The sequence below is a fragment of the Ostrea edulis genome, chromosome 6 (assembly GCF_947568905.1).
Source record: "Ostrea edulis chromosome 6, xbOstEdul1.1, whole genome shotgun sequence".
In the NCBI taxonomy this organism is placed as follows: domain Eukaryota; kingdom Metazoa; phylum Mollusca; class Bivalvia; order Ostreida; family Ostreidae; genus Ostrea; species Ostrea edulis.
The window spans coordinates 17725944-17798032 of record NC_079169.1 but is presented as its reverse complement, the minus strand read 5'-3'; the positions used below and the strand labels follow the sequence as shown (position 1 = coordinate 17798032).

The following is a 72089-nucleotide window of genomic DNA, read 5'->3' as shown; positions in this document are numbered from 1 at the left end:
ACCACCGCTGCGGTGGTCCAGAGGTAAAGTGTTCGCTCTGTATGCGGGCGGTCGGGGTTCGAATCCCGGCCGCGACAGACCTAGTTCGTTAAACAGGTAGTGACAGTTCCATCACCAAACTCTCGGCATCAGGTGTGAATGTCACAGGTCCTCGGAGATGGCCTTTAAAACGGATGTCCCGTGTCACAGTAGGTGTGGCACGCCAAAGAACCTTCACTGCTCAATGGCCGTAAGCGCCGAGCATAGGCCTAAATTTGAAGCCCTTCACCGGTCTTGGTGACGTCTCCATATGAATTAAAATTATTGAGAAGAACGTTAAACAAGATACAATCAATAGCATTTAAGGCTATGTTATTCAAATATTTGACAAATGAACACTTTATACCCAGTTTAGCTCCCACCCATCTTCCCAAGGCAAGGGTTTCTGATCCGCTCAGCTCCGGTCCCTGGATCATTAAATGCTCTACATGACTATGCATTTTTTTCTCTTACAGATGTGATGTTATAGAGAAGAACATTTTTGGTAGAAAATATGAAAACAGTTGTAATGGTAGTTTTCGGTATAAAGTGTTCAATTGTTATTACGCAACTAACTTACTGTTGTGTTCCAGTTAAATAGTGTATGAAATATCTTTAGAATACAACTGCAATGAAACAAATCAATAGTTTGATACATATATGTAAGTCACTTATAATAGAAGGAACAAACAAACTGGACAAAAAAGAAAATTACACATAACCACATACACTAACAAATGCCACATGTCAAAACACACCAATAATGCAGAATTATGAAACGCTTTACATCCATTTCATTACCTTACCAGAAATCATTTAAATACACACATAAACATGCATCTGTATGACTTGTACTACAGAATCCAGTGCATAATTATCTCTAAATAGCAATCAAACCATGAAAGTGGAATTATTTTTTGTAATCAATAATGGAAGTTATTTTCAATTCAAAATCAGGTTGGAGAGAATCTGAATCCAAATAAGTCCGATAAATACATGTATAACTGAAAACAAAATTTAGGAAGTTATTTAGAAAAGATGTTCATCATACATGTGCAATATTACTTTGAAACTGAATACTACGTCATCAGCAAGAGTGGAGATAGCTCATTTTAAACATGAAAGTTAGTGCAAGAGGATATACTAATTCAAATATGATGATGAATTAGACTAACATATAAGCATGGATTTACATTTAGCAATTGTAGTGATTGTTATACGTAAATCTACCCCCCCCCCCCCCCCCCCCCCCCCCAAGAAAAAGAAGAGTTTGTACACAGGTACATTAAACGCTGTACTCATCAACTTGTGTGTATTATACACTTCTTGTGTAAAAGCTCATATTCATATTGCAAAGGAGACTCATCCGTTTGTCTGAATGAGACTTAATACACATTGCTATTGTTTTAATTTTATAAAACAGTTCTTTATATGAAAATGCTAATAACCTTAGCAAAAAACTATAAGATTCGAAGCGTGTGTAGGAGTTCTAATATGAAATTAAAAAAACGTAACAGCAGTGACTCGCAATAAACATGCAAAATTTACAACATGTAAATGTAGCTAAATGAGAATCCCAAACTAGGCACTGAAAAGTTACAAAAGTAATTTTCAAACGGTAATGTTCAAACCGCTGTTAGAAATAATGAGGCATCTCACCAAAAACTAAATGCATCTTTTTTATATGAAAAGATCGTTCAGCGAAAACAAAATGTGGGGACAGGGAACAACAGTACATCCATGCCCCTGCCCCTTCTTCATCATTTGTACGTTCGGAAATACATGTAGCATATGCATGTCATTGTCAATTGTTTGTTTGAAGTACAAAGAAATTGAAAACACGATTACTTTTCGTTGTATGTAGCATGCTGTGGACCGCAAACTATTTCACATTCATGCTTGACACAATGGCAATGTTTATCGAACACTTGTTCTAAACATATGTATTTCAGTATACAGCCCTCGTAAAATTCCATGCGGTGTTTTGAATACTTGAAACCGGGGTATTGTCTTCCATAATATAATATAATGTTGTACCCTTTTTCTTTTCCTTGCCCCAAGACTATTATTTTTAGTCTCATTTTTGAAACTAAATTCACGAAATCAAATTTGATTGTGTTGACGATGATTCTGAAGAATATCTTGGTCGTTTAGAAATAATAAAGTAAGCTTAAGTTACACCGTTGCATCCTCTAAATTTCTGCATGACCGACTTGCATATATGATCGGGGAAGGTGTACGCAGTTACGCAATATCATCCTTCTGAGACACCGATCTCTGTCCTTCGCTGTCAAAGCATAATCGTGCACAAATTCTTTCTCGTTCACAATGGACGCGGATCAGTTAATTTTTTTACGGTGTTGCACCCATTTTTGCTGCGTCGAACAAACATTTTACTGAGTCGGAACAGCAGCCAAAACACACGTGGAAAACCCTCCTGATTCGTATGTGGCTTCTAATTAGGTCTTTCCATCTTTCTGTGGAAAGACCTATTGATATTCTTCTGTTTATTAGGTCTTTCCATCTTTCTGTGGAAAGACCTATTGATATTCTTCTGTTTATTATTATTATTATTATTATTATTATTATTTTTCCTCCCCGTGATTTTGAGTTTCAAGATTTATCGAAAAGATTTATAGTCCATAAGAATGTACTCCTTAAAAGATTTTGGCAGTTCACCCTGCGTATATGAACTTTGACCCCTCAAGGAGTTATTGCCCCTTTTGCAATAAAAGCTTGTTATCGCTACTCCGACGAAACCGTACACCGTTAAGATACCAAACCTTCACCAATGTCTTCGACTAGTCAAGGAGACTCTTCAATCTATTCATTGCGAAATGATTCGTCAACCCCTTTTATGAGTTATTGCCCCTGAAAGTTTTTGATTTTTACAAATAATTGAAAAAATTTAAAACCATTTATCCTAGAGACATGGGACTAACTGCATTAGAATCTTCATCCTTTGACCTTTTGATTTATATCAAGGTCAAAGGTCAAGGTCATTCAAAATATGAGAAATTTAGCTCTTTTTATATCTCTTTTGTCTTTCAACATATACTACATATCATTCCATCTTTAGTATGTCCTTTTAAATCCATTTTAAAGATTTAATTCCTGTACCTTAAGACTGACCCTTTTAAAAGTTATTGCCCCTTAGAGTATTAACCTTGTTATCGCTACTCCTCCGAAACCGTACACCGTAAAGATACCAAACCTTCACCAATGTCTTCGACTAGTCAAGGAGACTCTTCAATCTATTCATTGCAAAAAGATTCTTCGACCCCTTTTATGAGTTATTGCCCCTGAAAGTTTTTCATTTTTACAAATAATTGAAAAAAATTAAAATCATTTATCCTAGAGACATGGGACCAACTGCATTAGAATCTTCATCCTTTGACCTTTTAATTTATGTCAAGGTCAAAGGTCAAGGTCATTCAAAATATGAGAAATTTAGCTCTTTTTATATCTCTTTTGTCTTTCAACATATACTACATATCATGGCATCTTTAGTATGTCGTTTTAAATCAATTATAAAGATTTAATTCCTGTACCCAAAGATTGACCCCTTTAAAAGTTATTGCCCTTTACAGTATTAACCTTGTTATCGCTACTCCTCTGAAACCATAGACCGTAGAGACACCAAACCTTCACCAATGTCTTCAACTATTCAAGGAGACTCTTCAATCTATTCATTGCGATAATATTCTTAGACCCCTTTTATGAGTTATTGCCCCTGAAAGTTTTTCATTTTTAGAAATAATTAAAAAAAATTAAAACCATTTATCCTAGAGACATGGGACCAACTGCATTAGAATCTTCATCCTTTGACCTTTTAATTTATGTCAAGGTCAAAGGTCAAGGTCATTCAAACTATGAGAAAGTTAGCTCTTTTTAGATCTCTTTTGTCTTTCAACATATACTACATATCATTGCATCTTTAGTATGTCCTTTTAAATCTATTTTAAAGATTTAATTCCTGTACCCTAAGATTGACCCCTTTAAAAGTTATTGCCCTTTACAGTATTAACCTTGTTATCGCTACTCCTCTGAAACCATAGACCGTAGAGACACCAAACCTTCACCAATGTCTTCAACTATTCAAGGAGACTCTTCAATCTAGTCATTGCAAAAAGATTCTTCGACCCCTTTTATGAGTTATTGCCCCTGAAAGGTTTTCATTTTTAGAAAGAATTGAAAAAAATTAAAACCATTTATCCTAGAGACATGGGAGCAACTGCATTAGAATTTTCATCCTTTGACCTTTTAGTTTATGTCAAGGTCAAGGTCATTCAAAATATGAGAAAGTTAGCTCTTTTTAGATCTCTTTTGTCTTTCAACATATACTACATATCATTGCATCTTTAGTATATCCTTTTAAATCTATTTTAAAGACTTAATTCCTGTACCCTAAGATTGACCCCTTTAAAAGTTATTGCCCTTTACAGTATTAACCTTGTTATCGCTACTCCTCTGAAACGATAGACCGTAGAGACACCAAACCTTCACCAATGTCTTCAACTATTCAAGGAGACTCTTCAATCTATCATTGCGAAAATATTCTTTTACCCCTTTTATGAGTTATTGCCCCTGAAAGGTTTTGATTTTTACAAATAATTAAAAAAAATTAAAATCATTTATCCTAGAGACATGGGACCAACTGCATTATAATCTCCATTCTTTGACCTTTTAATTTATGTCAAGGTCAAAGGTCAAGGTCATTCAAAATATGAGAAATTTAGCTCTTTGTAGATCTCTTTTGTCTTTCAACATATACTACATATAATTGAATCTTTAGTATGTCCTTTTAAATCCATTTTAAAGATTTGATACCTGTACCCTAAGACTGACCCCTTTAAAAGTTATTGCCCCTTACATTATTAACCTTGTTATCGCTACCCCTTTGAAATCATAGACGATAGAGACACCAAACCTTCACCAATGTCTTCGGTTTCTCAAAGCACAACTTCAACATATTCAGTGTGAAAGGATCCGCTGACCCCTTATATGAGTTATTGCCCTTTTATGTGTTTGTGCTAATCGTTAACTTTTAAACGGATAATCATAGAAACATGAGACCAACTGCAATGTGATCATTGACCTTTGGCCCTGAATATTAGGTAAAGGTCAAAGGTCAAAGTTACTTCAAATATTGAGAATTTAGCTCTTTTTATATCTCTTTTGTCTTTCAACATACATCATTTTTCATTGCATCATTAGTATGTTCTTTTAAAACCAATTAAAACATCTTTCTTGGCCCTTAAGCCGGGCTCCTTTAAAAATTATTACCCATCTTACAAATAAAGCTTGTTATCACTAGTCCTTCGAAACCGTTAACCCTGGAGATACCAAACCTTAATCATTAAATATTTTGTACTGATTTAGTAGACTCTTCAATCTATTCAGTGCGAAAAGATTCACCAACCCCTTTCAATAGTTATGGCCCCTGAAAGTTTTCCAAGTTTACATTGACTTGAATGTTTTTTGGCCTCATTTGACCTACTGAAGAATGGATCAAGATTGAAGGTCAAGAAACATATCCAGAAAAGGTGGAAAGACCTCTAATTGTTCGCGAACAATTAGGATTACTAGTTATTAGGTCTTTCCACCTTTCTGTGGAAAGACCTATTGATATTCTTCTGTTTATTATTATTATTATTATTATTATTATTATTTTTCCTCCCCGTGATTTTGAGTTTCAAGATTTATCGAAAAGATTTATAGTCCATAAGAATGTACTCCTTAAAAGATTTTGGCAGTTCACCCTGCGTATATGAACTTTGACCCCTCAAGGAGTTATTGCCCCTTTTGCAATAAAAGCTTGTTATCGCTACTCCTCCGAAACCGTACACCGTAAAGATACCAAACCTTCACCAATGTCTTCGACTAGTCAAGGAGACTCTTCAATCTATTCATTGCGAAATGATTCGTCAACCCCTTTTATGAGTTATTGCCCCTGAAAGTTTTTAATTTTTACAAATAATTGAAAAAAATTAAAACCATTTATCCTAGAGACATGGGACCAACTGCATTAGAATCTTCATCCTTTGACCTTTTAATTTATGTCAAGGTCAAAGGTCAAGGTCATTCAAAATATGAGAAATTTAGCTCTTTTTATATCTCTTTTGTCTTTCAACATATACTACATATCATTGCATCTTTAGTATGTGCTTTCAAATCTATTTTAAAGATTTAATTCCTGTATCTTAAGATTGACCCCTTTAAAAGTTATTGCCCCTTAGAGTATTAACCTTGTTATCGCTACTCCTCCGAAACCGTACACCGTATAGACACCAAACCTTCACCAATGTCTTCAACTAGTCAAGGAGACTCTTCAATCTATCATTGCGAAAAGATTCTTCGACCCCTTTTATGAGTTATTGCCCCTGAAAGTTTTTGATTTTTACAAATAATTGAAAAAAATTAAAACCATTTATCCTAGAGACATGGGACCAACTGCATTAGAATCTCCATTCTTTGACCTTTTAATTTATGTCAAGGTCAAAGGTCAAGGTCATTCAAAATATGAGAAATTTAGCTCCTTTTAGATCTCTTTTGTCTTTCAACATATACTACATATAATTGAATCTTTAGTATGTCCTTTTAAATCTATTTTAAAGATTTAATTCCTGTACCTTAAGACTGACCCCTTTAAAAGTTATTGCCCCTTAGAGTATTAACCTTGTTATCGCTACTCCTCCGAAACCGTACACCGTAAAGATACCAAACCTTCACCAATGTCTTCGACTAGTCAAGGAGACTCTTCAATCTATTCATTGCAAAAAGATTCTTCGACCCCTTTTATGAGTTATTGCCCCTGAAAGCTTTTGATTTTTACAAATAATTAAAAAAAATTAAAACCATTTATCCTAGAGACATGGGACCAACTGCATTAGAATCTCCATTCTTTGACCTTTTAATTTATGTCAAGGTCAAAGGTCAAGGTCATTCAAAATATGAGAAATTTAGCTCTTTTTAGATCGCTTTTGTCTTTCAACATATACTACATATAATTGAATCTTTAGTATGTCCTTTTAAATCCATTTTAAAGATTTGATACCTGTACCTTAAGACTGACCCCTTTAAAAGTTATTGCCCCTTACATTATTAACCTTGTTATCGCTACCCCTTTGAAACCATAGACCATAGAGACACCAAACCTTCACTAATGTTTTCAACTACTCAAGGAGACTCTTCAATCTAGTCATTGCGAAAATATTCTTCGACTCCTTTTATGAGTTATTGCCCCTGAAAGTTTTTCATTTTTACAAATAATTAAAAAAAATTAAAACCATTTATCCTAGAGACATGGGACCAACTGCATTAGAATCTTCATCCTTTGGCCTTTTAATTTATGTCAAGGTCAAAGCTCAAGGTCATTCAAAATATGAGAAATTTAGCTCTTTTTATATCTCTTTTGTCTTTCAACATATACTACATATCATTGCATCTTTAGTATGTCGTTTTAAATCTATTTTAAAGATTTAATTCCTGTACCCTAAGATTGACCCCTTTAAAAGTTATTGCCCTTTACAGTATTAACCTTGTTATCGCTACTCCTCTGAAACCATAGACCGTAGAGACACCAAACCTTCACCAATGTCTTCAACTATTCAAGGAGACTCTTCAATCTAGTCATTGCGAAATGATTCTTCAACCCCTTTTATGAGTTATTGCCCCTGAAAGTTTTTACTTTTTACAAATAATTGAAAAAAATTAAAACCATTTATCCTAGAAACATGGGACCAACTGCATTAGAATCTTCATCCTTTGACCTTTTAATTTATGTCAAGGTCAAAGGTCAAGGTCATTCAAAATATGAGAAATTTAGCTCTTTTTAGATCTCTTTTGTCTTTCAACATATACTACATATAATTGAATCTTTAGTATGTCCTTTTAAATCCATTTTAAAGATTTGATACCTGTACCCTAAGACTGACCCCTTTAAAAGTTATTGCCCCTTACATTATTAACCTTGTTATCGCTACCCCTTTGAAACCATAGACCATAGAGACACCAAACCTTCACCAATGTCTTCGGTTTCTCAAAGCACAACTTCAACATATTCAGTGTGAAAGGATCCGCTGACCCCTTATATGAGTTATTGCCCTTTTATGTGTTTGTGCCAATCGTTAACTTTTAAACGGATAATCATAGAAACATGGGACCAACTGCAATGTGATCATTGACCTTTGACCCTGAATATTAGGTAAAGGTCAAAGGTCAAAGGTACTTCAAATATTGAGAATTTAGCTCTTTTTATATCTCTTTTGTCTTTCAACATACATCATTTTTCATTGCATCATTAGTATGTTCTTTTAAAACCAATTAAAACATCTTTCTTGGCCCTTAAGCCGGGCTCCTTTAAAAATTATTGCCCATCTTACAAATAAAGCTTGTTATCACTAGTCCTTCGAAACTGTTAACCCTGGAGATTCCAAACCTTAATCATTAATGTTTTGTACTGATTTAGTAGACTATTCAATCTATTCAGTGCGAAAAGATTCACCAACCCCTTTAAATAGTTATGACCCCTGAAAGTTTTCCAAGTTTACATTGACTTGAAAGTTTTTTGGCCTCATTTGACCTACTGAAGAATGGATGAAGATTGAAGGTCAAGAAACAAATCCAGAAAAGGTGGAAAGACCTCTAATTGTTCTCGAACAATTAGGATTACTAGTTATTAGGTCTTTCCACCTTTCTGTGGAAAGACCTATTGATATTCTTCTGTTTATTATTATTATTATTATTATTATTTTTCCTCCCCGTGATTTTGAGTTTCAAGATTTATCGAAAAGATTTATAGTCCATAAGAATGTACTCCTTAAAAGATTTTGGCAGTTCACCCTGGGTATATGAACTTTGACCCCTCAAGGAGTTATTGCCCCTTTTCCAATAAAAGCTTGTTATCGCTACTCCTCCGAAACCGTACACCGTAAAGATACCAAACCTTCACCAATGTCTTCGACTAGTCAAGGAGACTCTCCAATCTATTCATTGCAAAAAGATTCTTCGACCCCTTTTATGAGTTATTGCCCCTGAAAGTTTTTAATTTTTACAAATAATTGAAAAAATTTAAAACCATTTATCCTAGAGACATGGGAGCAACTGCATTAGAATCTTCATCCTTTGACCTTTTGATTTATATCAAGGTCAAAGGTCAAGGTCATTCAAAATATGAGAAATTTAGCTCTTTTTATATCTCTTTTGTCTTTCAACATATACTACATATCATTGCATCTTTAGTATGTCCTTTTAAATCTATTTTAAAGATTTAATTCCTGTACCCTAAGATTGACCCCTTTAAAAGTTATTGCCCTTTACAGTATTAATCTTGTTATCGCTACTCCTCTGAAACGATAGACCGTAGAGACACCAAACCTTCACCAATGTCTTCAACTATTCAAGGAGACTCTTCAATCTATTCATTGCGATAATATTCTTCGACCCCTTTAGGAGTTATTGCCCCTGAAAGTTTTTCATTTTTACAAATAATTGAAAAAAATTAAAACCATTTATCCTAGAGACATGGGACCAACTGCATTAGAATCTTCATCCTTTGACCTTTTAATTTATGTCAAGGTCAAAGGTCAAGGTCATTCAAAATATGAGAAATTTAGCTCTTTTTATTTCTCTTTTGTCTTTCAACATATACTACATATCATTGCATCTTTAGTATGTCGTTTTAAATCTATTTTAAAGATTTAATTCCTGTACCCTAAGATTGACTCCTTTAAAAGTTATTGCCCTTTACAGTATTAACCTTGTTATCGCTACTCCTCTGAAACCATAGACCGTAGAGACACCAAACCTTCACCAATGTCTTCAACTATTCAAGGAGACTCTTCAATCTATTCATTGCGAAAAGATTCTTCGACCCCTTTTATGAGTTATTGCCCCTGAAAGTTTTTGATTTTTACAAATAATTGAAAAAAATTAAAACCATTTATCCTAGAGACATGGGACCAACTGCATTAGAATCTTCATCCTTTGACCTCTTAATTTATGTCAAGGTCAAAGGTCAAGGTCATTCAAAATATGAGAAATTTAGCTCTTTTTATATCTCTTTTGTCTTTCAACATATACTACATATCATTGCATCTTTCGTATGTCCTTTTAAATCTATTTTAAAGATTTAATTCCTGTACCCTAAGATTGACCCCTTTAAAAGTTATTGCCCTTTACAGTATTAACCTTGTTATCGCTACTCCTCTGAAACCATAGACCGTAGAGACACCAAACCTTCACCAATGTCTTCAACTATTCAAGGAGACTCTTCAATCTAGTCATTGCGAAAAGATTCTTCGACCCCTTTTATGAGTTATTGCCCCTGAAAGTTTTTCATTTTTACAAATAATTAAAAAAAATTAAAACCATTTATCCTAGAGACATGGGACCAACTGCATTAGAATCTCCATTCTTTGACCTTTTAATTTATGTCAAGGTCAAAGGTCAAGGTCATTCAAAATATGAGAAATTTAGCTCTTTTTAGATCTATTTTGTCTTTCAACATATACTACATATAATTGAATCTTTAGTATGTCCTTTTAAATCCATTTTAAAGATTTGATACCTGTACCCTAAGACTGACCCCTTTAAAAGTTATTGCCCCTTACATTATTAACCTTGTTATCGCTACCCCTTTGAAACCATAGACCATAGAGACACCAAACCTTCACCAATGTATTCAGTTTCTCAAAGCACAACTTCAACATATTCAGTGTGAAATGATCCGCTGACCCCTTATATGAGTTATTGCCCTTTTATGTGTTTGTGCCAATCGTTAACTTTTAAACGGATAATCATAGAAACATGGGACCAACTGCAATGTGATCATTGACCTTTGACCCTGAATATTAGGTAAAGGTCAAAGGTCAAAGTTACTTCAAATATTGAGAATTTAGCTCTTTTTATATCTCTTTTGTCTTTCAACATACATCATTTTTCATTGCATCATTAGTATGTTCTTTTAAAACCAATTAAAACATCTTTCTTGGCCCTTAAGCCGGGCTCCTTTAAAAATTATTGCCCATCTTACAAATAAAGCTTGTTATCACTAGTCCTTCGAAACCGTTAACCCTGGAGATACCAAACCTTAATCATTAATGTTTTGTAATGATTTAGTAGACTCTTCAATTTATTCAGTGCGAAAAGATTCACCAACCCCTTTAAATAGTTATGGCCCCTGAAAGTTTTCCAAGTTTACATTGACTTGAAAGTTTTTTGGCCTCATTTGACCTACTGAAGAATGGATCAAGATTGAAGGTCAAGAAACAAATCCAGAAAAGGTGGAAAGACCTCTAATTGTTCACGAACAATTAGGATTACTAGTTATAGATTGCACCATGCAAATTGATTTTCCTGGCCTCTAAGCGCCATGCGAAGGTAACAATGCAAAGGCACCCTAGCTAAAACGGTTTCATATACATAATTTTAAATTCCGAAGTAAATTCCTTATTAAGAAATGCTGTATTTGAAAACAATGTATTGTACGATAATAACAAAAGCAGCGGATCAGTAACATTCATTGGATATACAATGCCCTATACATGATAAAAATATTGTTTCAATTGTTGCTAATAAGTTGTATGAAAGATTTAAATATCAGTGGTGTAATACACTCTCAGACAATGCAGACAAACAATTTGGTAAATTACGAACCTATGCACTATTCAAAACAAGATTCTGTAGAGAAAAATATTTTTCAATAATTCGTAATCCTCATGTTTTGAAATGTTTCACAAATTTCAGAATCAATTCTCACTCTTTGGCTATTGAAACTGGACGTTATACACAAACACATGTAAATGAGAGAATATGTACTGTCTGCAAGTCTGACTGTGTAGAAGATGAATTCCATTTTGTATTTGACTGTATAGCATACCAACACTTAAGAAAACCATTCATAGAGTCCATGAACATTTTGTGCAAGAATTTTATAAACCTGTGTAATAGACAAAAATTTATCTGGCTTATGAGCAACGAATGTGACAGTATTATTGAAAAATTTGCCAATTACATATATAGCTGTTCATTACTAAGAAAAGTTGATTTATCATGAACTTGTAAATTTTATTTTTCATCTATCTTTTGGATAATAACTCTTTTATGATTTATGTATATGAACTTTGTATTCTTTGTATGCCCTCTGGGCCCAAAATTGGAAATAAATTACTTACTTATTTACTTATACATATTCTTATTCAATTTTAGATTTTGAATCACTTTAATTATTACAGACGCTGATTCAAATGGGAATTTTAACTGAAGAATGACCTGCATCTGTGTCTCACTTTCCCCAAGAATGAGGACAAAAATATCACCCTTTTTATACATATTTTATTCACTGTTCAACGAACTGTATTTCCGGGGGGGGGGGGGGGGGGATGCAACTGCAGATATGAATGTTATCCCCGTGCTAGATCGGTTGCAAAATTACGACTACTTTAAACAAGACTTGACTACAGCGATGCATAAATTCGCCAATCGGAACTCCTCGAATGTCTCGCGCACTCGACATAGATCTCGGATGTAATACGATGGCATCCATGAGCGAATTTGATGCATTGCTGTGACGTCACAATTGACAATGCATCAAATTCGCTCATGGATGCCATCGTATTACATCCGAGATCTATGTCGAGTGCGCGAGACATTCGAGGAGTTCCGATTGATAAATTCGCCTATAGGTGGCGATAAACCGGAAACATGATGACGAAAGCAAAATCCAACTGGCGGCAATAAGCGCTTAAGTTACGCTTAGCGCTTAAAAAGGACTTCCAGTGATTTATTTCATAATGTTTTATGTGGCCGAGTGGTTAGAGCATTGCGCTCAAAATCACACGGCCTCTCACCTCTGTCGGCGCGGGTTCCAATCCCGCTCGCGCCGGTAAGTCAGAAAGTTTCCCAATTTACTTTCGGAAGGTCAGTGGTCTCTTCCCAGGTACATTGTATCTGGGTTCTCTCTTCCCAGAAACTGGGCGCCACCATATAACTGAAAAATTGTTGAGTGTGGCAGAAAACATCCAAACAAACAAACAAACACAATGTTTTGTGTGGTTTGATCAAATCACAGCGAAACGTGGACTCTAGAGTATCTTATTTACAAACGAAATACCTTTTTTATCATTCCGGGATAAATCAAATTTCCCATAAAGTACCGGAGAGCTTGTATCACTTTCGATGGTGAAACATACTTCATAACAGGTGTTTTAATTTACGAGCCATTTTGAAAATACAAATTTAGTGTAATGAGCTACCCTAAAATTGTAAAATAGATTTACTATATGTACCTTTGCCACGAACCTGAGTGGAAGGCTCAAGTGAGCTTTTCAGATCAAAATTTGTCCGTTGTCAGTCGTCGGTGTCGTCGTTGTAAACTTTTCACATTTTCGACTTCTTCTCAAGAACCGCTGGTCCAATTTCAACCAAACTTGCCACAAAGCATCCTTGGGTGAGGGGCTTTCAAGTTTGTTCAAATGAGGTGCCATGTCCGTTTCAAAGGGGAGATAATCATAAAAATGCAAAAATAGGATGGGTCATATAAAAATCTTCTCAAGAACCACTGGGCCAGAAAAGCTGAAATATACATGAAAGCTTCCTGATATAATGCAGTTTCAAGTTTGTTCAAATCATGGCCCCCGGGGGTTGGATGGGGCCACAATAGGGGATCAATGTTTTACATACTAATATATAGGATAAATCTTTAAAAATCTTTTTCTCAAGAACCACTGAGCCAGAAAAGCTAATATTTACATGAAAGCTTCCTGACATAATGCAGATTCAAGTTTGCTCAAATCAGTATATTCCTTATAGAGAAGTTGTGAGGCGTAGACTACATCCTGAATGTAGGCTATGCCTGTCCCCTTTTCTAAAAAGAATATTATTTATAATAGTGTAGCGTTCTTGTTTTGAATTGATGATGCCTTAAAAATAATTCCAAATTTTGCTATCTTTTGCATATATTATATAATCATAATTGAAACACGTGTTTTTGCATTTTCACATTTTCTCGTAAGTGAACGTATTCACTCAAAAAGGTCTCCCAGTTTATTAAATGCATTATTCACGTACAAGTGTGTACCTGAGTATGAAACGAAGCGAATTAATTAATGATATATTCGTAAATAATAATAATATCAAACAATTTTGCAAAGAAAGCATGCCATTCTTCTGTTCCGCTTTCCTCGTCGCTATCAGACACGCGCGACGTCCTCGAAATACACGACCCAGTCACGAACGCCCAGCACGGGTTTCTGTTAGTGCCTTCCGTATGCTAAATCACAACTACATGTAGCAGTGACTAGAACACACCAACCTACAACTCGCAAGTAATGGTTATCTTCTAGCATCCGAGTAATATTCACATTATCAAATAGATGGGCGGTCCTTCTGTCACGAGTGAGAGAAGGACCGCCCATCTCTTTGATAATGTGAATTTTACGAGGATGCTAGAAGATAACCGACTTGTCACATACTTCAAAAGCTTCTCATTTTACATTTATTGAACCATACATTCAATACAATGGTAGATTGCCATATACCATCGTCGGACGATGCATGGGATATTGTGTATATAAAATTTAATACGCTTTACCCGTAAAACAGCAAAACTAACTTAACGAAAATTGATTATCCCTGTCAGTATCAATCACATATTGGTGGCTTCATAAATGATTTTTCAGGAATTTAATTATGTACATGTATTTGTACAAATGTTTTAAGAAAACATGTATACCACAAATATTAAAGTAGGAAAAGGGTTAAAGACTTGCATTAGCAAACTCTTTATAAAATGAGAGAGAGACAAAAACGGTCACAGGTATGTGTATACACAATCTAATTAAAATTAGATGTTAGATCCGCTCACATACTCGCTGCACTAAGTGTAGCGAGTATGTGAGCGGATCTAACATCAAATTTTAATTAGATTGGTGTATACATGTACATGTATTTTTTTTACATAACACTTCTCGTCTGTTTCAACGCCCCAGACATAGATCGGCGCACGCTTTACCCGTGAAACAGCAAAAGTAACTTCACGAAAACTGAATTATCCCTGTCTTGTTTCTATTGTGTAAATCTGATGTTAGTACCGTCCATGCGATATCAAGGGGGGGGGGGGGGGGGGGGGGGGGGGGGGGGGGGAAAGCTCGTTTTATCACATATGCGGTAACAAAACCCTATTGATGATAACCAGACACAATACCTGAACAACAAAATAAAATCACTGTAAATATGTGACAAAACACGAGATCACCTTAACTAGTATGCACTTACGTACTATTACAGTAGTGATGATGACCTTGAGTTAAATGCACACGTGATGAATAATAAGGTAGTATTAATCAGGCACGCATCCTCCAGTGTGTTGGGGGAGGGAGGGGGTGGAAGAAGAGTTGATGGAAGTTGACAGTTTTAAGTCTTGACAAGAAAAAGACCGCCCACTGTGTTTAACCCGATCTTAAAAATCCACGGGGGGGGGGGGGGGGGGGAGGGGGGGTTGTTCGGTTGGAGTCTATACCTATAAGTGCCTTTAAAACATTGTTGTGACGTCAGTTCTTTGTCATGACAGTACTTTATTTTTCATACTGTACTGAACATAGTCCAGTATTATTAAGAGCAGGCCAATATTATGAGAAATACTGGACTGACAGTAAAAACCAGGAACAAAGACCACTCTTCGTTGTGCGAGAAAACATATTTATTATTCATCAAATACAATATTCAAGGCGTGAAATATTCCAGTAAATTATACGAAATGAGTGTTTCATGTATAATCCGATTTTACCGTATATGAAATCGTTTAAGCACCACAGTTATAAATCCATGTCACAATCATTCATTTAAACACATGCACATTAAAATCGCAAATTCACTGTTACATCCCCGGCAGTGATGTTAATAATTTTTCTGATCCATAGGAAACACTTTCATTGAGGCACCCGCAAACAAGACTACCCTCAAATCCACGTGTTTTTCACATGTGTGTAAACAGCCGGAGTGCACCTCAGGAAGTAGCCTCAGCTACCAACAGCAAATAGTTCCTTTGTATACACTTGATTATTTCTACAAATTACACAAAATTTCCTAATCAGGGGTACAAAAATTAAGAGAAAAGAAGAAGAGGAAATGAGAAAAATCACGCAAGGAAAAAAAATATTTCTTTAAACTACAATTGACTAAGTTCATTTTGATTGGACAATTACCGGTGTGATACCAATATCTACTATATAGCAATTTTTCCGGGGGGATCTACTATGGGGGAAAGGCTGCTATACAACACCGGTTTAGTATTTGTCAGTAACAGTGGATATGTGTTTATTGGTGGGGATCGGGTATATAAATGCGTGGTTTATTTTATGTATCGATCAAAAGGTATTTTGTCAAAGTTTCCTGTCCATAGTAAAAAATATACCTGTATATTTAATGTCCGCGAGTTTTTAAGAAAATGAATGTAACAAAGCGAACCTTACGACGCAACTTGAATATACGCTCTTTAAACATGAAGGAGGATGCAGACAATACTCGTGTAAGACTAAAGAAGGACATTACAGACAAGACTCTTGTAATACTATAGGGTGACATTACAGACAAGACTCTTATAATACTATAGGGGGACAATACAGACAAGATTCTTGTAAGACAATATGGGGACAATACAGACAAGACTCTCGAAAGACTGAGGGACAATACAGACAAGACTCTTGTAAGACTAGGGGACAATACAGACAAAACTCTTGTAAGACTATAGAGAGACAATACAGACAAGATTCTTGTAAGACTATATGGGGACAATACAGACAAGACACTTGTAAGACTATATGGGGACAATACAGACAAGATTCTTGTAGACTATATGGGGACAATACAGACAAGACTCTTGAAAGACTGAGGGACAATACAGACAAGACTCTTGTAAGACTAGGGGACAATACAGACAAGACTCTTGTAAGACTATAGGGGGACAATACAGACAAGACTCTTGTAAGACTATAGGGGGACAGTGCAGACAAGACTCTTGTAAGACTATAGGGGGACAGTGCAGACAAGACTCTTGTAAGATTATAGGGGGGCAATACAGACAAGACTCTTGTAAGACTATAGGGGGACAATACAGACAAGACTCTTGTAAGACTATAGGGGGACAATACAGACAAGACTCTTGTAAGACTAGGGGACAATACAGACAAGACTCTTGTAAGACTAGGGGACAATGCAGACAAGACTCTTGTAAGACTATAGGGGGACAATACAGACAAGACTCTTGTAAGATTATAGGGGACAATACAGACAAGATTCTTGTAAGACTATATGGGGACAATACAGACAAGACTCTTGAAAGACTGAGGGACAATACAGACAAGACTCTTGTAAGACTAGGGGACAATACTGTACAGACAAGATTCTTGTAAGACTATAGGGGGACAATACAGACAATATTCTTGTAAGACTGAGGGACAATACAGACAAGACTCTTGTAAGACTAGGGGACACTACAGACAAGACTCTTGTAAGACTGTGGGACAATACAGACAATACTCTTCTAAGAGTATAGGGAGACAATGCTGAGAAGACTCTTGCTGAAGAATTCAAACACTAGCAGGTCACAGCATGATGATTATGTAGTAAATTGGGGCTGGTATGAGACAGGAGGATGATTATTTTAATATCTCAAAAAGAGTGGGGGGGGGGGATAAGGATGTCTTTCATTTTCACACGTACAACACATACTAATTCCCAGTGATTTTATTCTAATGCTAACGGCGTTTTCCTCAAAATTGAAAAATCTAAATAATTTTGTCCACTTTTAATGTTTGTTAAAACGTAACAAAGAAACAATGCAATGAACACAAATGAAGACTTAATAGCCGGTGTTATATAATAGTATATGGACATTTTTTTTAATTTTAAAAATACATATAAAGTTTTGTAGCTTAATGAGGGTGGATTTTCTTTTGATAGATAACAAATTCCTAAGAAAAGTACACATGTCCGATATTAAGGTAATAAACGTGTTTGTGCGTTAACTCTTTAAAGCCCTCAGTTCAGTTCAGAAATTTTTTATTGGAAGGTATTTAGATAACCATTGTTCTGTTTCACTTGTCGATACACATCACTATTTTCTATTGTCTAATAATCAAATCACTTCTAAATGTGTTGGGATTTCTGGCTCATGGAATTATGTACAACTTGTCTATGATCAACTAAACCTGGAAATGGACATTTTTAATGTTGTTTTCTTATCACTTTTTTTAACAGGTTATTTTCAACAGGCTTTTTCGGCAGGTATATATCTACACTTTGTTTTCTTATGTTTCATGGCTTTATAACACAAACCAGGCATTAACTCGCTATTATTCCTCATCAACGATTCTACTTTTATTAAACCTATTACCTGAAATCTCTTGAAGATTGTGGAACAAGTACGCTGGGATATGGAACGACGACCACCGCGCAAACACCATCTAATGTAGCAGGTACTCTCTCTCTCTCTCTCTCTCTCTCTCTCTCTCTCTCTCTCTCGTGTAATAGGACACATGTTATATTTTTCATAAACGAAATAAAACTAATAATAGTGTACAATGCGACATTTCGATATACATGTATTTTTATATTTTACTCTTTTATGCACGAGATAGGATATATTTAACATTATTTATTTGTGGTACAACAGAGGCGGATCCAGTAATTTTTGAAGGGGGGGGGAGAGTCTACAATTTATTTTAGTTTTGAAAGGGGTATTCCACCCTCGAAATACGTTATGTTTACCCTTTTAACAAACTTTTCTGATGGTAGGGTGGTGGGGATCCAACCCCGGACGCCCTCTGGATCTGCCACTGTGCATGACCTTCAAAAGGAACTCGTTCAGTTTTATCTACGTATATTTTTTCAGCAAAGACAATATTTATCCAGGATGGATACTACCAATTTGGTTGTTGTGGTGTGGTGAAGAAATGGACCTTTGTGGTTAAAAGTGCCGGGACGATCAAATTCCAGGTCTGGCGCTACAGTACAACCTACACCGTGGTGGGAGAAAACACGTTCACGGTCCCGTGTAAGACATACTGACAATAAGATCAATTCTCTTGTTCAACAGTATTTAATTGTTGAACTAATATTAGTCATGCAATATTTAAACAAAATATGGGTCGATTGAAATACATTGTTCTGTCATAGATTTGATTCTCTCTCTCTCTCTCTCTCTCTCTCTCTCTCTCTCTCTCTCTTTCGTCGACTAAGATTTGTAGAAGAGAATACACACATATACATGTGTTATTCTAAAGGCAAAAAAGTACTGTGTTAGGTATAGCTATAGGGATACCTATAAAAGTTTATCTAATAAACTCTCTTTCGAATTATGAGAAAAAGGTTTCTGAGAGAGAGAGAGAGAGAGAGAGAGAGAGAGAGAGAGAGAGAGAATTATAGTAAGGACATGTCCTCACACCACTTGTCCTCACTAAGCTAATATTTGTATCTACATCTTTCACATGCTGTAGGTCACATTTATGAGGATGTATAATTGTGAGGACATTTATTCTGTCCTCACATCTTCTGTCCATTGGTTGAAATTTGCCTCACTTTACCCCCCCCCCTCTCTCTCTCTCTCTCTCTCTCTCTCTCTCTCTCTCTCTCTCTGTATTTTAGGAAATGGAAAGTTTAGGGGGACTTTAATAATATTCTTTGTTCAATAACATTCCAACAAACACTTATAAAGATAAAACTGACGACCCCCGTGCCATCTATACAATGTATATGTCACTGACGACCCCCGTGTCATCTATACAATGTATATGTCACTGACGACCCCCGTGTCATCTATACAATGTATATTTCACTGACGACCCCCGTGTCATCTATACAATGTATATGTCACTGACGACCCCCGTGTCATCTATACAATGTATATTTCACTGACGACCCCCGTGTCATCTATACAATGTATATTTCACTGACGACCCCCGTGTCATCTATACAATGTATATTTCACTGACGACCCCTGTGGCATCTATACAATGTATATTTCATTGACGACCCCCGTGTCATATATACAATGTATATTTCACTGACGACCCCCGTGTCATCTATACAATGTATATTTCACTGACGACCCCCGTGGCATCTATACAATGTATATATTTCACTGACGACCCCCGTGTCATCTATACAATGTATATATTTCACTGACGACCCCCGGGTCATCTATACAATGTATATTTCACTGACGACCCCCTTGTCATCTATACAATGTATATTTCACTGACGACCCCCGTGTCATCTATACAATGTATATTTCACTGACGACCCCCGTGTCATCTATACAATGTATATTTCACTGACGACCCCTGTGGCATCTATACAATGTATATATTTCACTGACGACCCCCGTGTCATCTATACAATGTATATATTTCACTGACGACCCCCGTGTCATCTATACAATGTATATATTTCACTGACGACCCCCGTGTCATCTATACAATGTATATATTTCACTGACGACCCCCGTGTCATCTATACAATGTATATTTCACTGACGACCCCCGTGTCATCTATACAATTAATAAAACTGAGGACCCCTGTGGCAGCTATACAATGTATATATTTCACTGACGACCCCTGTGTCATCTATACAATGCATATATTTCACTGACGACCCCCGTGTCATCTATACAATTAATAAAACTGAGGACCCCCGTGTCATCTATACAATGTATACATGTATTTCACTTCCTGTACAGCTATGTCTATTCTGTCTATTCTACACATAAATACTATCAGTAATACACGAGTACGTATTTGGATTGTTTCTCAGCTGGAGCGGTGAATGAAGTGATAGAGTTTGAGGTCCCGAATTCAGAGAGGATCACGGTGAAGAACAGCGACTACTTTGGGTGGTAAGGCAAGTTTGTGTCGTGCCAGGGCTCAACGCTATTGTTTCTTTGGGTGGTAAGGCAAGCTTGCGTCGTTTCAGGGTTCAACGCTATTGTTTCAATTTAACTTAATGTTGCTTGACTATGGAACAGAGTAAACTAAAGGGGTCTTAAATTTACTGGATGGATTGATTGATTGAGTATTGGATGAAGATAAAGATTTAAGGATTATTACAGAAAACAAAATGATATATATGATTAAAAAATTATTATTGTTATTTTCAATTACATACTCCGTATATGGATTTTAAAATTCTGTATTTCACTTCTACAGGCAAGGAGATTACATTGCGTACAGCGACAGTAACAACCTCTACCCAGACAGTATTAAGATCCGGGGCGGCGTGTATAATGTAGGAGACACGTTTAATTTTCAGGGTGTCGGTGTCACATCCAACAACAGGGCGTACGCCGTCACGGCCACGACGGAAAACAGTTGGTGTTTATCATGCATTCATCTCATCTCCCCGAACAGATTACAATTTAAATCTCTAAATAAAAGAAATTTTATGATCAGTACAACAGACACTATCTAGCATTTATTATTGATAAGAAAATGATGTAATCCCCCAAACCCATTTCAAATGCGTGACGGTTCGTAACTAATGTTTTCTTGCTATTTTGTAAAGAAAAATATAGATAAATTAGATTTATAATTTTTCAGTCTTTCAATTTTTAAACTGCAAAAACCCGGATATATCGGGCCATTCTCTGCTTCTCTGTTTCAATCGGTGAAATGTCTTACATAGCGAGCTTTACCGTCATTTGAAAATTAAACGATTTTCTGTATCCAAATTAAGACGGGTGGTGAAAAGAATTTTTTAAATGTTTTGTGTGAAGATATAACAATTTTGTTCCTAAATTCTACGTACGTGTCAAAACTTGGGCGAATATAGTTTGCATGAATTTCCGACATAATATTAGTCTCACGATGTCTGATTACATGGATAACTTTCATAAAACGAAAATATAATGCCGTGTACGATATTGTTGAAATATTCATAAATATTTATGACCAGGTCGATCTTAAGATTTTTGGTTCTGTAAAGTTGAAAATATCTGTAACATACCAGACCACAGTAGGAAGTTACCAGAATTTGAGATCAACTTTGCATACTCATATCCATGTATTTCCCTGCTTATTTCTCTGAATTGTTTTAGGTGAAAGTCCATACTTCTTCAACCTTGCACAGACGGTACATATTTATGACCACGTGGCTTCCGGTACAACGATCTTCACAGTGTCCGCTAACGATGACGACTACGATTACGCGGGTGTTACATTATCACTCCCGACGTCATCTTCCTACTTCACCATTACCGGAAGTGAGCATTAAATTAGTCTTTATCAAAGCAAAAATGTAAAGTATAGCCTTTCAAATTTCAGACATCATTTGATCTCGACAAATCTAAGTAAGAGAGTTGGCTTTTTCAGTTGAATAAGTTTGTATTTCATTAATTCCTTTAATCTGGTATGAACCATCAATAGCTTTTCTATTTATTTCGAAAAGACCAAATGATTCAAATTCTTTTAGCGACTGTACAAACGTCTGCGTCCATCAGCAGTTTGACCGGCTCTACACAGGCCCTCTCTATCAAGGCGGAGGACTCGTGTGGCAAAAGTACCACCTCAACACTTAGTATCGTTATCAAAAATCAGGTATCTAATGTCAGGTGGAATGTTACAGTTGGTATTGTAAAGTTAAAATATCTAACGTCATATGAAAATAACTTTGAGTAGTATATATACATAATTGATTCTATCGGATGAGTGAAAGGTGAAGATAACGAACATTGATCAAACTCATAAATCCCATAAGCAATACAAAACAGAGAGTTGGGCAAACATGGACCCCTGGACATGCCAGACGTGGGATTAACTGTCTAGGAGTAGTAAGCATTCTCTATCGATCGGTCACAGCCGCCGTAATCCCTGTGTCTTGATCAGGTAAACGGAGTAATCCGTAGTCAAAAACAGTGTGCTAAGAACGGCCTATCAATCTGTATGAAACACGTCAGACAGCATTTGACCCAATGATAGGTTGTATTGGCAAACTAGATCATTATAACGACCATATAATTTGCGAAAGACTTTAACGATTCCTACCATATTCGGAATCTAAATTTCGCTTCTCTTTGAATTACATATTATGTACATGCACAGAGGCTAAGCCCGTTTGGGCCCGAACTCTGATACCATGAATAGCCTCTGTGTGTACATGTTGTTTGTGTTGGTTGTATGCTGTGATACTATAAAAGTTTGTTTGTGTTGGTTGTATGCTGATTGATGTCCCATTTTAGAACGTGTCACTCGTACAGAGAATTCTCTAGCTGAAAGTAAAGCACCATAAAGCCTGACCAATGTTTCACTCTCAAGGTCGTAACAGTGAGGGTTCATTATGGTGCCAACATAAATCTTAAGGTCATATCCGAAAACATCCGCGACTTTCATTTTTAATGCCAGGTTATTGGCTAAGGAATAGTCACTACATTTTTATGCCCCCGAGATCGAAGATCGGTGGACATATTGTTTTTGTCCTGTCTGTCATTCTGTCTGAAACTTTAACCTTGCTAATAACTTTTGAACAGTAAATGCTAGAGCTTTGATATTTTACATGAGGATTTCTTATGACAAGACCTTTCCGTGGGTACCAACATTTTTTACCCTGTGACCTTGACCTTGGAGTTTGACCTACTTTTTGAAAACTTTAACCTTGCTAATAACTTTTGAACAGTAAGTGCTAGAGCTTTGATATTTCACATGAGTATTCCTTGTGACAAGACCTTTCCGTTGGTACTAAACCTTTTGACCTTGACATTTGACCTACTTTTAAAAAATTGACATTGGTCATTACTTCTAAATGGTAAATATTAGAGCTTTCACATTGCACATGAACATTTCTTGTGACAAGATCTTTCTATTGGTACCAAGATATTTGTCCTTGTGACCATGACCATTATCGGGGGCATTTGTGTTTCACAAACACATCTTGTTGTACCTATGTTAAACGTCTTGGGTTTCACCAGGCGTTGTGATCGAGAATCGAACCTGACACTCCCCGATTGCCAAGTATGTAAATGTTTATGGTCGGTGATTTCAGGTACCAGTGATAACATCGCTACCAACATCGTACGAAGTACAAGAAACTCACACAGCCTCCACACTTATACACACCCTGGGGGTAACTGACGGAGAAACCATTAGTTGTACAGTGGCCAGTACTTCTCCCTCCGGGGGACCCTTTACCGCCAAAGAAATCACGGCAGGAACAGGAAGTAAAGGATCACAAAATACGTAGTCGATTTCGATACCAGTATGAAATGATTTTTCAACATTTTAAAAGTATTTTAAAATCTTTATATCTTGTTGACAGCTTATGGTGTCTACATCAACGCCAATCCAATGTTTGATTACGACACAACGAAACGTTATGACGTCAACATTCGCTGTAGCGATAGCAAGGCATACGACGAAGAACAGCTGATTATAATCATAAAAAAGAACGCCATACCCGACTTCACCAACCTACCAAGTAAAATATATATCATGTAGCTCACTACACTAAAGCAAATACTCTGTATGACACCACGTCACAAGATGGCGATTTAAATGTTTTGTGAAATTATTTGTATCGATCGACTTGTTTGTCTATCATCGTAGCTCAGTGGTTAAAGCATTGGGCTGGTGAACCACAGAGCTCGAGTTCAAATCCCCCAGAGTGTTTTGTTCATATGTGTTGAAATTTTTTTTTGTAAATCATGTTTTTATCTAAATTTGTATATTTTTTCGCCATTTTGGCATATATACTTATTGTATATCATCATATCTTTTATAATTAGATCAATTCGTTCTGATTTGAGAAACTATTTCTGGGTGTAGTGAGCCACCTTAAGGAAGAAAGAAAAGCATTTTTATCTATGCATTCGTTTCGATTGAAGAAACAAAGTATACCTTCATGGAGTTGTATCGCTCCGTTGTGCATCATTGGGTTTGCTTCTGATATATGAAGCCTTAAAGCAACAAATGAGGACAGTATGAAACAAGAAACGGGGAAAACTCCAACGTAATAAATATGGAAATGTATTAGAATTTATATGATGTAGCGATTTGTAGGACACGTCGAGAAAGACCAACAGTCCACGTCCAACAATGTCGTCCTTGACACAGTTTCGGTGACCGACACGGATGGTTTGACGTTTACCTACACATGTGATCCCGCCTCATGTCCAATTGATATAGCCAGCAGTGAGTATGTACAAAGTAGGCGTTACCAATTATACAACAATTGCGGTTATAGTGAAATTTCCATTTTCACCTTTTTAACCTTACAGATGGGAGAATTACATCCACCTCGGCCTTATCCACTGTTTTTACCCCTGGGTATGACGTCACGATTGCAGCGAATGATGGTCATACCATTGTTGGTGGGAAATTGTGGAGCATCCATATTAAAGGTTGCATATATATATATAGATGAAAAATTCCTTAATCAATATCATATTATCTAAGAATTCGCTTGATAGAGCTACTATAAATAGCTAAACATGTGTATTTTGTTATTGGTTTATTTTCGCCGCTTTCGTAAAACAGGAGAGTGTGTATCGCACTGCTGTTAAAAATGAAGTTCCTTTGTTTAGCTTATATTGAAACGCAAATATCGTGAAATTTAAACGTATTGGGGAAAGATGGAGTGAATAACAAAAATCAATCCTATCAATAACTTTAAAATATGACAATTCTATTTTCATTTATTTCTCGAGTCCCTTTTAATGATTTTATCAATCATCTTCTTCATACAGATATAAACGACAAGCCTCAATTCAGCAATGTTCATGGCAGTTTGGGAGTGTTTGGAGTGGAAGAAAATAGTCCTGTCAGTACCACTGTGTATGTATTGAGCGCTACAGACATCGACGCATCCGACACACTCTCGTATTCTTGGAGCAGTGCGCCGACCAGTGGACTATCGTATTTCACACTGGTGGCTGGTAGTAAGTAAACAAAGCTTGTTCATTAAATGTCATATAATATTTTATACCGGTATATTTAAATAGAAAAGGGTCATATATCATAGATAGTGACAAGAAAACTTCCCATTGTAGCTGGAGTGATAAAGACATCGACCGCCCTGGATTATGATACCATGGCTTCCAGTAGCTTTAAGTTTACCGTTCACGTGACAGACAGCAAAGACACCGCGACCGCCACATTGACAATCAACGTCATCAACATCAACGAAGCACCAAGCTTTGGTCATACGTCATACAGTGTCAATGGTGACGAAGGCACGGTAAGGATTTTCAAAAAGATGCCCTTGAAATAATGGACAGAACGAATACTGTCAAGCAGAGCTTAGTATCACATTTCAGAAAATATTTCATTTATTTTAGCATAATAAGGGTGTTAATTGCTCTAAATATGGCACGTGCGTTTTATCTAATTACGGTATCATTTTTGGTAGTGTAATTATGGATCAATAACAGTCTAGATTGTTCACTTTGTATTGTGGTGGTATACGATTATAAAATTAGACAATTATATTTTATATCTACTTTTGTAATATAAGTTTTTTTAAGTCAAGCTAAACGGTACTTTTTAAAGCAAGATATAGAATACAATAAATGGCAATGTTTTATTACTGACGAAACATTGCTTAATGTGAATATTCGGGTAGATGGAACTTATCGTTAAGACAAAATCTTGTTATACGGAATGTTTTTTTCTAATTTGCATGTAAAACAACTTTTAAAAAGGTATCGTCGACGAAAATACATTTGTATAGAAAATATAGCTAAATATGATACTAGATAGTCACGTGTTTGCCCGCCTCTCTGTTTTGTATTGCTTATAGGAGTTATGGGATTGATCATTGTTCGTTATCTTCGCCTTTCATGTAACATTCAAATGAATTCATTCCGTTAATTGTGTTATGCTATTTACAGAACTGAATAACACATTTGTTTTCACATACTAAGACTTTAAAGGGGAAGATAACTCCCCAAAAATTACATGATAAATGATAGGATTAATTATATGATTAAAATTTGTCGCACTATTATGTTGCTATACGGCCTAGATAAGATTCAGTACTAATTTGAAAACTTCCCGTCATCTACAGAAGCTGCCATGACGTGGAACTCTTTTGTATTCAAGACCACAAAACTCAATGCTTTTGACGTCACACCGTCTGTTCCGGTTTTGATAAGATTCTAATACCATCAAGATGTACACGTAGTAGATCTTGCTAATGAATAGGTTGATGCCTTCCTGTCAAGTTGTTAATTGCACTAATGCGAAGGGGATATGTGAAAAAAGTTTTTCGAAATTCCTGATCCAACCAAATCATCTGAAAAGAAAAGACTAATATGTAAACGGTGGATCCATCATTTACGTAATCACTATAAGGACAAGTTGAGGTTCGAGACATTTGTATGAAGAAATGTTTACCGTCTGCCTGGTCTGCGACTCGACTAAGCATCTTCTTTTCTCAATTTCTTCTTGCGAAAGAACGGGCTCAAATCAATACGGCTTCAAACTTAAGTGTTCGTGACTTGTCATGTTTACAATGCTACTTATGAAATAAACTGGAACTGACAATGTGACGTCATAAATTAAACTTCAATGGCCGCGCTCATAGCGGCGGGTTATTTAAAATACATGATATATTAATATTGATTTAATCGTTAAACAAGGATTGTTGTTGTTAAAAACTGTCATTTACGATTTCAATAAGCAATACTTTATTCATAAAGCAATAATATGGTTAGGGTTGCCTTTCCCTTTAAAAGTAAATTTTATTGCAATTTTAAGGCTGGTACAGAACTTTCTGCACCAGGCTTCGTGGTGACTGACCCAGACAGCGCGGATACTAAATTCTACACCATGGATTGCAGTGGGTACAACACTGGATTCTTTGAAATGGATTCATCCAACGGTAAAGTCTATTTAGGACGTGACTTTGACCGCGATGTCGGACATCCAGAAACTACTAACTGTAAGGTTACAGTTCGAGATGCGGGCGGACTAACGGCTACCACCAGCTTGACCATCACAATTGCTGACATAAACGACAACACGCCGACCTTCGAATCATCAGTGTTCACGTTTTACCTTGACCCTTATGACCCCGTCGGTACCCACGTTGGCAACGTGTCCTTGACAGCGACAGACAACGATATCACCGCTTCACTTAGCAGCGTGGTTTACACTGTAGACATGACGGCATTTGGTGAGCACATTTCTAAAACGGGTTGGCTTGATCTTAGCAAGATTCCCCAGTATATACACGGAGTAGTCTTGTTAGATAGTGTAAGTTAAAACATTGTATTCATCGCGTAAGATTTTCAAAAGGGTCACTCCGCTTCTTCTTAAAAGTATTCAAACTTAAGGCAAATAATATGACGATTCCTCAGTTGAATGTCACTCTAAAGATGTTGGACCTCGCAATCTACTTCATATCAAATTAAATACTTACGCAAAGGATAGGATGCGGATCTAAGAAGTTTTGATTTTAATTAGATCGTTGGATGTAGTGTTCTTCATCTTCATTCATTGAAATAATTGATTGCTCTCTATTTATGAATTATTTCACTTCCAGGTGATGCTTATTTTGCTGTGGATGCCGATGGGAATATAACTGTGAATAAAGATTTATCACCTCAGTTCTCTTCCATGGAAATCATTGATTTTAAACTGATAGCTAGGGACCTGGGAGGTTTGGCCGCAACCGCAACGGTATCAATCATATTTCCGGAGGTAATCTTTATATTATAATAGTTAAACGGTATCAATCATATTTCCGGAGGTAATCCTTAGGTTTGTATAGTTAAACGGTATCAATCATATTTCCGGAGGTAATCCTTATATTATAATAGTTTAACAGCATCAATCATATTTCCGGAGGTAATCTTTATATTATAATAGTTAAACGGTATCAATCATATTCCCGGAGGTAATCCTTAGGTTTGTATAGTTAAACGGTATCAATCATATTTCCGGAGGTAATCTTTATATTATAATAGTTAAGCGGTATCAATCATATTTCCGGAGGTAATCCATAGGATTATATAGTTACTTTTGTGTTGATTTATTAGAATAAAGATAAACACGCCACAGGACCCTGCAATAGATAACACTCTGTGATTTTTATTAGGTCACCTTAGTAAACTCGGGTGACCTATTGCATTTGGTTTTCGTCCGTCGTGTGTCGTGCGCCATGCGTTAACAATTGAACATTTTTAACTTCTTCTTAATAACTACCAGTCCAATTCTCTTCAAAGGACTAAGACCATGTTTATCAAAATTCGGCCTAACGTCCAAAGTGAATAATTTTTTGTTAGAAATATTCTCTAACATGTTCTTTTCCTATAATGTACTGGTTTTTATATGTAGAGTTCGTGAAAGAACACTATTTTTAGGTTTACATTACTAGTATAAATCCTATAATTTGCTCTACTTTGTAAGATTGCGTCATACAACGTCGCTATATATTATTAGAAGTGGTAACGTATTGTAAAACATAATTATGCAATGAGCTGTTTAATATATAATAAAATCTTGAAAAAGAAATTTTCTTTCAAAATACGCAATAAGGTTATTTTACTTATAGCCCGAATGGCACACCATATTTTTCAATCCTGCCTTCATTCGGCCATTTTCACACGCCGCGCCGTTAGCCTGTTTGTGCTGTTCGTGGAAGTTGCAGAGGATGTACTCATCGCATTTCAACGTAAGTTTTAGAAATATGAATATACTTCACCTCTACTCGTTAAACTGTATAACCAAATAGGTGTACCAATTGCTCTTAAAAATAATAAACAAGTCGCATGGAACGAATAGTATGGTGCGCCTGTGGTGTGTTGACAAACACATAATATTCACGCATTGGGCTGTTGGAAATCCCACAACAAATCTGTTAACTGTTGTCAACATATATTTATTGTTTATCTATTATAATTATATATTGTTAAGATTTAAAATTGTATGTATATCAGCTGATCAGAAAAATCAGCTGTTTCACGATCATGCCATTTTCAATTCCAAGTGCATGACCTTCTCGGGTCTATTTGAATTTTCTTACATGATGTTTGACTCACTTCACACTTTGAACTTTCCATGTATCATTGTATGGTCTAAAAAGTATTTGTATAGGTTAAAGAGACATATAATTGTATATAGATGTATATTTCCATAATGGTATATATGTCTCTGGGGTAACATGTAGGCCTGTGGGGGGTTATAGGTTGAATAATTTTCGAATGAGTATTCTACTATGTTTAAACTTAACTTAGTGATTATTTAGTAATCAAATAAAAGTTATATGATGAATCGATACATTTTTTCAATTTACTGTAAACAAAAACTGTTTCTGTGGTTTGGAATCTGTCTGGTATTAGTGCATAATAAATAACTTCATATTAGTCAATAAATATATTCTTGTTGTAGTGATGACATTTGCAAAATCTGTGAGAATAGAAAAAATTGTGTTAGGGTCAACAGAAATTTTTAATTAGGGTAGTCGGGAAAGTGGAAACCAATTAACATATATATATTTTGGCCTTACGCAGAAACATGGATTAGAAAAGTCGGAATGATTTTTACATTCAATAATTTTTAAATACTTAAAAGCACCATTAAGCCAGGAAAATCATAAGAACAGTTTGGTTTTATAATTTAAATATGCCTTATTTCAAGATAAATTGTAAACATGTCAAACTTAATTTCAACAATTACACTTACAACTTACATGCCTGCATTGGGATTAGATATAGAATCACTCAGAGAATGTTGAATTTCATGGGTACTACCATGATTTAAGCATATATTTTTTTGTTAGCTTATCTCCTTTATATTATTGAATATTAAATTTTTCCATACATCTACCACAAGAAAGAGCATGAAAGATAAAAATATTTTGTGAATTTGCTGATAATTGTGAAGTAAGATACATGTAATATATCAACATTAGCTACAACAAAAATTATTAGATGGGGAATCAAATTCAAATGAAATGTTTGTGTATATAATTATTTATGCAGAAATGTACATGTAACTAAACTGTCCTCTATTGTTTAGTTGGAGACATGTCAATCTCCCACCGAATACATAAATGTAATTTTTCTGAATTCTGTATCAATGAAAATACATGAGGGCATGAAAGTACAACTTTTATATGAATATTATAATACAGGGGTTCGTGTTTGCCCAACTATCTATTTTGTATTGCTTGTAGGAGTTATGAGATTGATCACTGTTTGTTATCTTCACCTTTCATTTATGATATAGTTTTGATAATGATATAATACTGGAGTAATTTGAATTTCAGGATGATATAATATGTACAGCAAAAATTGATGGCAAGGGTGACATGAATCAGATTGACAAGAATCCATATTCCTACTCATCAATGATAGTGGCATCAGTGACACATGCGGATAAGTGTTGGACATCACTGAAGGAATAGCTTCCTTGTTGTGCCTGCCAATAGCAAGGTACCAGATTATACAACAGTTATGTGGAAACAGATTCCCACAATAGGGGGACCAGATTGACACCTACATTGTACAGTATCAGGCAGTTATATCAGAACTGGAAAAACTGGATCCAAACAAGACTATATTGCTTGGAAGAAACATGTCGACTCTAAAGTTTAACCCTTATTAACCCATGGCACTTCTATGTCATTTGAAATATACCTGTGGAGGTTTTTAAAGTGGGTTTTTTTTTGGGGGGGGGGGGGGGGTTATTATTTGGAAGAATTCATATTTGATGATTCAAATGAAAATCTGCAGGTTGAATTATGAATGTCATAATGTACTTTTTGAATGATGAAAAGTGTAGAGTCAAAAGTTATCAAATTGTCAAAAACACTGGTCAGGTCTGAATTCATCATCTTGGACACCTTGCAGTTGAAATTATGATCTCTATGAAGAAATGCTGAAAATCTTGCAAAAGAGGAAATGACAATTTGGGTCCAAGGCACTTGCATATATGCATGAGAAGGTGTTCTATCCAGGCTTGAGGTCAATTACATAGCAATGTAACGCCTTACATTACCTAGAAAATTTCACATTACCATTACTCCTATTTTGAAATATAATGTATTACATTACTTGAGAGTGAATTTACATTACACATTTACATAACATACTGTCAGGTATTAAAGAAATGGCAGAAAAATTATTTCTGTATTATGATTTTTAATTATACATTAACATAAGAACACAAAATATTCAGCAATGTTAGGAAACATATCTATTAAGTTATTCATTGCATTTGATTGTCATCAATGTTTCAAATGCTTCAGTCAATCACTAATAAAATGAATTATTCTAAATCTTCGAAATATCATCAAATATTTGAAGTAGTGTAAATGTAATGAAAAATAATGTACAGTACAGTATGCATTACATTACCATTACTTGTAATGCAAAAATGGTCCATTACACCCCCATTACATTGAAACTGGTTGTCATTTAATTACCATTACCCCAGGCCTGGTTCTGTCGAGAGGTATTGAAATTCTCTGTAGAGACTTTGTCTCAGGAAGTGGCCGAGATTGATTGTGACAATTTTGTTGGATGTGAATTTACTGACACACATGTCTACACTTGCTACACAATATAGCATGTGGTGGTTTCAACAAGAAAGTTCTTACTCTGCAGGAAATGACGAATAGCTAATGGATTCACATTTTTTCTGACTTTTCTTCTGTACATTAGATGCATTGGAAAAACTTTCCTTTCCATTATCTTTTGCTGGTTCATTCTTTGAAATAAAATCAAGTCCGAAAATAAAGTATTTTGGTTTGGTTTTTTTCAATGAATTTTAAAAATGTAATCTGTAATCCTTGCATATTTCCTTGGTGTTCTGTGATTGTTATTTTTATTTGTATTCAGGTATAATTTCATCTTCAGTGTCTTGAAAGAAATTAATTTTTCAATAACGCCAAGAAAAATGTAGTTAACAGTATGAATTAAAAAAAAAATAAAATATTGACACGGGTAGGAATTGAACCCGGATCTCCCGATTGAAGGACGGGCTCTCTACCACTAAGCCACGACATCTATGACGTCACACCCTTAAAAATCTTTTATATGTTTACTTGCCCTAGTTAACGTTATACTTTCGATATATCGGCAATAGTTTTAGTTATATCAATGCATGTTCTATAAATTCTTTTCATTTTGATCTTAGTAATTCTGTTGGTGTCGTCTAAATAAAAACGTTCTATAGCATTGAAGGTCCGATTTGTCGGACAGCAGATTCGTTTGTTTACGCATCAAAATTCTATAGCTTTTGATAAAAACACCACATAGGGGTGTATTCTGCATGGAAATGATGTAGACTCCACATAAGTATGTTGTTTTAATTTTTCAAAGCAACATAATTAATAAAATACCCACAACTCTCACAAAAATAAATAATTCCGGATTGCTCTCGATTTAATTCAAAGTTGATATTCATCAACAGCACACCTTTCGATCCAAAAAATCGTTCGTGCAAAATTTATTTGTATTGATAGATTTTGATAGACTACAGTCAGTTTCTGGATCGAAGGTCGTGTTTTATAGGAATTATATGACTAAATTTGAAAAAAGTGGAGATTTCTGCAGAAAACCAGACCGATACCGGTTTTGTCTTGTATAGAATTCCACAAGCTGACGTTTTGGCGGGGAAATCTTGGCACGTCGCGATGGTATAAAGATTATATTATCAAATGATAACAATTTTATTTCAATTAATTCTGCTTTATTTTTTAACACACCACAGGGCCGATATAGCTAAACATGGTCTTAGTCCTTTGGTATGAAGCATCATTGGGACAAGGGGGCATAAATTGTTTTCAGGACTCCAGCACCCCTGGAGCCCTAGGGGTGGGGCATAAACTGCTCAAAATTGACAAATTTTCAAAATCTTCTTCTCAAGAACCACACACATGTAAGAAAAACTAAATGTATAATGATGTAGAACAGGAAGGCCTCTACCAAAATTGTAAATTTCATGATTCCCGGGATAGGGGACCTGACCCCGGAATGGGGCCAAATTTGTTATATAGTGTTTATGTGTAAACACTTAAATTACATCTTCTTTAATGCTATTGATACTAAATTGAAAGTAGATAAATATCTAGAAAGAACCGGTAGTCCTTTACCATAGTTGTAAATTTAATTATTCCAGGGGTAGGGGTTTTGGGATCAGGATGGGGCCAAAATGGTCAGTTATTAAGTGTGTGAACAATAAACATTTTTAATGTCTTCTTCATAACTATTATTCCAATTCTTTTCAAATTTGTTTAAGTATGAAACATATTTGGAATAAGGGGAACATAAATTGTAAATTTCAGGATTCCTGCACCCCTGGGGGCTTAGGGGTGGGGCAAAAATTGCCCAAAATTGACCAATTTTCAAAAATCTTCTCAAAACCGCACATGTCTAAGAAAAACTAAATGCATGGTGATGGAGAGCATGAAAGCCTCTACCACAATTGTAAATTCCATGATCCCCGGGGTAGGGGTTCTGACCCCAGGGTGGGGCCAAACTTGGTATAGTGTTTATGTGTAAAACACTTAAATAACATCTTCTTTAGTATGGTTGATAATATATTGACACTAAATGATCCCAGAGGTAGGAGTTTTGGTATCAGGGTGGGGCCAAAATGGTCAGTTATTAAATGTGTGAACAATAGACATTTTTAACTTCTTGATAACTAGCATTCCAATTCTTTTCAAATTTGGTATGAAGCATCTTTAGAACAAGGGGGCATAAATTGTAAATTCATGATACCCCTTCCCGGGGTAGGGGTTCTGATCCCAGGGCGGGACAGGCTTGGTATATAGTGCTAAATGTATAGAGCAGGGAGTCTTTTACCAAGATTGTAAATTTGATTTTCTCCAGAGTAAGGGTTCTGACCCTATGGTGGGGCCAAACTTAGTATATAGTATATATGTGTAAGTTTGTCGATACTGTATACAATCTAAATGCATACCTAGGAATAGCAGAAAATGATGTACAAAAAATGGGGAATTTCATAACCCAGGGCTATGACTTTAGGATGAGTCCAAATTAGTCATATCTTTTGATATTTTAATGTTAATACACCTATTATTTAAAGCCTTTCATCGGTGTATGCACTTTTGAAGTTTTAGGAACACATCTTGTGTTTATACTGTTGCTGAACATTAAAATTTAGCTTAGATATTCAGAACAGGAATTTTTTCTAGATTTCATAGCCCCTGGAAGTAGTGATACTTTTTCACTAGTATTCAGGTGACCGATAAGACCTGTGAACCTCTTGTTTGACTTTTAGTATATATAAAGCTGTATATATAAAGCAACTAGTCGAGTCTCTGTGTGTTTTCCTAGATCTGGTACAATAGAATGACCTTTTCACCTTGATCTTTTTGAATTTCTTGTACGCGCCGTGTGATTGGTTCGCAAAGACATTGTTTAGTCTCGGGATCATCCGATTGATCTCGGTATTATTCGCGGACCAATCACACAAGTTATAAATTCGTACTCTGTGACCTCCTTTTTGGCTGCCAGTGGAAGAGAAGAAGCCCTGTCTGATCAATGCACGCAAGATTGTGACATAAGATGGGTTTTGAGTTGAAGAAACTTGTTACATTTGTATATGACATCTCCGTGAACTGCCGCTCGCCAGAATTCCTTAGGTGATGCTGTATTTACTTGGAAAATGTGACCCGAACCGGGGACCCCCTGTTTGTTTACAAATTTTTGTTTCATACCTTGCGTATTTTATTATACCGGTAGAAGGCAAATCTCTAAAGCTTACAAAAAGCGTGAAACGATTACATAGATTGAAAGAGGGATTAGATAGACTGGGAATTCCCACATTTCAGAGCAATTATTCCCACGAAAAATTATCAAAGGGGGGGGGGGGGGGTCAGTAATATCCATATTTTAGGTGCCTGTGATTATAGCTATTTGTTAGGGACGATAAAAAGGACTGCGATATTTGCCTTGTATCGTGTCTGTAGACTTGTCTGTTGTTATAGATGAATAATAATAATAATTGGATTTATATAACACTTTTCCAGCGTATGCTTCTCAAAGCGCTTTACAATGCATTATTACCCTGGCAGACCTTATATCAATCCAGAACTTTTTCAGCCTCCTAGAAAGCATACAGTGCAAGCTGCCATTACAAGCGCTAGAACTACTGATATCCTACCCAGGTACCCCTATTACACTTCGGTGGATTGAGGAAATTCATGTAAAGTGTCTTTCCCAAGGACACAACGTCGGCCCTACCGCGGCCAGGACTCGAACCCACGACCTTTCGCTCGAGAGTCTGACGGCCTGATTACTGGGCCACTGACGCCACAACATTGATCGCGTCAATCCAGCAGTTAATTTCTAGCTGATCAGGAATCATGTATAGAAATTGAACATCCTATGATGTGAATGATTACAATTCGAGCAAAACTACGAATATATTGTTTACACTCTTGACTTTTTAGAGTATGAGGTTAATCTGACTCGGTAAAAGTTTGATAAATCTGTCACTTCTCACTATCGTTCTTCTCATCAGACGACAACAACTTCCACCACTACCACAGAACGCCCCTACGACTATTGGGAGGATCCTTTCAATGTCGTCTGGATGGAGTTCGGGTTCGCTGCACTAGCAGCCATGTTTGTCTTCACTGCCGTTATGTCCGTTTTGTACTGCCCGAGGGGTTCCAGCAGGGATGCTCTGTGAGTATGATAACTTTCCGAGAAGGACTTGTATTGAACATACAGTTACAGGCATGTTCACTCAATGATAAATGACACAGAGACTACAGTTGGCACGTCTCACCCGATACTTTTAATTCAATAATTAAACAAAAGCGCTAGCCTTCCGAAAGTAGGGACGACACAGAACCATTTTCACCAATAACATACTAAATTTTTAATGTATCAAGCTTCAACTCGGTCCAACATAGATCTTACATTTATACACCATACTCTAGATTACGTACCAGGGACATCAGGAAATCCGTAAATTAATATGTTGTGTATTCAAAGTTGCTTACGAAAAAACTTATTTGGATTGCTCACAAAATGTTTGACTAAAAGGTGCTGGCGATACTCTTAATGGCTATACTCCAAGCCCAAACATGAAAATCAGATCATCGAGAAAGATTGAATCTTTTTCATGGTTTGAATGAGTTGTAAAATTCATCAGCTATTATGTTACCTTTCGAGAACCTACTCTTTCTAGTGGAAAAATGAGTGAAATCATAATCTGCAATAGAACAAGTGACATACAAGTACGTCAGGCCCTGGTTAATTAGCTTAATTAGCTATAAAGTGATATACAAGTATGTCAGGCCCTGGTTAATTACCTATAAAGTGACATACAAGTACGTCAGGCCCTGGTTAATTAGCTTAATTAACTATAAAGGCTTAAGTTTTACTTAACTATCAGGCCCTGGTTAATTAACTATAAAGTGACATACAAGTACGTCAGGCCCTGATTAATTAGCTTAATTAGCTATAAATTGACATACAAGTACGTCAGGCCCTGATTAATTAGCTATAAAGTGACATACAAGTACGTCAGGCCCTGATTAATTAGCTTAATTAGCTATAAAGGCTACAGTTTTACTTAACTATCAGGCCCTGATTAATTAGCTATAAAGTGACATACAAGTACGTCAGGCCCTGGTTAATTAGCTATAAAGTGACATACAAGTATGTCAGGCCCTGGTTAATTAGCTTAATTAGCTATAAAGTGACATACAAGTACGTCAGGCCCTGATTAATTAGCTATAAAGTGACATACAAGTACGTCAGGCCCTGATTAATTAGCTTAATTAGCTATAAAGTGACATACAAGTACGTCAGGCCCTGATTAATTAGCTTAATTAGCTATAAAGTGACATACAAGTACGTCAAGCCCTGACTAATTAGCTTAATTAGCTATAAATTGACATACAAGTACGTCAGGCCCTGATTAATTAGCTATAAAGTGACATACAAGTACGTCACGCCCTGATTAATTAGCTATAACGTGACATACAAATACGTCAGGCCCTGATTAATTAGCTTAATTAGCTATAAAGTGACATACAAGTACGTCAGGCCCTGGTTAATTAGCTATAAAGGCTACAGTTTTACTTAACTATCATGTTTAACATTGATATTTCCCCTTGTGAAATCATTGTATTTGATTTTATGTATGGTTGTTTATATTTTTTATTTGTTTTGATAAAATGTCTGTTTTAAGGGGCAGTGATTCATCACTAGGAGAAATTAACGATCATGAAGAATCCCACCTGATAAAGAAACAACAAAAGTCGAAACTAATTTCCATTAATCATTTATTGAGTGCATTGGATACTAAGTCGTCAGACCAAGTAATGGAAAACGGAAAAACTACGGAAGAAAAAAAGACAGGAAAGAAATCTAATAAGGAAAAGAATGGAGTAGAAGACAGGAAGAAAACAAACGACAAAAAGAGAATTTAAGACGAAAAGGGAAACAGGAATGAGGCTGAACCGTAAAAAAGGAAATGGTTTTAATAAATAATAATTGTGAAGTTATTTACTTCCTTATTTCGTTTTAATACAAGTATGTATTAAGCAACGAGTATGACATTTATCATAAACTCTGTAAATCTATGAAAAGGATGACAATAACGAACAGTGATCAATGAACAAGTGAAGATAACAAACAGTGATCTATCTCAAAAATCCTATAAGGAATGCAAAATTAGGAGGGGGCAAACACATACCCCTGGACAATCTCAATTTAATATATCCTCTAAATTACAAATTAAATAAAAAAACAAGACAAACACGGACTCCAGGAAACACCAATGGTGGGATAGGGTGCCTAGGATGAATAAGCATCCCCTGCTGACTGGTTACAGAAAGAAACAATATGCTGTGCAAAAATCGGTCCACACATACATATGTATAAATACGCTCATTATTGATACATTGTACATACGATTTGTCTTTTTCACATTTTAAGTAACTGGTTCGGTACAACCCTGTTCTTACAAATCAAATGTACCAGCAGGCATTTGGTTATATCATTCAATAATGACGATTTTGCAACAAACATTTCTACGGTTTCAGATCCCGGACATCTCTCTATAATTATCCTCTCCATTTTCCAGTGATTCCATTTGCTCATAGGAGATTTCATTCAAATTTTCATTTGTATTTAAATTTTGGTTATCGCTTTGATCATTGGCTTCCTCTGATTTTGTTGCAGATTTTCTGAGGGAGCTTTCATGTACAATACTGGCCACTGGTGTGTCGTATATTCCCTCTAAATAGTCTGGTAAAGGGTTATCAGAAAACCTCTGGGTAGCAATGTTGTTTGACGCAGATGTTTCACGTACATCATTATCGGGGGACATTTCATAGTACGTGTCATCTCCAGTTTGGGAGTTATTATCGTATATGTTTTCTTCAGACGCGATTGCTTCGATGTGAGAATTGTTCACGAAGTCATATTCAACAGTCATTTCACTTCCGGTTGTTTCATTGTTAGTTTGACCGACATTGAGCGTATCTGTGTATCGCTGATGGTCAGGATTGTCACCTCTGTTTCCAATCTGCCTCTCACATCTTTCAATCTCGTCATTATTTTCTCCATCCTCTATTGAAACTGTGTTGTTGATATATGTAAATTTTGTTGTACGCTTTCTTTTCAACTTCTTTTTAAATCTAAAACAAAAACACTCATAAAAAAGAAAATAGATGAAAGCACACAAAACACTCTGTATCTGTTTTTGCCATGATTATTCTTACCTTTTTCGAGCTACGAAGAGGACAACCAATAGGCTAAATACAGATATTAAAGACGTTACAACGATCCCAGCTACCAATCCAGATGTGGAGGATTCTGAAAATTGTTTTATCAAAACGTGTATGTTAGACAGTAGAGAAATGCAGATATGTAATATTTATCATTTTCATAAAAGTTAATGTCATACCTTCATGTTTTATGTTCATTTCATACATGGTTGGTACTGTCACCGTAGGTTCTACTTGGCATTAGAAGGAATAGATGAAAAAAATCCATGAATAAATATCTGATTTTTATACAGCTTGAATCTTACAAGTAATAAACAAACTTTCTAGTTCGTATATTTTTAATATATTTTTTTTGGTAAATGTTTATATGTACCAAATAAAAAGGTGAAGATAACGAACAGTGATCAATCTCATAACTCCTACAAGAATACAGAATTAAGAGTTAAGCAAACATGGACCCCTGAACATACCAGAGGTGGGATCAGATGCCTAGGAGGAGTAAACATCCCCTGTCGACTGGTCACACTCGTCGTGAGCCCTATATCCTGATCTAATTTATTGATTTTGACTACGGATTACTCCGTTTACTCGATGGAACTGTTGGAAAATATATCCTCTTCCCCATCCCTGTAGATTTGCAAAACTATCACATGTTGATAATGTCAGTTCTACACGTAGCGTTGTTTGCTCTCAGGTCTATTTAATCGTCATACACACATATCTAATTTAATCGTCATACACACACATCTAATTTAATCGTCATGCACACATATCTAATTTAATCGTCATACACACATATCTAATTTAATCGTCATACACACACATCTAATTTAATCGTCATGCACACATATCTAATTTAATCGTCATACACATATCTATTTAATCGTCATACACACACATCTAATTTAATCGTCATACACACATATCTATTTAATCGTCATACACACACATCTATTTAATCGTCATACACACACATCTAATTTAATCGTCATACACACATATCTATTTAATCGTCATACACACACATCTAATTTAATCGTCATGCACACACATCTAATTTAATCGTCATACACACATATCTATTTAATCGTCATACACACATATCTATTTAATCGTCATACACACACATCTAATTTAATCGTCATACACACATTCATACACACATATCTAATTTAATCGTCATACACACATATCTATTTAATCGTCATACACACACATCTAATTTAATCGTCATGCACACATATCTATTTAATCGTCATACACACATATCTAATTTAATCGTCATATACACATATCTAATTTAATCGTCATACACACATATCTAATTTAATCGTCATACACACACATCTATTTAATCGTCATACACACATATCTATTTAATCGTCATACACACATATCTATTTAATCGTCATGCACACATATCTAACTTTTCTTTCTGTAATTTTTTTTAAAGTTTAAAGGTATCTTAATTTTTAGACCTTATAACTGGTAAAGACATACATGCTTATTACCTCATATCATACCTGCCCTCCCGTAGGAATCCAGGTTTTAATAGGTCCTCAGTGCCCCTTGCTTGTCTTAATAGGCGATTAAATGGGGCGGTCCTTCGGATGAGACTGCAAAAACCGAGGTCACGCGTCACAGCAGGTGTGGCACGATAAAGATCCCTCCCTGCTCAAAAGCCGTAAGCGCCGAACACAGGCCTAAATTTTGCAGTCCTTCACCGACAATGGTGACGTGTACATATGAGCGAAAGATTCTCGAGAGGGACGTTAAACAATATACAATCAATCAATCATACCTGCCCTGTTACCAAGCTTGGTTATGTACAATCGTACATTTATTTCCCCTTCTCGTTAAACTAATTAACTGCTTTATGCATTTGAAGAACTATTCATGAGGCATATATGAGAAAATCGTAGTGGTTAAAGACTTCTGGAAATAACATATTTATTTCCTAGCATATAACACATTTTTGGTATACTCTTTCCAATTTTTCTTTCAAATAAGTTTAAATGACATTGAACAAGTATGTAAATAAGAACGATACCTGTATTTGGCATGCAGAAGAAAGGTCTTTTCGCAAATAAATCACAAGGCACCAAGCTAATTTGAGGGACTTTGTTTCGGACAAACAAGATCTGACATCTGTACGAATTCTCCATGCCCTTAATTCCTAGAATGAAATACCAGTAAGTCATCATTTGCTTTATAATTGTTTCCAGTCGTTGAACAAAGTTTTTCTTAATTAGCTGCTGGTACTTTATTATAATCAGTGCACGATAGAACATTTCAAACAGAACGATAAATTCCATAACAAATTACCATCATCAGGTTGCAGGATTTGTTCATAACGATATATTGACGTCCAGAAACCTTTCTTCTGATAAACGTTGTCCCGTACGGCACAAACACCTCTTCCATCTTTGGCATTATTGTAAACCAAGGTTCCGTTTATTTGACATTTCCTGACAGCATCATAGTATGTTCCAAGTTCGACTTTACTTGCGTTCTCGTTTTCTATGTAAGTTTTGTTTCAAAATCATTATTATACATGTATGCGTTATCGCTATCTTCACCACATGATAATACATTGGTATCAATGTACATGTAAAATTAAAGATAATCATTAGATTATTTCTGTAATGTAAAAATAAACCCTTTAAAATGCCATTTTGAAGTTACTATTGTTTAATCTCTGAATTTATTATGCATTGATTTATTCGAATATAACTAAATTGCAAACCAAAAATATCCAAAAAGTATCGTCCTATCGTTTTTAAACAAAAGATTTTTTTTTTGTATTTCCGTTATTTTGAAATACTAGTAGCACAGAAAACTTAATATATTGATAAACATGCAGCAGAACTCCTTCTGGCTTAAAATAACGAAATTCGATAAACAAAACAAGACAGAATATTTTACAAAATGTTCTCGTACTTTATATAATTTGTAACACTTTTCTAGTGCAGCTAATCGTACCTGATGCACATACAACAGAATGAGTCGTATTGCAAAAATCCGCTGCAAGCAATCCTTTTGGAAAAGTTGCATTGCAGATGTAATAACTGCATCTTCTGTGATGAACTTTAGTGACATTTGCTTTAGCATCTGCAAAAGTTAAAACGGATATTACATGCAAGCAGTGTCTACAGCATTTAAAAGAAATTAGTGTACGAAAGAAACCAATCAACGCCACCCCTTCTTTGTTGTCAAAAGGTTTACATTGTGACTACAATGCCGACCATCACAACTAGACATGCATAACTGCATACATGTATATACTTACATTTAGAATATACGCTGAAGAAATCATCAGCTCCGCAATTTTCGTATTTATCTGTACCAGAACATCTGCTTGAGCAGAGGGAAGTGTTCAAGCGATCTGTTTTTACGACAGTCCCATTTAAACACCAGCATCTTCCACCCTGGAATTTCACAATGAAGATTTAAAACCGTACAAAACGTCATCGTCACTTGTACGCAGGTTTGTCATAGCAACCTGCACAGATCCCTATCCTTGGTTTGTATCAGATCCATAGCATGGGTTTGTATCAGTTTAGTTCTGCACAAGTTGCACTGCTTGAAATGATGTCCCGGGTGATATTGTTGGCAATAAGTACATCTTAAACATGTATTATTGAACAGGATGTTTTCAAACTACAAAGCTGACTCGGCCATTTTGTAAATTAGTTTAGTTAAAATACTATAAAGCACAAAGACATTACATAATTGGGGTAATTAACAAACACGACACACACAAAATATTTTTGTATTATACTCTCTTTGTGTCAATAGAAAGAAGTGTTGACAGTAAAAAGAAGTATTGTCAGTAGAAAGAAGTGTTGTCAGTAGAAAGAAGTATTGTCAGTAGAAAGAAGTGTTGTCAGTAGAAAGAAGTGGCACCATTAGGTACATTATGTAGATACCTGGAGAGCAAATAGGTTTGCCTGATTGCATTCGTCGTAACAAGACGCCACCGTGTGAGGTTTAATGGCTATGTCCAAAACATCCACTTCTGACACAATGGTAGCATTAAAACAACCTTCATGGTAAGAATATCAAGTGCATCAAAATTGGAGCATCATATACAGGTCACGTGTTGAAATTTCAAAACAAAATATCAGGATGGTTTGTAACGTGTACTTGTGTGTTGTTGTTGTTAGGAGAAGTATTTTTTACTGTATTCCGTCACTGCCCATACCCACCTACATAGTTAATCCAATCCGACAGTACTGTGTATTCATTGAGCCAATATTGGGTATTTTCGGAAAGATTACTTATGATGTTATCGTTGATGTCATGTTTTCCCGCCAATCTTCCATAGTAGTCCACTTCACACGTCTTCACTGCCTGTTCGTAGGACAATGGTGTGTCGTGCACCATGAAGCGTGCATCTGTGTCTGTACAGAGTTTATTTACAATAACAATTTAACCTGTAATTCGGTATTTATGTATACAGTTATTTAAAAAAAAATACTTCAGTTTTAGTAATATTTTATCCCTTTTCTACTTATTTATATTTTTGTGTTTGTTTTACATGTACAGTGCTTTAGGTTAATTGTCTTACATGTAATTATATAAAGCGTTATATAAAACAATAATAATAATAATAACAATTTTACACAAATTATGACAAAACATATCCATTTTAGAAATATTCCTTATTGAGATGAAACATAATTATGCAAATATGCAAACAGTATTTTAGAACATAGCTTACTATTCGCATGGTAAAGAATTATAAATAAAGCCCCCAGTATGGTAATCCTTCCGCACTGTGAATACAACGGTACAAAAACACACCGCGGCATCCTAATTACTACAATGTTTACACCGAGAGTGACTGGAGAATGCACCTTTGATTTCAGCACATACAATGATAACACAACAATAGGTATATATAAGTATTCAGGTATTAACAACATCTTATCACATATTTGTTCTGACAACGACATTGTTTATTTTAACAAACCATATCATCAGAATTCAAGTTTACTGTACCAATTCAATGATCACTTTACTTGTCATATAGTAGATACTATTGTCAGGCTACCAACTGTTTACAGTGTGGGGTGTATTCGCTGTTTGGCGAGTTTTTAACATACATGTATCACTTTTGGAGTAGACTTCTGCATTCGAATTACAGTATAATATCATAACATGCCGTATTTCTATCTTCAATGTCTACAACATCAGATGCAGCATGCTTTCAAACATTCTCATTCTTCTTCACGGGTGAATACTGCACTGTTTTCATCTCAATATGTGGTTCTCCCTCCGATTTCCTATAAAAAATATTTAAGCTTACTTGTAATACCCTGTTTCAAACTGTAATATTGAGTGGAACAGCATCCGTGTACATCAGTATAGATCATGCATTCACTTCGTTTAAGATTCTTTGGTCATTTCAGATAAGAATGAAGAACTTGATACTTTGCCTGCACAATATCGACAATACCAGATTTTCAGTTTTGAATTTCTCTACGAGAATTGGAAAATCATGTGATAAAAAGGATATTTTCAAAAAATCAACCTCATTGGATTTCCTTACTTTCGTCTTTTACCGCAACATATAACGGTGACAATGCAGAATCCCAGCAACACCAGGCCACCACTTACTGCTAGCCCAATCACACCTATATATTATACAACATAATTCTATACACATACCACCACTTACTGCTAGCCCAATCACACCTATATATTATACAACATAATTCTACACACATAGACCATCACTTACTGCTAGCCCAATCACACCTATATATTATACAACATAATTCTACACACATAGACCATCACTTACTGCTAGCCCAATCACACCTATATATTATACAACATAATTCTACACACATAGACCATCACTTACTGCTAGCCCAATCACACCTATATATTATACAACATAATTCTACACACATAGACCACTACTTACTGCTAGCCCAATCACACCTATATATTATACAACATAATTCTACACACATAGACCACTACTTACTGCTAGCCCAATCACACCTATATATTATACAACATAATTCTACACACATAGACCACCACTTACTGCTAGCCCAATCACACCTATATAGTATACAACATAATTCTATATACATACCACCACTTACTGCTAGCCCAATCACACCTATATATTATACAACATAATTCTATACACATAGACCACCACTTACTGCTAGCCCAATCACACCTATATATTATACAACATAATTCTATACACATACAACCACTTACTGCTAGCCCAGTCACACCTATATAATATACAACATAATTCTATACACATACAACCACTTACTGCTAGCCCAATCACACCTATATATTATACAACATAATTCTATACACATAGACCACTGCTTACTGCTAGCCCAATCACACCTATATATTATACAACATAATTCTATACACATACCACCATTTACTGCTAGCCCAATCACACCTATATATTATACAACATAATTCTACACACATAGACCATCACTTACTGCTAGCCCAATCACACCTATATATTATACAACATAATTCTACACACATAGACCACCACTTACTGCTAGCCCAATCACACCTATATATTATACAACATAATTCTATACACATACCACCATTTACTGCTAGCCCAATCACACCTATATATTATACAACATAATTCTACACATATAGACCACCACTTACTGCTAGCCCAATCACACCTATATATTATACAACATAATTCAACACACATACAACCACTTACTGCTAGCCCAATCACACCTATATATTATACAACATAATTCTATACACATAGACCACCACTTACTGCTAGCCCAATCACACCTATATAATATACAACATAATTCTATACACATACAACCACTTACTGCTAGCCCAATCACACCTATATATTATACAACATAATTCTATACACATACCACCACTTACTGCTAGCCCAATCACACCTATATATTATACAACATAATTCTATACACATACCACCACTTACTGCTAGCCCAATCACACCTATATAATATACAACATAATTCTACACACATAGACCACTACTTACTGCTAGCCCAATCACACCTATATAGTATACAACATGATTCTATACGAATAGGAAATATTACAGTTCCGAATAGCAACTTTCTGTTTTTACAGTAATTGGCATATTGCCAAAAAAGTAGACTAAGTATATATTTTTTCGATGATTATGAATGCTTGATAGTTTTATTAAGAAAGGCAATGTAGTTTTCCGATGTTATTGTCTTCGGTATATACCAACAAATTATGTTTATCCTTTAATTGTTGACTTACCCGAGTAATTTAAGTTCACCATATCGACAGGTGAAGGGTGAAATTTTTCACATAGTGCCTCCATTGTTACATCAACAAGATCCGAATTCTCGATCGTAAAGCCACTAGCTTCCCTTAGTTTGCTGGAGCAGAGGGAAACTGCATTCTCGTCAGTCACCTCTAAATGCAATATCTATAATAATTAAGATTGTTTTCCTCTGCACTGACTCAGAATAATATCCTAACATTAAAAAAAAGATTTAGTACGAAGAAAGATTTCCAGTTTCAACACCCACATTAGAACAGCAAAACGGATCATACCCTCGCAAATGGGTATAGCGAAGCATTTCATATATATCCACTGCTCCGTTGCGAGGGGATAAACTCTGTGGACCAACAAGCTAGGATTAAGCAAGGAAAAATAATAGTACTCGTGTTTGTTTTTCTTAAATTTCATTTTCCTTCCTTCTTCTAAAGTCGAGATTCCTCTGACAATTCTACACCTATTTCAATAGAACTAAACCTGAGCAGTTACTGTAGAATAATTTAAATTCGTGGGGGCCAATTTTCGTGGATTGCTGAATTTTTACGAGTTCGTGGGGACGTAATTTCGTGGATTTATATATTTGTAAGAAACATAGGTCTAGAATGTCTTTATTTGTTGAGGATGTAAATTCGTGGGTGAGGGGTACCCACGAATTCCACGAAAATTGAGCCACCACGAATTCTGATGATTCCACAGTACATTGTAAGTAGTGCATTACCTACTACACACACATGGGGATTCTGTTCTTTACATGAGGAAGCCTTCACATAACTTCTGTTGTTGTACTTAAAACACGAGAACGGGTACACGTCCGTATCTGCAAATAATCAGAAGAAATACCCGTATTAACAGAATGTAGTCCTCTCTTTAACCAGCAGTATGGCTAATTGTCGGTGGAACAGTGACATAATACTACTATATGTATCGTGACTAAGTTACACGAAATGAGTCCCTGAATACTGTCATTCTTACAATGTTCGTTAAACGTTTCATGTCATAGCGACGCTTTACATACAGGATTCTCTATAGATTACTGTGACGAGTACAGGTCATAACGACGCTTTACATACAGGTTTCTCTATAGATTACTGTGACGAGTACAAGTCATAGCGACGCTTTACATACAGGATTCTCTATAGATTAGTGTGATGAGTACAGGTCATAGCGACGCTTTACATACAGGTCTCTCTATAGATTAGTGTGACGAGTACAAGTCATAGCGACGCTTTACATGCAGGTTTCTTTATAGATTACTGTGACGAGTACAAGTCATAGCGACGCTTTATATACAGGTTTCTTTATAGATTACTCTAACGAGTACAGGTCATAGCGACGCTTTACATACAAAATTCTCTATAGATTACTGTGACGAGTATAGGCCATAGCGACGCTTTACATACAGGATTCTCTATAGATTACTGTGACGAGTACAGGTCATAGCGACGCTTTACATACAAAATTCTCTATAGATTACTGTGACGAGTACAGGTCATGGCGACGCTTTACATACAGGTCTCTATAGATTACTGTGGTGAGTACAGGTCATAGCGACGCTTTACATACAGGTTGCTCTATAGATTACTGTGACGGGTACAAGTCATAGCGACGCTTTACATACAGGATTTTCTATAGATTACTGTGACGAGTACAAGTCATAGCGACGCTTTACATACAGGATTCTCTATAGATTACTGTGACGAGTACAGGTCATAGCGACGCTTTACATACAGGATTTTCTATAGATTACTGTGACGAGTACAGGTCATAGCGACGTTTTATATACAGGTTTCTTTATAGATTACTCTAACGAGTACAGGTCATAGCGACGCTTTACATACAAAATTCTCTATAGATTACTGTGACGAGTACAGGTCATGGCGACGCTTTACATACAGGATTCTCTATAGATTACTGTGACGAGTACAGGTCATAGCGACGCTTTACATACAGGTCTCTATCGATTACTGAGATGAGTACAGGTCATAGCGACGCTTTACATACAGGTCTCTCTATAGATTACTGTGGTGAGTACGTGGTACCCTAGAAACTATCTAAACTACAAAATGTAGAAGAAGAAAAAAGAATATTTTACTTATATATTTTCATATATTTAAAATTCTATTGATATAAGCGGCGACAAATGCATCTTATGATAAATTCCATGTGTCTGTGTTATCATATCAAAATAAAACACATAGGATTTCAAAAAATACATGTATATAGCTGTTGTTTTGAGTAAGAACGTCGAGAATAAATTTTGAAATATCTGACAAAAACGTTTTAAGCTACGTTCTCACACTCACGATTCGCGGCACAATTGAAATCGTGGTGTAAATCGTGGTGATGGTATCAAATCCTACCTTATATTAACGTCAGTCGTGATAATCTGTTGATCATAGAAATTGTTTTAACTGTCAAAAAATTTCTATGATCAATACGACTGATTTTCAGTCGTTATGAGATTGATCACTGTTCGTTATCTTCACCTTGCACCGCATTGTATCGTAACAAAGCGCAATATATCGTATCTGCTCCTGCTCCCGTGATGATATCGATCAGTCTTTTACAACAAAAACACCACGCTGTATCACCGATTGTTAAGCCGTTCTTAGCACACTGATTTTGACTACGGATAACTCCGTTTATCTGATCAGGATATAGGGCTCAAGGCGGGTGTGACCGGTCGACAGGGGATGATTACTCCTCTTAGGCACCTGATCCCACCTCTTGGGTGTCCAGGGGTCCGTGTTTGCCCAACTATCTACTTTGTATTGCTTATAGGAGTTATGAGATTGATCACTGTTCGTTATTTTCACCTTTCATCACGATGTCCCACGATCTGTCACAACATGTCGCATCGGATCGTGATTAATGTATACGAACGTATCTGATCGTACACGATCGTCCCAAATCGGGGGTCCTGATCGTGATGATCGTATGAGATCGTAAACTTCATCGGGACAATATTATCAGAACGTATGTGATTGTACCTGAACGGGTGTTCAGATCGCTACACATCGTGTCTCCTGAAATTGTCGCACGACAGTGGGAACCAGGCTGCACTACGCACCGCCGCTGTATGTAATATTAATGCTTCGCTACAGAGTGCATAAGCCAAGCAGACGCGAACCAGTTTATTCGGAGCAGTAATTATAAATATCAGAATAAATCTTATATACATGATCACGGTCGCAATTTCATTATGACCATGAACCAGTTCAATCAGATCGGCTTTCACTGTTTAACACATCTTTCAGGCAGTATAAAATAATGAAATACTGGTTATAACTGGTTATATATATAATTATCAAACTCCACCTCCCAAAATTATCTGAACGCGCAAGTTTCGCTTCATATCATAATTAGTCAGCTCGAGGGCTAACTAATAAAAGACATTGTGCAAATGGCTATCCCGTGAAAGACATGGAATTCCATGTTCCAATTTCTATCTTAATTTAAACATATTTTATTGAGAAACTCAACAGGATTGGGCAACAGGCATAGCCTATGTAGGTCCTCTCCTAAATTCCTATTTCTATGCTTTATGACTGGAGAAATATCCAAATTTTAATGTTTAGAAATATCCCTTTAATTATGACAAAAGTCTACAAAATTGTTACCATTAACAGCGGCCTGGAATGGTCCCGTGGAATAACGATGAAGGTCTATTAATCATGACAGAAATCTATAAATTGTTACCATTAAAACCGGCCTGGAATGGTCCCGTGGGATAACGATGAAGGTCTATCCAGAACTGGGTGACGTTATTCACAGCGGCCCTCTGACAGACATCATCTACGTCACCCATTACAATACGAGATTTCTTCTGGCCGCAAAACTGTGTACTATTCCTCAACGATTGTTTTTCTGAACTTATTTCTCCATTGCCTACATGAAAAAAAATATTTCAAATTTGTAACAAAACCAATCCACTAATACGAAACGTCTACGAGCCATAAAAGCAGTTTAGGGAAAGATTAAAACATTGCAACAACTCATTTATTGTGAATATTCAGCTGTAATTTAGTGTTTTAGATTACAGAAGGGTACATACTACAGAGAGTGTGGAAGCGGTTGGAACACCTATGGGCACGGTACACGTGTTTACCGTCCTGTTGACAGGTCACTGTGGCACATTGCCGAGATTCATGGTAATCTTTCTCAGAAGGGAAATCTGTGCAGAAAATATGTTAACACAAAATTGTTCACAGATCGCCTCGAGTACTTTATCGAATTTTTTCCAAATAATAGTCCTGTTAGATAAATTAAGATTTGTTCTCGATGAAGTACGAAAACTTGCATATATACTGTATCCATATTTTCTTTTCAATATTACAAAAAGTACCTTATATTAACTAAAGTTGATAACAGAAAAATGAAAAGGTGAAGATAACAAACAGTGATCAATCTCATAACTCCTATAAAAATAGGAAACTAAGAGTTGGTCAAAACATGGACCCCTGGATATACCAGAGGTGGTATCAAGTGCCTAGGAGGAGTAAGCATCCCCTGTCGACCGGTCACACACGTCGTGAACCCTATTTCTTGATCAGGAAAACGATCATTCGTAGTCAAAATCAGTGTGTAAAGAACGACATAAAATACTATGAAACACGTCAGACAGCATTAGACCCAATGCCAGGTTGTATTGGTAAATTAGATCGTTGTAACGACCATAGAAAGTTGCGAAATGCTGACTTTATAGGAGACTGTTGAAACCTCTCTAACATGGACTTATTTGTCTGTAACCTGCCTTGATTAAGTGCTTACATTTTTTATACACGCTAATCGCATCACGCCCTCCACATTTCTCAAATTTTCCTTCACATGAACTTTTACACTGGTTGTCATCTTTCTTGGCCTGAAGCATTGTGGGTAAACAAATGCAAGACTTTCCCTGAAAATGACAAATGGTGAATCGGTTTTAAGAAGACACCACAGGATATTACCATTTTATTACAGTAATTTTAGCCTGTAGCGTACCCAGTTATAAAGTACTTCCGTTTACAAAACAGTGCTTTCAAATACCCAGTATAAAAGATGGAAAAGTACGAGTCATACATGTATATAGTTATAATTTGTCACTTCTTGACATATCTCTTTGTCAAGTTCGGAAATAATGTAATCTTTAACAATTTGCATTTGTAAAATAACCATTGATTAGATTTTGAAAAGTTCCACCAACAAATATTCTCAATACTATGAAGTATTAAGATCTGTTAAAAAAAAATTATTTAAAAAAAAACAAAAAACAAAACTTTCTTATCTGTTCATATTACATGGGCGTGCAGTTGAGCGCGTGTACAGTCACGGTGCAAAGTTTTATTACTCCTCTCAATGTCAGAATTACATAAACATTTATCTATACAAGGATGGGGTATCAGAAGAACGGAAAGTCCATTAGTTTCCAGAAGTACACACCAAAATAATGTGTCTAATGTATCATATCAATTAAATACTAAAATTTGTATAGCGCCTTACATAAAACAAATTACTCCAAGTCGCTTCACAAGGGTAAGAAGAGGAATGCAACAATAAAATACAATCAAATGAAATTAAATGACAGTATGGTACAAGTAAAATTACCAAAATAAAATACTATCATTAAGATCAATAGCTAAAGGGTTTTTTTAAAAAAAAAATGTAATGAACGTTTAAGTCTGATATTTTTTCAGATATCTAAGAACTTTACATAACTGTAAACGATGACACAAATATGCCAGACATGGAATATTCACAGATATGCCAATATATCATGTTGATGATGCTTTGAATGTTTATGTTACAAACAGGAAGCACGTGCAATTCCACGGAGTTTCTCTTGTCCTTCGTTTGATGTGTTACCTGAAGTCCAAAGTACGGCGTCTTTAACTCTGAGCAACTTCTGAAGCAGGACCCGACCGTCGATTCATTCGTCAACAGTTTATAAAACTGGGGAGAGTTAATATGCGTGCTGTCAAAACACCCTGTAACCGGCAAAAACCATCGTAAAAGATTTAAAAGTTTAATATATTTTTTTTTATTAAAGTTCTCAGCTGATAATGAGCATTTCCATTTTACAGTTTACATGTGCACTGTCTGTACACAATAATACACTTTTTTTAAAATGGGAATCAATCAGTCAAAATATAGTTTTACCTGAACTGCAGAAGTTGAAATGGTTTTCTTCAAATTGAATGTCTTTAATTATGCTTGAACATTTACCAGCAGTATATTATTCAAAACTTAGAATCCAAACTTGATAACTGGAATGGGAATTAATACTCCTTGCTATTGCGTCAACAGTTTACACCTTTATCTGATACCTGTGTACATGATAGTTTGCACCTTTATTTGGTACCTTTGTATATGATCCATGGGGAAAGTCCAACATATGTGCTTGTCCAAACATTTTCAACAGCAACGGAAGTCACGTGGTCCAGTAATATGAGCGCATTCCCCTTGCTGAGAAGGGACCCATTGAAATTATCCTGACAATGAGTGTGCGCACTCTGCCAGTCAGATGGCGGCTGTACGGAGGAAAAAAAGGTGGAAACCTTCACACCGGAAACTACAACAAGAAAATAAAAGATTGTCGTTCAATTCATATATCTGTCGTACGATAAGTTCTTACATTTGAAGATATTGATATATATGCGATTAATTGAGAAGCAGGTCTGAGAGGCAAGGATCGTGAGGAGAGTTCTGACCGCCAGTTAATTTGGTTTTAGACATTTTGCATAACTCTTATGTGTCTGCACACTGTATTACTGATTGCTGAAAAAAACCCATTGTTTTCAAAGATCTGCGCGTCACATTAAAACGTAAGAAACAAATTCACAGAAAACGGACTTCAGGATTTATTCGGCCATAACATCTCCTTCTGCGGAACGAAATAAATCATAGACATAAATACATGTGTATGTTTTTGCTACAATGTACGTAAATTATCGTGTGTACGCTTGACTGAATTAGATGTTACATGAATTTACTTGTAATGATTAAAGACCTCGTGCAATTCATCAAACAACCTGACGACGATAGGAGAAGGGGGGGGGGGGGGGGGGGGCTGGTTTTAATCAGACTGAGCACTTGACATACTCGATTCGTCCCTCCTGCTCCTATTTTCCGATTGATAGTGATGAAGCAGGAAAACAAGTTAGATCATTTGGTGGATTGATCGATTAAATCGTGGGTTGTAGGGGATGTATTTTTTAATAAGTAGCATGCACCAATATGATCACCGATTAATTTGTCCGTAAACTTTCTCCATATATATAACCACTGTTATGCTCACATTATCTGCTAGAAAAATAGCAATAACGAGAACATTATATGGTCACACGCGGTGGTGTTTGCTGAACCTTTTAAGCTTGGTAACCTGCTAAAGTTATTTACATATGTATAGGCAGGTGAGGCGAGGTACAAAATGAAAGTACTTAAAACTGCATACCTACCTCTAACCGAAATTATAATCCAGATCAGTTCTAGAGCGAGGACAGATGCCCTTACCATTATATTCATGTAGTCCAATACTGATCAGCGTAAAGTCAACATAAAGATGAAAACAGCGGAAGGCGAGACATCTCAAGATAAAATAGGGTTTAAAATATGTTTACTTGTCAAAAAGATAACGTCAAATAGCCTTGAACGAGTCGTCTCGATTCATACTGAAATTAGAAAGGAGGGATTTTCATCGACCTGTAAAATTCTCGGTCCCTGATTCAAGTTATTGTACTGTTGTGGTGGTATACAGTGTAATTAATTAATGGATTATATTGTCATTGATAATAAATAATTCATTAAACACGTGCGAACCGAGTCTACAAGTTTAACGTATCCAGCTTGATTCCTGTCTAAAATTGAGAAAATTATATACCACTAGTACTGCAATTTTTGATAGCTGGTGCATCAGGATTCAGGTTAAAATTATTCCATTTGCTCTTGACCCGCGCATGGTTGCAGTGTAGCTTGCCTGCCTGACAGTAATTGTCAACTTATTGGACACCTACAGGTAAACCCAATAACTTATTAGACATCTACAGGTAGGCTGAAAATAAGAGAAAGACAATACATTTGTCAAAGAGATACACATTTAATTTTAAATTCCCTACAAGTAAGAATCAACACAGATATCGGAAAAATCACTGAAACACTTAAAAATGATATTTCCCTTTAGTAGAATTCTCTGCTTCAACTCCTAAGATTCACAATTTTTTAATTCCATTGGCTATTACTATATCGCATCAAAACTTAAATTTGAAAGACATATTTCAATACGATAGATATAATAAACTTAAGATCAATAACCATTTATTTTGAAAACTTCGTAAACAATAGCATGACTTAACCTTTGTTTACAACAGAAATAAACTCTCCACAGTGAGCTTCTGTGATAATGCACAACTTTCATTTTTTATGAAATCTCCTAAACACGTTACATTAAAAGTGAAAACAAAATTGGGGGTGGGTGTGTCATGAATCAGTCCCTTTAATATGATAGGATAGAAAGTAAGACATTACCTTGCGATATGACCTTGAGATGTTCTACACGAGTATCCTATAGCACATGCCGTTAAACAATATATAGGATGTGCACGTATAACTATCTCTAAGTAAAAATAAAGAACTCAAAGTGCTTGATTTGATTCCGTCATGTATAACTGAAGAATGATTATTTACATGTATAAGGTAAAAGTTGGACAATTCAATGTAATTTCAATTCATACTTTCAAAATCATTACGAACCCGAACATATTTGGGTTGTAATATATTTTGCAATTTATATTGCCGAATGCCTACTTCAAGATTGTGTCTGTTCAGTTCTCAATTTAGTTCGATTTAAATTCATACACTTTCGTGGTTCCCTTTTCCGTTCCTACAAAACACACATGTGAATTCTCCTTAAATTTGATACATCTTGGAGCTGTAACATCGAATATTTTTAACAGGTTTCCTTTTGATGACAGTACATGAATATTATTGCTGTTATTGCCTGCAACGAATATATTTCCAGTGAAGTCGACATCCAGTCCGCACGGATATTTCAGATTGTTATGTGTGTAATAAAAGATCTTCTCTCCCCCTTCATTCATCATTGTTACGCCATTAGAGGAACAACTTGAACTGATTATTTCGTGATCTTTGCTAATGGCAACCGATAGCGTTCGACCTTCTGTCCGGTATTTCTTGACAATATTTACCTCACTATCAAATTTCACTATAAAAGTACTGCGTGCACAATAAATGAAGCCGGAGGAATAAGCTAACGCATATGAACTTCCAGCAAACACTTCCTTTAAATTTAAAAAACTATCCATACTAAGCTTTTCAACATATCTGTTAGAAGATGCTAATAATAACCCTTGTTCATAAGAAAGTACATCTCTTGGTCCCTCATCCCTTTTTATTTTGCGTTGAAGTTTTGCATTGCTGTAATGAAGAAAACTACCTCCAAACATCGCATTATTTGCCAGAAGAATATCCCCATTTGGGAGGAAACAACCACCAGTGATATCTCCTTCTGAACCGACAAGTTCACTCACAGTATGCATTGTAGCGCTCGTCATGTCAATACTATTTTGCAAAAATCTAGTCGAGTCCAATTTAAATTCAAAATCTGAAAACTTTGAAACCTGCAAAATGTTTGTCAATGCTACTGGCGGGTGGGTCTTTAAGGTGATTTTCACTTTAGATACATCAAACTGAGTAACAGAAGAAAATTGTTTTTTAATTTTGAAGTATTCCGTAACAAGAACAGAAGGGGATTTTGTCTCTTTCTTCAGAGTCGTGGAAAACTTGTCCATTAGGTGTTGTCGATCAGAAAAGGCATCCACAGCTGAAGCAATTTTCTCCTTGTTTTCTTTTGCGTCGCTTGCCAGATCAGATAAATATTTCTCGAAAAGAGTTTCAACATGTGTCACGATTTTATCCTTCAGTTCAGTACAGTCCTGTGTAGTACTGTCTACCGTATCTTCAATGACTTTGATATTGTCATCTCCCTCAGATTTAGCTTTGGTAAGGGCATCGTTGTACTTTTGGATCTCTTGAAGCAGACTGTCCACATCTTGAGACTGTTGTAGATTTTGAGCAGTTTCTTCCATGGTGTCAATCTGTTTACACTTCCTATGCTCAGTGCATACACACTGAGTGCAACAAGGTGTTTCATGATCTAAACAAAAATATTTCACATTTTTGTTATGGCTCCGACAAAGGGAATGAGCATTTTCATCCTCACATCCGCCAAGCAATTTATCAAATTCCGTGATCGCAATTATCTTATGATCCCGGCTAGTAATGCTTCTCCTATGAGCTTTCGCGCATGGCTTGCATAACAACTCTGCACACGCTTTGCACCAATCACTTGCATGTTCTACTTCATCTTCACGTTTACAAGCATAGCAAATCTTGTCAAAATTTTCACATAGCACTGTAACTGTTTTATTGATAGGTATCAGTTCTGCCCATTTTTCTAGTTGTACGCAAAATGTGGGTGCTGGGACGAAGTCTAAACATAGAGGACAACGAAAGCCGACGGGGGTCTTCTTCTGTTTACACGAGGTCACGATATAAGACGACAAACAGTCGTGACAAAATGTGTGAAAACACGGCAGATACCGAGGTATTTTGTAGGTCTCAAAGCAGATGGGACATGCCACAGAATTTCCTATTCCTGGACCTTTGGAATTCTCCAAATCGTTGGATGCCATTTCATAAAACCGAAAGTAACAATAATTACGTGAACTACGATCCCGACTGATATTAGGTCCCTTGATATTTGTATGTTTTCGGGTTTCGTTAGTAAAAACGTGAAAATGTATTAACGACACGAAGTTGTATATCCATGTAGCATGTATTGGTCAGAAATTGATAATAAGAAATGTATTAAGATATACTCATGAAGAATTTTAATCCTATATTGTGCTTTTTTCTAAACCTCAGAAAATTCCTAAGAATTGTCTTAATCTTAGGTATTCTAAGATGAATTTAGGGAAATAATGACAGCACCCGTATTACCAGTTGTTTGCGTCGTATTCGACGTTTAGGAATTTTGATGATCCTTCGGATTATCTGACAACTCTATTATTCGCAGGTATAGGTGAAGCGGAGAAAGTTCGAAGAGAGCGGACGTGTATTTTTTAATATCGCTCTCAGTTACCGTCAACAACTGGTTTTCTAATGATTTTATTTTATCGTGAATCGTTTTTCGTGTGAATTGTTTGTGATTTCGTAAAAAAAAAAAAAAAAGAAAGAAATTCGGAACTATTTTTCGTAGGGATTTATGTCTAAAGTGATGGTAATTTTTATTACTGCTTGGTATTTCAGTGTGAGGAGTTTGGGGAAAAGGAAGAAAAGAAAGACAAGCGCGAGTCTCAATACAAGCGTGTCAAAAACAACCCACCGTAAGTATTGCAAGTGAAAATGCCCCTCTGGTGGACAAAATGAATCTATGCTTTAATAGTAGCAGCTAATAATGTGCTGTATAGTTCGCCGAACCACGAGGAGGGCCAACTCACCATACATTTAACTTCGATCCCAAAATAGCCGTCCACTGGATCCACTGATTCTGCGACCAGCCCAAGTTTTGAAATGATAATGGGAACAGTAGCGGTCCCTAACTAACCACAAATTGGTCTCAGTATCATGTATAAATGTAAAATGAGAAATTGGACAAAATCCTAAGTGTTCTTGGAAACTTGGCATCGAAAGTTAACAATTTAGAATCAAGGGTGAAAGTGCTGGAGTTGTCCTCAAACGAATTTGTAGATTCATTAACTTTCGTATAAAATAAAATGGACGAGTTTGAAAAGATAAAAAAAAAAACCGACATCAAATAACGTTGGACAAGAGAAGATGTTGGAAAATCTTGTAGAGGTATTGATGGTCTGGGGCGATCAGGTGATGGCACTGAAGACAAAATAACTGATCTGAGGTGTCACCAGGAGGTCAATGAAAACAATGTCTTTACTGGATTGTGTAATAAAAGTAAGGATGAGGATGCAGAAGATAAGCTAAGACAGTTCCTCAGGATGGAGTTGAAGATCGACCAGCACAACGAATTTGGAAATGTTCGCCGTTTTTGGAAAGCCAGGAATGACGGGAAGAGGTCAATCGAGGCCTATTTCCTTTACAACGAAGGACGCCTTGATTAAAAATCGGGGCTACATGTTGCGTAATACCCCCTATGTAATCCAGGATCAGTCCAACCCCACCATCCCTCCCCCCTCCCGATACATTTGTCCTAGAAAAGTAAAAGGTGGAGGAATTGAGGGATTTTTTTCTACAAAAGTTCGTATGTAAAATTGTTTGAAATATTCGACAGTATAATAAGTTTCAGAGAAGAATGTGAAACTCCAGATTTTTTTTTAGTGTTTTGTTATTTTCCATCAGAAAACTACCTTTTATGAAAAAATTAACGTGTTTTTTTTTAACTATTAGAGATTCATACTTTTAAAGGTCTAAAAAAGAAAAAGGCGATGTATACATTTTTGGTGACTTTAATGCCAGAACAGCTGAAAATAATGACTTCAGTATGTTTGATGAGTTTCCGCTAGATGGAGCCACCTTAGATATGTTAGATACCTATGCTGAAGAGCAAACCGCAAAACAATCATTGGAATTGTGTAAATCTACAGGGTGCTAGAATTATGTAAATATACAGGTGTTAGAATATTGTGTAAATCTACAGGTGTTAGAATGGTGTAAATCTACAGGTGTTATAATTGTGTAAATCTACAGGTGTTACAACTGTGTAAATCTACAGGTGTTAGACTGGTGTAAATCTATAGGTGTTAGAATGGTGTAAATCTACAGGTGTTAGAACTGTGTAAATCTACAGGTGTTAGAATGGTGTAAATGTACAGGTGTTAGAATGGTGTAAATCTACAGGTGTTAGAATATTGTGTAAATCTACAGGTGTTAGAACTGTGTAAATCTACAGGTGTTAGAATTGTGTAAATGTACAGGTGTTAGAATTGTGTAAATGTACAGGTGTTAGAATATTGTGTAAATCTACAGGTGTTAGAATATTGTGTAAATCTACAGGTGTTAGAATGGTGTAAATCTACAGGTGTTAGAATGGTGTAAATCTACAGGTGTTAGAATGGTGTAAATCTACAGGTGTTACAACTGTGTAAATCTACAGGTGTTAGAATGGTGTAAATCTACAGGTGTTAGAATGGTGTATATCTACAGGTGTTAGAATGGTGTAAATCTACAGGTGTTAGAATGGTGTAAATTTACAGGTGTTAGAATGGTGTAAATCTACAGGTGTTACAACTGTGTAAATCTACAGGTGTTAGAATTGTGTAAATGCACAGGTGATAGAATGGTGTAAATATACAGATGTTAGAATATTGTGTAAATTTACAGGTGTTACAACTGTGTAAATCTACAGGTGTTAGAATTGTGTAAATGTACAGGTGATAGAATGGTGTAAATCTACAGATGTTAGAATATTGTGTAAATCTACAGGTGTTACAACTGTGTAAATCTACAGGTGTTAGAATGGTGTAAATCTACAGGTGTTACAACTGTGTAAATCTACAGGTGTTAGAATGGTGTAAATCTACAGGTGTTAGAATATTGTGTAAATCTACAGGTGTTAGAATGCCATCGGTGTAAATCTACAGGTGTTACAATTTTGTAAATCTACAGGTGTTAGAATTGTGTAAATCTACAGGTGTTAGAATGGTGTAAATCTACAGGTGTTACAACTGTGTAAATCTACAGATGTTACAATTTTGTAAATCTACAGGTGTTAGAATGGTGTAAATCTACAGGTGTTAGAATATTGTGTAAATCTACAGGTGTTAGAACTGTGTAAATCTACAGGTGTTAGAATTGTGTAAATGTACAGGTGCTAGAATTGTGTAAATATACAGGTGTTAGAATGGTGTAAATCTACAAGTGTTACAACTGTGTAAATCTACAGATGTTACAATTTTGTAAATCTACAGGTGTTAGAATATTGTGTAAATCTACAGGTGTTAGAATATTGTGTAAATCTACAGGTGTTAGAACTGTGTAAATCTACAGGTGTTAGAATTGTGTAAATCTACAGGTGCTAGAATTGTGTAAATATACAGGTGTTAGAATGGTGTAAATCTACAGGTGTTAGAATTGTGTAAATCTACAGGTGTTAGAATGGTGTAAATCTACAGGTGTTAGAATATTGTGTTAGAATTGTTGATAGAAGAACAAGCGATGACGGATCTGGTAACTTTACCTTTTACGGTAAAAAAGAGATTTTAGTTTGATTTACTATGTTTAGACTAAAAGTGCTTGTCTATTTTAAAGTATAAACAAGTTTGTATCTGGAGTTTTCAGTTTTTTCCCGGACCATTCCCCTGCATGTTTTTGCATTCCATTGAAATATTATGTCAAAACAACCTAACGTAGTAAACCATTGTCACAGTAGAATAAACACAAGGGCAATCAAATGGAAAAATTAAAATTCCGAAGTTGTATTTACTGTTTAATGTTAATTCATGCATTGATAACTTCTGTGCTTTACTAAACAGTTGTAGTCTTCCTTTCTGGGAAAACGGATCGAAATTTTTATAAATGTACGCGGTAGGTACATGTCGTTAACACTCACATCGCATGGCTGTATCGTGTTGTTAAATTTATGGATCAGACTGATTTTTACAATTTTAACTTTTATTCAGAGAATGCTAACCTATACTCAAGTTACAAATTTTGGGAAATTCATATATTTAAAAACACACGAATTCCTTGATATTTTTTAGTTCCTGGTAGTTTTAACAATACGATACAGCCATGCGATGTGAGTGTTAACGATATGTAACTACCGCGTACACTCCGAGACGTTTTAATCAAAACATCAGTAAAGGTCATGTCCGACCAGAGAAGTGTTTTAGATAAAAGAAAATTACATTACAACACCCATGATCCATACTGTACGTACAATAACACAAACGTAAGACACCTAGGCCTAGAGTTATAGGGCCTAAATATAAATCTGTCAGTGTATGATCTAAATTGAACACCCTGAAATGATTAGACACAACAGAGATATAATGAACATACATGTACATGTATATGCACATTTATTATGGATTCGGAGGGCCTCGAAAGCGATTTTTGTAAATAAATATAAAAAATTTTGAAGGGGGTTACAATGTCATATAGCTTTATATTATGCATGTAGGCCTGGAGGTATTTTATTTATATCATGACATTTATTGTATTCTTTCAGGTTTAAATAAATTATAAGGAAAACATGACAAAAATATGTGACTGTCAGTACACGTAGCACACAAAAATTTGCATTTTGTCAGTTGTATAGGAGATTCGATATTTCTACCCGTCATTGATGATCAGAAATCACACAAAAGAAATGGCCTACAGTAGATGCACTGAAACTTGACAACAAGATTTAACATCATAATCTGTAATATTTGCAGAAATCTCACGGGAATTACTAAAAGACTGTGTCATAACGCAATGTGTATGAAGAGGGCTTGTTTGTATTATTGCGATTCGTTTGTTGTTGTTTTTGAATTCTAATTTTTTGTTGTTTGCTTTCAAACAATCAATCCTAATACGGTCTACAACATTCAACAAAATGCCTTCGGGTTCGTTGAATGTGTGATAACGTTCGTGAATCGTGAATAACATTTCTAACGTTATTTGACGTGGTATGGGGAATTACCTTAAAAACATTATCAACATGTGCTCCACAGCAAAGTTCCTGCAAAACTCATGGGTGGAAAACGGTTTAGGTGTTCACCATCTATGATCAATTACCACTAGGTGTGTGCTTGAACATTCCAGCTATTATATCCTTATGAAGTTAAACTGTGTTACATAATAGTCAGAGAGAGCATTTACGTCGAGAGGGCTAAAGAAAGGATAAAACATACATACCAGCAGTCTACGTGCCAGTACCAATGTCAACCAAGATATTTTCCTGCTTTTTAGCTCACCTGAGCCGAAGGCTCAAGTGAGTTTTTCTGATCAAAATTTGTCCGTTGTCTGTCGTCGTCGTCGGCAGCGTCGTCGTAAACTTTTCACATTTTCATCTTCTTCTCAAGAACCACAGAGCCAATTATAACTAAAGTTGGCCAAAAGCATCCTTGGGTAAAGGGCTGTCAAGTTTGTTCAAATAAAGGGCCATGCCCCTTTTAAAGGGGAGATAATCACAAAAATAGGGTGGGGTCATTTAAAAATCTTCTCAAGAACCACTGGACCAGAGGAGCTGAATTTTTCATGAAAGCTTCCTGACATAGTGCAGATTCAAGTTTGTTCAAATCATGGCCCCCGGGGATAGGTTGGGGCCACAATAGGGGATCAAAATTTTACATAGAAATATATAGGGAAAATCTTTAAAAATCTTCTCAAGAACCAATGAGCCAGAAGAGCTGAGATTTACATAAAAGCTTCCAGACATAGTGCAGATTCAAGTTTGTTCAAATCATGGTCCCCGGGGGTAGGTTGGGGCCACAATAGGGGATCAAAGTACTAAGTTTTACATGAGAATAAATAGAGAAAATCTTTAAAAATCATCTTCTCAGGAACCAATGAGCCAGAAGAGCTGAGATTTACATGAAAGCTTACTGACATAGTGCAGATTCAAGTTTGTTCAAATCATGGCCCCCGGGGGTAGGTTGGGGCCACAATAGGGGATCAAAATTTTACATAGAAATATATAGGGAAAATCTTTAAAAATCTTCTCAAGAACCAATGAGCCAGAAGAGCTGAAATTTATATGAAAGCTTCCTGACATAGTGTATATGCAAGTTTGTTCAAATCATGGTCCCCGGGGGTAGGTTGGGGCCACAATAGGGGATCAAAGTACAAAGTTTTACATGAGAATAAATAGAGAAAATCTTTTAAAATCATCTTCTCAGGAACCAATGAGCCAGAAGAGCTGAGATTTACATGAAAGCTTACTGACATAGTACAAATTCAAGTTTGTAAAAATCATGGCCTCCAGGAGTAGGTTAGGGCCACAATACGGACTACGGTTTTACATGCAAATATATATGGAAAGTCTTCAGATATGGGCCAAGGTGACTCAGGTAAGCGATGTGGCCCTTGGGCCTCTTGTTTATATTATTTTGACCACGTGATATATATATATATATATATATATATATATATATATGTGTGTGTGTGTGTGTGTGTGTGTGTGTGTGTGTGTGTGTGTGTCTTGAGTGACAGACTGACAATGCTCTACATGTTCATATCATGGAAAAATTAAGTGCTTTTTTATTTTAATTTTCATATTATTTTATTCAATTATTATTATTTTGAAAATCCTGCATGAATAAAATAAAACTTATGTGTTTAATATAAATAATAAATGCGCCACTTATTGTTATTGTTTTACGAAGTATATTTTATTGATACATGTAGATTTTGAATTCATTCAGGAATAAAAAAAAATATTGAAAGTAAATTTCTGTTGATGTTATGTGTCCAATTAGAGTTCTTTATGATATCGGATAATTCCGCAGTCCAAATGATCAAGTTGCAAAAATAAAATTCTATCACTTTGCAATGTTCTTTGTTCACTAAGAGTCCTTCATGATCCAGATAATGTTGCATGCAGTCGGCTGTAGTCCAAACAATCGAGATGCAACAATTCATATTGCGCGAAAGCTGCCCCTGTATCTGATGATAGCAAGGATGGCTGGATTTAAGATGGTAAATACCCTTCCTGTATTCTAAATGTAACAAAATGTTCATATATAATTTACAGTGAAGCCGATTTAAAAAGAGATGCCGCAATAAAGAGCCAATCATGAGGAATGCTTACGAAACAATTACCAAGGTAAAAGTCTTTAAACTGTGTACCGCTTCATCTATTGAATGAATGAAGATGAACGTATACTTGCATCTGCCTGGTTACTCCATCGACACTTGAACCACTGCATTGACGATGTACGCCAACTTGTTAAACTGGGACATAAAAATGGTTGCGGTACACAGCGTTCTCTGATTTACGCATAAGCGTTGGTTTTTCGGATGTGTAGTTGGCCCAATTCTATACTCATAATACTGTATCGGATTTGTTTGTCACCGGAAACGCTTCACCGGAAGTGACAAGAAACTAGACTTAGAGCCCACTTGGTTTGTTCATTTGATGGTATGATAAAAGCAAACAAATTAGTGGATTAATTGTCAGTATTATAAATAAAACCGAGTATCTTTATTACGAGTAGCCCTATTTTTCAATCGATTGGTTGATCGATTGATTGCGATGTTACACGACAATATCAGATTCCAATGAAGGGATTATAAAATACATATGTATGTTCATAAAAATCCATTTTTATATCTTCACTTATTGTGTACACAAAATGTTATGATTTGATTACATGTGTTTGGATTTGTGTAATGATACCTTAACCAAACGAACAATCAATCCTCAGCCATCTCATTTTTGGCGCACTATTTACAGATTCTGTTTATATGTCAGAACAAAACTCCGGTGTTAAATAGCTTTAGGCTGACCTTGTTAAATGTATACCATACAAATTTGAAATTAGCTATGAGAATCAACTATGTTGAAATTCTTCTAGAAAAATGGAAGTTATTTGAGTAACTTAGAGTACAGTAGAATAAAAAGTTGATAATTTGATGATATGTACACAATGTATCAATATTTTTACATTGCAAGTACATAATTTAGTAAGTTAAAGGCTGCCATTGTATGAGAATCCTCTGCCTTTCAACCTTGGATTAAAATAGACTTGGTATAAGAATATGTAGCCAGAGTATTGTTATTTTAACTTGCTGTCCTGTTCTCCTTTCTTTGTGAATTTGTGCTGTATAAATACTTTTAGATTACACACCTGTACTTATGAAATCCATTGATTTAGGTTGGAATGTTGGGGTTTATAAAATCCTAAGCTAATAAATGCCAACAAACAGCATTTATTCACTAAAACGATTTTTTTAAAACTCTGTTTATTCATTGTAAGTCATACAATCTAATCTGTTTCTTAGGGCAATTTTGAGTTTACATTTTTATGAAAAATATCAATTTTTCAAATAATCTGCTGGTAGTTGAAATAGAAGTTTTTGAGACGTGTTCGTGTTTTAGAATGTATTCACTATTTGTAAAGAATGATACACATCACAAATCCAAAACAATTGTTTGAACTGGTCGTAGAGAACACAGACACAGTTTCGTTAGAGCCCAATTACATTCACCGGATGTTCCTGTTTCCAAAGATAATGTTTCTCACAAATACAAATCCATGCGCACTCGTACATTGTTTTGTTTTGAACATATTTTATTGATGAAATCAAAAGGAATGGGAACAAGTTCTGACAACTTACAAGTCCCTCTCCGAAAGCATTACAAGGTAATAATTAACAGGTAAAATGTACAATGATCAAACGAATCTACAAGTTTCTTCTATAGATTTATGAACAACTGAAAAAATATTTATATTAGTTTGCAGAGGCAAATCGACATTACCGCATAATAACAATTTTGTATCAATATTAACCAAGTCAAGCATGAAAAGGTGATTAAAAAGATTATTTCTAGGTCTGAAGTAATTTTTACAAGCAAAAAAAGAGATGATATACATCTTCAGTAATGTCTCTATATGTTCAATACGGAAAATTTCTAATATTTCGTTTAAGAAGATCATAATTAAGTATACAGTTGCATCTTAGCTTTATATGAATAATGTTGATATGTCGTTTTCCAAAAGAGTAATATGATGGAGGTCTTGTAATGTCTGTTATTATATTTTTGCGGAATGAATTGATTGAGATGGCTTCTCTGGCTTCTACATTTAATAAATTCCACTGATTTACAGAGTCACATACAAACGATTTTTGGAATAACTCTAATTTTGGAATGTAAAACTGATCTTTGTTTCTAGTAATATAAAGGGATATATTTCCATGCTTATGTGGAATAATTTCATTGCGGAGAAAGTAACCTGCACGTGCAGTGGATTTTAAGGCGCGAGAATAACAACAGTCAAAAAGAAGTCATGATATGTAGTCTAAGCTTCACTGTTAATACTTTTGTCAAAATCGAAATTGAAATATGTTCAAATCAGTTCAAAGTTGCTAGGCATGATCAAATAAAGTCGTAGCTACGTAAGATTGTGGAAAGTGAAGATGCGCAGAAACGGAAAGACAGGTTCGGTTCCAGCACATACAGAAACAGGAAGACATATGTCCGATGTGAGCATGAGCAGAAGCAAAAAGACGTGTGTTTGATGTTAACATGTGTAGATACAGGAAGACGTGTGTCCGTTGTGAGCATGTGCAGAAGCAGGAAGATGTGTGTCTGATGTCAACATGCACAGAGGCAGGAAGATGTGTGTCCGGTGTGAGCATGCGCAGAAGCAGGAAGACGTGTATCTGATGTCAACATGCGCAAAAACAGGAAGACGTGTGTCCGGTGTGAACATGTGCTGAAACAGGAAGACATGTGTCTATTCAGGGCCGTAAATTACATGGAGGCGGAGGAGGCAGCTGCCTCCTCCAACTTTTGAGCCAAAAAAAAATTTAAATTTAAAGTTCATTAGAATTTATGTTGTTTCCAATAACTAAGAACATGATACCTCCCTTAAAAAGCATTCCAAATCTTTCTTTTAGAATGAGTTAGTCAAGTAACATCTTAGAAGGCCCTAGAATCAAGGATTTTGCACGAAACGTGTTCAGTGTGCACAAAATGTGCTCAGCGTCTGGGGGCCTGGGCGGCCCCCAGACCCCCGCCTAATTTCCTGCCTCCTCCAAATTGAAGGTTAATTTACGGCCCTTCTATTTTAAACCAAGTATGAGAAAACATGTAGTGCCCCAATCCTCCTGAACGTCGCAGGGATATTCAGATAACTCGCACATTTACAGTACAAACATCACTTAATGTGTACATTTACATTCGTATTCCATTAAATGCTTACAGTACAAACATCACTTAATGTGCACATTTACATTCGTATTCCATTAAATGCTTACAGTACAAACATCACTTAATAATGTGCACATTTACATTCGTATTCCATTAAATGCTATTTATCTTAAGGTGTCCTCGTTCGAAATGTTCTCTTATGGAGATAAGGTACTAAGTTTTTTTTTCTTTTTTACTCTCCATTCCTTTTTTAAAAGAATCCAAAACTATGTAAAAACAAAATGGAGTGTGCAAGTAACTGGGTTTATCGACATCTCTGGGTGTATAGTTATCATTCTCAATACAGCATTTCTACATTGTGTCTTATGACTCATTAATGAGGATTTGTGAATTCGTATCAGTAACAACAATGTATAACAATGAATATAATATGGTATCGTGTTTCCCCTGATCTCAGTACAAGTCGAAATATCGCTTCACACAAGTGTCTCCTTATGACCACGCCACGTCAAGCACTTAGATGTGTATTCCATATTTTTTTTTTTTTTTTTTGGTATCTTTAAGGAAATGGCCTCTCTCTCCGTACTTGTGTTAATAGGGTTCTGTTCCTCTAGTTCATGTCAGATTTCCATACGATCTATTTTAAAGCGGGCTTTCTCGAAGGGGATGTTCACTACATAAAAATCAAATTTTAGGAAAAACCGCATGAACTCAAACTATATAAAATTAGATATATGATACGTGGAAAAAATATTTCGCAAGCTTGAGCTTAAATTGTCCGAATCACAAAACAGTTTCATAACAGTTTTATATACATTTGGAAAATCCATGAACTGTAGGATGCATTTCCCTTAGGATATTTTTTTTATTTATTATGAAATCACACATTTACCAATGTTTCAAAGTAGATGGTACTCAGTATTTCAAATAATATCTATAATATTTATTTTCAATTTTAGCTCACTTGAACTGAAAATTCTGATCATCTTTTTTTCTTGTCTGTCAGTTTGTCAAATCGGGCCGTAAACTATTTAACCTCTCCATACCGACTGGGTCAACGTGATCCAAACTTGACACAAAACATCCTTGAGTAAAGAGTTTCTAAGTTTCTTCATTTCAGGATCCATGCCCCTTATAAGAGGAAATAATCAAATAATTAGCAGTTTGATAAGATAAGGTATTCTTCTCAAGAACCACTGGGCAAAAAAAAAAAAAGAAAAGAAAAAAAAAAGCCAAAACTTATCTGAACGCTTCCTTAAAGAATGTGAATTGTTCAAAGCATGGTCCCCGAGGGTAGGGTGGCGACATAACAATATAACGAATCGACGTTTTGAATCGGAATATGTAGCAAAAGTCTTTTGACATTTTCTACTTAAAATCTTCTCGAGAACAGCAGGGCCTTGATTAGTCATATTAACCCAGGTAACGAAGATTCAAGTTTGTTCAAACCATGACGACGGGCCAACAGTACAGGATCCAAGTTTTATATTTCAATATGTATTGTAAAACTTTAAAATATTTTTCTCTCGAAAGCAACCATGATTAGCCATATTGACAGACAAACAGCTTTAGGTGCAGAGTCAAGTATGTTCACTTGTCAGCTATTGGAGGTTGGATGAGACTACTCACAATAGGGGTTCAAAGTTTTACAGGGGAATACGTAATGAAAGACTTTAACATCTTGTTCTTATGAACAGCTCAGCTATGGTTAGTCCTAACTAAGGTAGTGCAGATTCAGTTGTTAAAAACAATGTCCCAAAGGGTAGAATTGGGCCTCATTAGAGGTTGCATTGGAAGTTTTCAATACATGGGAATACATGTACATGTATTTCGTTAAAAAAAAGAAGCTTTTAAAATCTTTCCCTCAAGAGTAGTAAGGCCATGGTTAGAGATACATGTATTGAATACAGACATCATCACATAAATCAGATTCAAATTTCTTCAAATAATAGCGCTGGGTGTTAGGGATGTGGTCACAATAAGGGAACGAAATTTCATATCAGAATTCAAAATCTCATTCCCAAGAACAGCAGGACCAGCATTAATCATATCAATATACAATAATCTCTAGGTAGTGCATATTCAAATTTATTTAATATAAATGGCCTGGAGATAGGCCACGATACGGATTCAAAGTTTTACATGAAAATATATAGGGAAAATTTGAATTTTTTTTTAAATAGACATGGACGATGAGGTTAAGTTGGGATTAGAATCCAATCTGACTAAAGTACAGGCCTACATAATACACCTATATGTACTTTAGTCAGATTGGATTAGAATCATGAATAAAATTTCACACGATACGCGAACAAAGGGAAATGTAAGACGTCGCCATGTTGTGTGAATTCAAGTTAAGTCTTCCCACCGTCAGGATTTAATTTAATGTGGAAATAAAGAGGGTAAAGTTTAAACAGCAGGACCAGGTTGACTCAGATGAGCGTTATGGCCCAGGTGCCTCTTGTTTTTTTTTGCGTGATCTTGTTCATTTAATTCGCATCAAACCTTTCTACTGTTACAATATTAGGTCCACAACATGAGATATTACAATTACGTAGATACGTCAGAAGAGTACCACATACTGGTCCAGTAAATGAGATGACTTGAGAACGTCATTCATAAGTCCTAAGTACAGCCGGGTCAGTCAAATGTGTGTGAGGGGGGGGGGGGTGTAATTGTATGAGGAAAACAGCAAGAATTTGCTCGACTTTCTCAAAGAATTGTAGGGTTTACAAAATATATTGTACTATATCAAATGTTTTCAGATCTCGATCCGTACCAAAAATTTATCGCATTATATAGCTATTGCTGGTTTATTTATCTGTTCACTTATGTAAGTCTTAATAGCCTGGTATTTTGGGTTTTATTATTGCTAGTTTATTTATCTGTTCACTTATGTAAGTCTTAATAGCCTGGTATTTTGGGTTTTATTATTGCTAGTTTATTTATCTGTTCACTTATGTAAGTCTTAATAGCCGGGTATTTTGGGTTTTATTATTGCTAGTTTATTTATCTGTCCACTTATGTAAGTCTTAATAGCCTGGTATTTTGGGTTTTATTATTGCTAGTTTATTTATCTGTCCACTTATGTAAGTCTTAATAGCCTGGTATTTTGGGTTTTATTATTGCTAGTTTATTTATCTGTTCACTTATGTAAGTCTTAATAGCCTGGTATTTTGGGTTTTATTATTGCTAGTTTATTTATCTGTTCACTTATGTAAGTCTTCATACGCTGGTATTTTGAACAATATTTTGAAGTTGAAAATTTTCAAATTGACTTTATTTTGTCAAAAAACACAGTTTTAGTAGAAGGTACTCTGAAATTTTTTTAAAAAACCCTTGCTGGACTCGAACCCAAGACCTACAGTTCAGCAGTCGGTATTCTAACCTACTGAGCTACTCGGCTAGGTAATTAAAATGAAAAGGAAAAGTCAAATATTGCTGATATCGATTTTTTCATCCATGTTTTTAAAGGAAATCAGCCATTATGACGATGTAGAGTACTACCTTAAAACATCGTTTCTCAATCACTTCAGTCGACCCACCGAACGTGATGACCGTAGGATTTATAAATAAACTGGTGAGTAGGCCTATGTGTTCTGAGTGATTTAAGAACATGAATATTGAAATAAAGTGTGTGACAATCCAACTTACTTATACTACATGAAAAACTATATTGTATTGTAAAGTCCCTAATATGTTTGGTTAACTTTGCCTCGGTAGTCTACAAAATAGTGTGAACACAACTGAAAGAAGTCGAACTTTACACTAGCTAGTGTATCTGTTCCAACGAGGAAGGAAGCTCCGTTCAACCTGATGTCTGCTTGCATCCGGCTTTTTTTGTTTTAAACTTTCCAATTGAATTGTTTCCGTTTGAACAAACAACATAATTTTTCATTTTATACCTCATTTCATCTTGTGTTGGTTTATTCATAACCATATTTAATCAAAACCTAGCAATTTGGCGATTTAATACCCGTGGAAAGGAGGTGAAATATACTGAGTGAAAATGATCGATGGAACGAATTCGTGGTAAGCATGGAGGGAAATTACACGGCGACGAGTGGACTAGGGTCTACAGACGCTCTGATTAAATATAATGAGGCACACACCCAACGATGCCTTCCCAACACCGTCGTTATTTTGATTTTCCTGATGGTCGGATTATTGGGGAATGCTATCATTATCTATGTGTACGAGTGTCGATT

The 72089-nt window shown here is 35.7% G+C and overlaps 4 protein-coding genes and 2 long non-coding RNA genes across 7 annotated transcripts; 2 read left to right on the top strand and 4 right to left on the bottom strand.

Moving 5' to 3' along the window:
* Window positions 1-18142: 18142 nt before the first annotated feature.
* Window positions 18143-38496, top strand: LOC125683289 (protocadherin-like protein). Its single transcript, XM_048924312.2, has 17 exons — window positions 18143-18303; window positions 18429-18494; window positions 18911-19072; window positions 20831-20912; window positions 21223-21383; window positions 22110-22274; window positions 22484-22608; window positions 24050-24224; window positions 24323-24481; window positions 25063-25194; window positions 25281-25403; window positions 25749-25940; window positions 26052-26239; window positions 27760-28177; window positions 28547-28704; window positions 36502-36668; window positions 38185-38496. Exons 1-17 carry the CDS (start codon window positions 18234-18236, stop codon window positions 38423-38425), a joined length of 2784 nt encoding a protein of 927 aa, XP_048780269.2. The 5' UTR covers window positions 18143-18233; the 3' UTR covers window positions 38426-38496.
* Window positions 29233-32745, top strand: LOC130047169 (uncharacterized). Its single transcript, XR_008796221.1, has 2 exons — window positions 29233-29677; window positions 31274-32745. It is a non-coding gene; the product is annotated as an uncharacterized LOC130047169 (long non-coding RNA).
* LOC125683290 (uncharacterized) lies at window positions 38262-44685 on the bottom strand. Of its 2 annotated transcripts, none has more exons than XM_048924313.2 (10): window positions 44451-44685; window positions 43936-44130; window positions 43657-43772; window positions 43017-43155; window positions 42710-42838; window positions 42053-42247; window positions 41778-41903; window positions 39907-39960; window positions 39722-39815; window positions 38262-39637 (listed from the first exon to the last, which is right to left on the bottom strand). In XM_048924313.2, exons 1-10 carry the CDS (start codon window positions 44683-44685, stop codon window positions 39037-39039), a joined length of 1884 nt encoding a protein of 627 aa, XP_048780270.2. In that variant the 3' UTR covers window positions 38262-39036. The 2 variants fall into 2 exon arrangements, with proteins under 2 accessions (XP_048780270.2, XP_048780271.2); XM_048924314.2 differs by having other exon boundaries at window positions 39907-39957.
* LOC125683292 (uncharacterized) lies at window positions 44621-54732 on the bottom strand. The gene is made up of 10 exons (XM_048924316.2): window positions 54488-54732; window positions 53392-53601; window positions 52896-53017; window positions 51822-51948; window positions 51106-51225; window positions 50751-50939; window positions 47770-47868; window positions 47027-47185; window positions 45282-45366; window positions 44621-45015 (listed from the first exon to the last, which is right to left on the bottom strand). The coding sequence occupies exons 1-10, from the start codon at window positions 54552-54554 to the stop codon at window positions 44940-44942; spliced, it is 1254 nt and encodes a 417-aa protein (XP_048780273.2). The 5' UTR covers window positions 54555-54732; the 3' UTR covers window positions 44621-44939.
* Window positions 54733-55326: 594 nt separating this feature from the next.
* On the bottom strand, window positions 55327-59490 carry LOC125648056 (tripartite motif-containing protein 59-like). The gene has a single exon (XM_048874954.2). It carries the CDS (start codon window positions 57737-57739, stop codon window positions 55862-55864), a length of 1878 nt encoding a protein of 625 aa, XP_048730911.2. The 5' UTR covers window positions 57740-59490; the 3' UTR covers window positions 55327-55861.
* A 4767-nt stretch (window positions 59491-64257) lies between these two features.
* Window positions 64258-65062, bottom strand: LOC130047168 (uncharacterized). The gene is made up of 2 exons (XR_008796220.1): window positions 64827-65062; window positions 64258-64723 (listed from the first exon to the last, which is right to left on the bottom strand). It is a non-coding gene; the product is annotated as an uncharacterized LOC130047168 (long non-coding RNA).
* Between the last annotated feature and the right edge of the window lie 7027 nt (window positions 65063-72089).

What these genes read in the sequence shown, in the direction of transcription:
- LOC125683289 (XM_048924312.2), top strand. Translation starts at nt 18,234, where the DNA reads ATGGACATTTTTAATGTTGTTTTCTTATCACTTTTTTTAACAGGTTAT. An exon ending in GTGGAGCATCCATATTAAAG is followed by an intron (nt 25,404 to 25,748) that starts GTTGCATATATA and finishes TTCTTCATACAG; the next exon opens with ATATAAACGACAAGCCTCAA. An exon ending in TCAATGGTGACGAAGGCACG is followed by an intron (nt 26,240 to 27,759) that starts GTAAGGATTTTC and finishes TGCAATTTTAAG; the next exon opens with GCTGGTACAGAACTTTCTGC.
- LOC125683290 (XM_048924313.2), bottom strand. Translation starts at nt 44,685, where the DNA reads ATGTCGTTGTCAGAACAAATATGTGATAAGATGTTGTTAATACCTGAA. An exon ending in GGATTGGATTAACTATGTAG is followed by an intron (nt 43,773 to 43,935) that starts GTGGGTATGGGC and finishes CTTACCATGAAG; the next exon opens with GTTGTTTTAATGCTACCATT. An exon ending in CTTCAGCGTATATTCTAAAT is followed by an intron (nt 42,839 to 43,016) that starts GTAAGTATATAC and finishes TAACTTTTGCAG; the next exon opens with ATGCTAAAGCAAATGTCACT.
- LOC125683292 (XM_048924316.2), bottom strand. Translation starts at nt 54,554, where the DNA reads ATGAATATAATGGTAAGGGCATCTGTCCTCGCTCTAGAACTGATCTGG. An exon ending in CCCATGGATCATATACAAAG is followed by an intron (nt 53,018 to 53,391) that starts GTACCAAATAAA and finishes TGCCGGTTACAG; the next exon opens with GGTGTTTTGACAGCACGCAT. An exon ending in TCCCCATGTGTGTGTAGTAG is followed by an intron (nt 47,186 to 47,769) that starts GTAATGCACTAC and finishes TATTGCATTTAG; the next exon opens with AGGTGACTGACGAGAATGCA.
- LOC125648056 (XM_048874954.2), bottom strand. Translation starts at nt 57,739, where the DNA reads ATGGCATCCAACGATTTGGAGAATTCCAAAGGTCCAGGAATAGGAAAT.